The 69325-nt window shown below is 49.7% G+C and overlaps 3 protein-coding genes across 7 annotated transcripts in view; all 3 read left to right on the top strand.

The window, feature by feature from the left end:
• Positions 1-5171, top strand: part of LOC100925698 (very long-chain specific acyl-CoA dehydrogenase, mitochondrial) — a 31202-nt gene extending 26031 nt beyond the window's left edge. For all 3 annotated transcript variants that reach the window (XM_031963584.1, XM_031963585.1, XM_031963586.1), the window contains 3 exons: positions 217-289; positions 3987-4062; positions 4927-5171. In XM_031963584.1, coding sequence (XP_031819444.1) covers positions 217-289; positions 3987-4062; positions 4927-5064 — 287 coding nt within the window. In that variant the 3' untranslated portion in view covers positions 5065-5171. The remainder of the gene's footprint in view (positions 1-216; positions 290-3986; positions 4063-4926) is intronic.
• Positions 5172-12131: 6960 nt separating this feature from the next.
• Positions 12132-17098, top strand: APOD (apolipoprotein D). Of its 3 annotated transcripts, none has more exons than XM_031963590.1 (5): positions 12132-12294; positions 13759-13950; positions 15015-15136; positions 15637-15725; positions 16406-17098. In XM_031963590.1, exons 2-5 carry the CDS (start codon positions 13831-13833, stop codon positions 16639-16641), a joined length of 567 nt encoding a protein of 188 aa, XP_031819450.1. In that variant the 5' UTR covers positions 12132-12294; positions 13759-13830; the 3' UTR covers positions 16642-17098. The 3 variants fall into 3 exon arrangements, with proteins under 3 accessions (XP_031819450.1, XP_031819451.1, XP_031819449.1); XM_031963591.1 differs by having other exon boundaries at positions 13762-13950; XM_031963589.1 differs by having other exon boundaries at positions 12134-12294; positions 13799-13950.
• Positions 17099-26015: 8917 nt separating this feature from the next.
• PPP1R2 (protein phosphatase 1 regulatory inhibitor subunit 2) lies at positions 26016-40502 on the top strand. Its single transcript, XM_031963592.1, has 6 exons — positions 26016-26360; positions 30051-30158; positions 32503-32583; positions 33279-33370; positions 37290-37430; positions 38356-40502. The coding sequence occupies exons 1-6, from the start codon at positions 26212-26214 to the stop codon at positions 38400-38402; spliced, it is 618 nt and encodes a 205-aa protein (XP_031819452.1). The 5' UTR covers positions 26016-26211; the 3' UTR covers positions 38403-40502.
• The last annotated feature ends 28823 nt before the right edge of the window (positions 40503-69325 follow it).

Below are 69325 nucleotides of genomic sequence, written 5' to 3' on the forward strand. Positions count from 1 at the left end.
GGAAGAGGGAGAGAGAGGGAGAAGAGAATAAGGAGGGGAGGAGAGAGGGACAGATGGAGAGGGAGAAGAGAATGAGGGGAGAAGAGGGAAGAGGCAAGAAGAGGGAGGGAGCAGAGAAGGAAGAGGGATAAAGAGAGGGAAAAGAGGAGGGAGAGGTGGGGGCTGGGCCCACTTTCCCCTCAGCGACCCACCGAAGCCCACCTTGTTCCTTTCCAGACCAGCAGTTTCACCTGCAGAGAATAGCGGACACCGCCATCGACATCTACTCCATGGGGGTCGTGCTTTCCAGGTACTGGGAGGGGGAAGCAGAGACCAGCTCCTGAGCATCTACTGGGGCGGGGGTGGGGGTGGGGTGGGGAGGCTCATGTGCACATATATGTTCACGAGCAGACACGTGTACCTGTGAGCACGCACGTGTACCTTCCACAGGCAACATGTGCGTGCTGCTGCTTCTCCCTGCCTCTGCACACACACGTGCCATTGCACGCATGTACACACACACAGACCGCACACACGTGTGAGAGCGTGGAAGGGACGCGCAGGAGGAGTCCTGGGGCTCCCCTCATTATCCCCCTTTGCTGAGTGTTTTTCACAGATTCCTTCTTTGGGGGGGCGGCCATAGCAGGCTGAGGGCAGGGGGCCCCCGGAGTCAGGGGCCCCGCCCTGCCAGCTGGGCCGTGATCACGGCCGTGCCCGTTGCCAGACCCTTCGCCGTCATGACCTCTCCCCCCGGGCCATGGCTTCAGGCCCGGGACCTGCAGCTCGGGAGCCTGGGTTTCAGGGGAGCACCAGCGGCCAGACTAAATGGGAAGTCCCGTCGGGCTGGAGAGCACCGGGGGGCTTTGTGGCAAGGGCGGCCGGGCAGAAGCTTGTGAGGAGTGGGGATGGGGAGGGAGGGCGTCACAAGCGCGCGGCCCCGCTGAGGCAAGCGCGTGGAGGTGGGAGATGGGACGCTGCACCCAGAAAGGGCTGGGAGGGAGTGCGAGGCCACCAGCCAGAAGGAGGCCGCAGCACAGGGCCAGTGTTCATCCTGCAGGAAATGGGGGGCCACCACCCCAGGGGGATGACCCGTCACAGCCGGGCTGTAGGAGGCTGGGAGTGGGGAGAGGCCGGAGGCAGAGGACCCGCTGAGAGGCTGGTGCTGTTGTCCAGGAGAGAGGCGGAGGGCCTGGATTGGGGGTCAGAACAACCTCGTTTCTGTTGAAGACAAGTTTTTAAACTGGATATTTGTGACCAGACCAGCAACTGGAGAGGATCCAGATGTGGAGCTTTCCTAGTTCTTAGCAAAATGTGACATGGTGTATCTCATGCAATTCTTGTGGGAAAGCGGGAGGGTCTGTCTGCTGGGGGCCTCACGAGGGGTGGGCCGACCGAACCGAAGGACTAGCGACCGCTGACACTTTCAGACCAACGGCGGGCGGTGTCCGGGGACAAGCCCCAGGGATCCGTGTGTGGCCCTGTTCTGTAGCGGTTCCTTGGTGATCCGGCTTAGGGCTCAGGGGCCGCGTTCATCCCCTTAACAGATGTTCATCCCCTCAGCTGGCCCAGGTGGGCCAGCTGACAGTGGGGTCTGTGGGCCTGCTTCCCAGATAACCACATTTCCCAGCTTTCCCTTGTGGTCACAGGTACTTTTTGCACTTTGTTATCAGAAAGGGTCCATAGGACAAGAGCTCCGGGACACCCCGATGCTCAGAGCCCCCCAGTGCTCAGAGCCCCCCAGTGCTCACAGCCCCCCAGTGTTCACAGCCCCCCAGTGCTCAGAACCCCTTCACTTTACAGAAGTCAGGACTCCGAGATGTTGCCAGGCCAGGGCCTGAATCAAACCAGATACTAAGGAGGGACACGTGGAAATGCTGTGCTGGGCCCACAAGTCGGAGGTGGAGAATGTGGCCCGACACATTCTCCACCTGTGGCCCGACAGCACCATTCATCAGCAAAAGGAGGATTCTGGTGATCCGGAACCCGTCAGGATGAAGAATGCCACGGCCGCCACCAACCTGGGAGGGCCACGTTCCGGCCCCAAAGGGAGGGAGCCAGCAGAAAGCCGGAGGGGATCCTGAGGAGAGCGGCTGGCTGGGGACCCTCGATCTCTGAGCATTGGCTGAAGGAAGGGGCAGCAGCCAGCCTGGAGGGGACCCCAGCAGGGACTTTCTTCCAGAATGGGAAGGACGGTCACATGGAAAAGGAGCACTAGAAGCAATGGGTGGAAATCACCCGGAGCAGTGAGCTTCCCGGCGCTAGAGGCCCCTGAGCAGAAGCCACAGTGCCCTGTACAGGCAATTCCCCCCAGCATTGGCTGGACTAGACATATTTTATGTCTATGATTCTCCCAAACCATGGACAGAAAGGTCAAGCGGAGACCAGAGGCTAAAGCGGAGACCAGAGGCTGAAGCCGAGGCTGGCGTTCTCTGCCTTGTACCTCACCTGAAAATGGGGTCACGGCCTCCCTCCGAGTTCCCAGCAGAGCCAGGTCCAAGAGGACTAGGGAGCCAGAGATGACTGGGGTCCGACCCCCTGGCAAGCGGAGGAGGTTGGGAGAGTCCCCCAAGGCATCAAGCAATGGGCCTCCTTGGGGATCCTTCCCATAACAAACTACCCCCATTGAGAGCAGCAGAGCCTGCGGGGCCCTCAGGCACCATCTTTCAGCTTGAACAGGCTCTGGGCGACTGATGGCATATGGGGCAGAAGCAGCTGCACCAGTTTTATCTGAAAACCCAATTCCTGCTGTTGGAAATCTGACCCCCCCCCCAAACAATAATTTCCCTGGTGGGATTTAGAATTTTCTGAGGTATTCTGACCAACATAAAACCCAAATGAATGATGTAGAGAAGTTTCTCTCTCAGCACTAAATGAACTGGGAGAACCTCAAGGGAAGTTCTCTAAGAAGCTTTGGGGGGGATGTAGACAAGAACCCTCCAGGCCCGAAGGATGTGTGGAAGGGTGCCCAAGAGAGAGGCAGGAAGAGGGGGAGCCAAACTGCCCCCAGAAACTCTCGCTCTGAGAACGATCGTCACATTAGCTGTTTTTGGAGAGGGGCTGAGTTCAGTGTCTCAGGGCCAAACTCCTTCTCCAGCCTCCATCACCTTCATCAAGGAGAATGTGAACTCCTTGAGGCCTCCCTTTGTACCCAGGAAGCACCGGGGTGCTTTTTTATCCATCATATTCATCTGAGAACTTCCAGTCTCACCCTGGCCAGGGCTGAGCTGTCTTTGGTTCCTTTATCGGTGTGCACATCTCTGCCGTAGTCACAGAAGGCACGTTAGTGATCGGAGGCCTGAATTTCGCCACCACTGAGGACAATGGGTTCACTGAGTGGATGGGAGCTTCCTCCTCCATGTCTCTCCTGAGTTGTTGACTGGTATCCCACCTTCTGGTATGGAACCCTGTCATACTGAGTCAGCTTGAGCTTTAGGAGCCAGAGATGCGGTTATGGAAGGCTTGAATTTGTGCTTCCAAACAGCTTGCGTATGGCTGGTGCTGACGCACGAGAATTAGTGAGCAGAGTCGGAGCCTCAGTGAAAACATTCAAGGCTATCTGGGCTCCGAGGAGGGCTCCCGCATCATAGGATCGTCCATGACGACCAGCACTGCCTCCATGTAATTGTTCCACTCTCCGGCCTACCCCGCTCCATCTTCTCCATGAGAAGAACAGGAGCAGCACAGACTCTGTGGAAAAACTTGACTCGCAAACTGGTTAAGTTGCTCCTTTAACCCACCTTTCCTCCACCCACACTCAAGTCAGAAAAGCAGCTCTCCGTTAGGCTGGGCTGACACTCATTTTGATGGGCCACGATGGTTGGCAAGGGATACTGGGCTGTCCCAGCTCCGGGAGGGAAGCCTGAGGCAGCTCAGCAGTCTGGCCAAGGGGAAGGAGCTCTCCACTCCGTGGTCTGTGTGAAGAAGCCCAGGGGAGGCCCAGAAGGGTGGAGCCTCTTGGTGCAGAACCAGCCCTCCTAACTGGATCTCGGTCTCTCTGTTCCTTCCAGGGCAACCCATTCACTGAACCACAACCTCCCTTCTGCCATGCATGAGAAGCTGCTGTGTGAGACCTGGTGCTATACGGTAGGAGGGTTTCTCTTGCCCCAGTCCCACCCACTGTCCTTTTGTTTCTCCCTTCCTGGGATGGGCTTCAGGCTCCTCTGCAAAATAACCCAGGCTCCCGTGGTTCCAAAGGGCAGGCTTCAGCTGGGATGCAGCTCCTCTGGGAGCACCTCTGAGGTCCCTCCTGGGCGCTATGGTACTAAGGGATACAGTGACAAAAAGGAGAAGGTCCCTGTCTCAAAAGGCTTCCATCCAATCACAGGAAACAATGGTACACATAAAAGTATAGATGAATGTAAATGGACTCCAACCAAATACAAAGTAACTTAGGAGGAAATACAAAGTAACTTATAAGTCGGAAATATAAAGTAACTTGGAAGGAGGAAATACAAAGTAACTTAGGAGGAAATGAGGGCCAGAGGGAGAATCAAAATGGCAGCGTCTGAGCTGCATGGAAGACAGCACTCTGAGAGCAGTTGGGGGAGTGCTTAACAAAATACGGGAAAGTACCATGCACTAGAGGATGCACACTTGTGGCTTTCCAAGCAGACACATGGCTTACAGGGATTTGGCCGCACGGGGTGGGGGGGTGCCCTGGGATCTGTGGGGAGCAGACAGTTTAGCTGAGTCCTGGGATGGGGGGCATGTCCAGAGAGGCTGGAAATGTTGGTCCGGGATAAATTGGGTAGTTTTTTATAAACTGCTCTGAACCAGGTCAGAGTGTTCTACCAGGAGGGATTTAAATTTTGAGCGGGATACCTTCCCAAGGAGAAGTGGGTACGTGTGTGCAGACCCTTGTTTAGAGTGGCTTAATTAGCCGGTCGTGTAAGCATTCAGATGCTGTGCGCTGAGAGGATGGGGGGTGGGTCTCTTTCTGTCCTTTAGGCCTTCGAACGTGTTCGATGGAATCTGAAGGCAGTGAAAGCCTCAAGTTGGAACAACTACTACAAGAACATGAGGTCTATCTCTAATGAAGTGGTGAAAAATGGAGGAGTCGTATATTCTCGCCCTATGGGCTTCTGAAAAAAGGGTTCATCTCCTGGAAAGCATCAGGAGAGCCTGGCCCGACCCAAAGAGTGGTTTATTTATAGAGAAACTAGAAAAATAATAAAATTATAGTTTCTTACTTAGCTCATCGGCTGTTAGAAATTGAAGCTCAAAATGTGGACTGCTGTGCTCAAGTCTGGGGCTTTCTGGGTGTTCTGGCTCAACAAACCCCTGGCATTGGAAAGCCCTGTGGTGGGTGCTGACAAATGCCTTGGAGGAGCTGAAAACGATTCCCGCCTAAGCAGGGTTTCCTTTGTGAACATCAGAATCTGACTCGGAGCTGAATTTTCAAAAACAAAAGCTAGTCCTGAGCTCCCAGGCAAGCACGGGGCTGGCAAAGCACTCAATATAGGGCAGCTTCTATTTAACCCAACCCAAAATACAAAGGATTCAACGCCCAGAGTCCAGAACGCTCCTACCCATCTGATTGTCCCGCTAACACCAATAGTTTTCGTTGGTTAACAGAACTTGTCTTACTCTGAGGTTGAGGTCCCCCTAAAAAGGGAAAGAACTTGTGGTTGCTAGAGATTGTCAACCATCATTGAGCCTCATCTCTCAGGGATCTATGGAATTGCCCAGATTTCAAGTACTACCTTGATTGGAGTGCCCCCCCCCCCAATCATAAAGGAGAAAAACCCTTAGGCCCACTTGAAAGTCAGTCCCTCCCCATGACCTGCACAGTCGGTTCCAGTGAAGGACATGAGAGTTTGTCCCTCCTTGTCCCAGTGCTGCATTATGTTTCATCTTGGTTCCAATTTTCACTTAGTGTCTCTAGTCCAGAGCCTCCCCTTTCCTTCCTCCCAGACAGATAAGCTCCCAGTCGCTGCAGCCTCTCATCTATCTCTCCAGTCTTGGGCTCCTAAGAGTATGCTCGGGTGGCAGAGGTGTCATGGGGGCCATGAGAGGTGAGTCATTTGGGGCTGGCTCAGTCCCTGCTTCTGCCGCTGGGACTTCAGGCAGCGGGAGATGAGGCTCTGAATTTACCTCTGTCATTCACTACCTGGGAGGCCATAAGCACACGACATCATGAAGCTCCCTGAACCTGTTTCCTTATCTGAAAATAGATGAATTATCCTCTCAGGTCCTTCCAGCTCCATATCTGTACATGGCTACTCTGCCTCAGTTTCTTCATCTGTAAAGCAGAGGTGGGGCTCTTAGCACACATTTATATAATGCCTTCAAGTTTACAGAGATGATCTCTGCGGCTCCTCCTAGCTCCAGACCTATTGATCTCGGCCACACCTCTCTTGTCCTCAGTTTTCTTATCCGTAAAGTGGGGATGAGGTAGAGAAGACTAAATGGCCTCTCCGTCCCTTTCGGCTCTATCAATGTCCTCCCTATCAATGTATGATGGGACCAAGCCTCAAGTATCCCTCCTTTGCTGCTCTGAGACTGTGATCCGGAAGAGTTCGGCTCCTGCAGGCCCCTCTTACAGGATTCCAGAGACCACTGAGCCGTCTCTGGCTTCTTTTGTTCCAGGGCCAACAAAGAGCCCCACGTGGCTCTACCCTGAAAATAAAAGTGCCTTCTCCAGAGGCCGAGGGATGGAGGGGCCCCCACGGAAGCCGCTGAAGCCTTGTTTGTCCCTCCTGATCAGCAGGTTCTCTTTTGTCCAGGAGAACTGAGAGCTCTTTGAGGGCCCCCGAGGAGGCAGACACTGGAGCCCTGTGAGGGATGCGCCATGCCCGAGATGCCCCTGCACACTGAGCTATTCTCTGAGAAACCCAAGCCGTGGATGGTGGCAGGGGGACAGATTATGGGCTCAGTTTGAACAGAAAAATGAATTTCCAAAGGACAGATCATTCACTCAGTCCCTTCTGCATGGCAGGGAGGCCACTTCTGGACCTTCATGGGACTGGACCTCTACCTATGGCAGGCCTTTCTCCATTTGTTTCTTCATTCATTCAGCATTAACTCGGTGCAAGGCCCTGTGCAAGGCTACCACAAAATAATGAAAACTGCACAGATTGGGGGGGGGTGGTGATTCAAGGTCTTAAAAGTGCTTCCTTGTGTCTACCCTCTGTATTCTCCCTATTCTCTGGAGAAAAATAGTAAGACTCAACGAGACCGAGCGACTTTGCCCGTGGTCACACAACTACAAAGCAGAGGTAACACTAGAACCCAGTTCTCTTGACTCTCCTATCTCATGATTCCACGCACTTTAAGAGTGTTGAAAACTCTAAAGTCAGTAAACATTTATTAAGCCCCTACTACATGTCAGGTAATATTCTGAGAGGGATATAAAGAGAGCAAAAAGACAGTTCCTGCCCTCAAGAAGCTCCCAACCTAATGGAAAAGATAACATACACATAAATATATACAAAGCAAATTATGGTCAGGAAAAACAATTAAGAAATTGCTTATATAGAACAATATATAGAAAATATAGTTTTTCTATATATTGAAATATAGAAAATTTCTATATAGAAATTAGAAAATAGAGTTTTATTTATAGAATAAATAAATTCTATAAATTTATAGAATTTAAATTCTATAGAAAATAGAGTTTTAGTTGGAATTTAAAGGACGCAAAGGAGATCAGTATTTGGAGAGAAGAGGGGGGTATTCCAGGCATGGGGGCTGGCCAGAGAGAATATCCAGAGTCCAGAGATGGGAGGGTCTTGTGTGAGGAACAGCTTGGGGGTCCCTAGGTCAAAGAGGATATGGAAGAAGTGATCCTGGAGATCAGAGGGAACCCCTGAGTTTGTTAAGGGTAAGACTTAATTAGACCCGTGCTATAGGAAAAGCACCTTAGGAGCTGAATGAAGGCTGGATTGGAAGAGGGAGAGAGTTGGGTCAGGCAGCCCCATCCTCCCCAGTGCAACAATTCAGGCATGAGTCAATGAAAGTCTGCACCAGGTGGCTGCAGTCAGAGGGAGAGGAAGGGGCGGCTGGAGAGATGCTGCAAGAGCGAAACTTACATGAAATCAAGGGGAGCTGCTGCAGAGGGGAAACTGACAAGAAATGCTGCAGAGGAGAAACTGATAAGAAATGCTTCAGGGGGGAAACTGACAAGAAATGCTTCAGGGGGGAAACTGACAAGAAATGCTGCAGGGGGGAAACTGACAAGAAATGCTGCATGGGGGGAAACTGACAAGATATTGTTGCACAGGTGAAATTGATAGGCTTGGATCCAAAGGTTGAGCCATGTGAACCATTTTCATATTAGTCATTTCATACAAGAAGACTCCAAGAAAAAAATTAGAAAGAAAATGAAAAATAGCATGCTTCAATCTGGGTACAAACAACATCAGTTCTCTCTCTGGAGATGGTCAGCATTTTTCATCACAAGTCCTTTAGGATCATTTTAGATCATCCTATTGCTGAGAATAATTAAATCATTCACAGTTCACCATACAATGTTGCTGTGACTGTGTACAATATGCTCCTGGTTCTGCTCACTTCGCTTTGCATTAGTTCACGTTATGCCTTTCCAGGTTTTTCTGAAACTATTCTGTTTGTCATTTCTTGTTGCACAATAATATTCCATTGCAATAATTTACCACAACTTATTCAGCCATTCCTCAAATGATGGACATGCTCTCATTTTCCAATTCTTAGTTACCACAAAAAGAGTGGCTAGAAATATTTTTGTTTAAGTAGGTCCTTTCCTCTTTGGGGGGAGAAGGGTGTATTTAGGATATAGATCTACCAGGACGATCGGATCAGTTCACAATTCCACCAACAGTGCTTTAGTGTCCCAGTTTTCCACGTCTCCTCCAACATTTATCATTTTCCCTTTTTGTCACATTAGGAAACCTAATAGATATGAGGTGGTACCTCAGAGTTGTTTTAATTTCCATTTTTTTCTAATTAATAGCGATTTAGACCATTTTTTCATATCACACAGTTTTGATTTCTTTGTCTGAAAATTGCCTTTTATATTCTTTGACCATTTGTCAATTGGGTAATGTCATGTATTCTTAGAAATCTGACTCAGCAACTATATCTCTGAGCAGTTAAGGCCTGTATCAGAGATACTTGCGGTAAAAAAACTTTTCCTCCAGCTTTCTTTGTAGTTTTGTTTGCATGGGTTTTGTTTGTGTAAAAACCAATAATTAAAATTTTCATTTTACATTTTATAATGCTCTTTATATCTTATTTGGTTTTAATTCTTCCCTTATTAATAGATCTGACAGAGAAACTATTCCGTGCTCTTCTAATTTGCTTAAGATATCTATCATCCTTCATGACTAAATCATGTACCAATTTGGACTTTATCTTGGAGTATATTAGTTGTTGGTCTACACCTAGTTTCTGCCATACTGTTTTCTAGTTTTCCCAGGACTTTTTGTCAGATATGTTTTTGTTTCCACAGCTAGGATCTTTATGTTTATTAAACAGCAAATTATTAGGCTCCTTTCTTCAACGTATTGTGTAACTAATCTATCCCACTTAGTCACCACTCTGTTTCTTAGCCAGTACCAGATTTGTTTGATAATTATCACTTTATCATACAGAAATCCACTTCAGTTAGGCCACCTTCCTTCACATTTTTTCCCCTTTGGCTCCCTTATATTCTTGATCTTTTGTTCTTCCAGTTAAATTTTGTTATTATCTTTTCTCAACTCTATAAAATAACTTTGGGTAGTTTGATTGATATGGCACTGAATAAGCAGATTAATTTGGATTGGATTGTCACTTTTCTCATGTTGACTCGGCCCACCCATGCCTGCTCATCAAATTTGCTGGTGACCGTGACATGGGAAGGATAATTAATATAGTGAATGACAGAATCAGGAAACAAAAAGATCTTGACTGGATAGGAAATCCAGTGACAGAAATTGGCAAGAGTAAATACCCCTGGGTTAAAACAACAACAATAACAACCTCATAAATTGGCTTGCAGGTCATCTGAAAAAGATTTGCCAGTTTTAATGAACCACAAGTTCTGTGGGAGTCAGCCATGTGGGGTGGTTAATTTGATTTGGGGCTGCATTAAGAAAGGCATCACATCTAGAAATAATTTAGTTTACGTCATCACAAGTGAGCTTTACTGTAGGAAGTCATCTTCCTCCTCCTGCCCAGATGATTCTCTCACACTCCACAGAGCTGCTATTCTCAATCTTCTCTTCTGGCCTCCCACACCTGCCCTGCCTCTTCTTCCACCTTCACCCATCTCCTATAATCAGCTAAAAAGAAATCCTCCCTCAGCCTTGCCTACCCCCTCCATCAGCTCCTCATCCCTCTGACCTGACATTGAAATGGCTTTCTCGGGGGCAGAGGCACTGCTTTCAGCCTCCGATCTCCCTCTCTTGAGGCCATCTCCACCACTGCCCTTCGAGGGCTGCCACAGTCAGCACACCCCTCTAGGCTGGGAGCCGGTACCGAATGAATACTTGTTGCCAGGCGTGGTACAAAATCAGCCTCCAGAGTCCCGGATGTAAATTAGGATTCCTAGGTATAAATAGGAGCCTCTTTTCTTAATTTGTTTATTTGTGCCTTGCAACATGTTTCTTTTGTTTGTTACCCAATAAAAGCAGAGGAGGAGCTGAGCTGCGGAGCTGAAGCCACTGCAGGAGCCCTGCTCCCCGCCTGGTGTGGGTATTTCTGGCCAAGCACTTATTCTCTCAGTGTTTGTCCTTTCTCGCCCTCTCTCCTCCTCTCCCTCCCTTCCCTCCCCCTGCCCCCCAGGATAAAAAGCTTTGACTGAAGAAATTGGAGCTTTGGGTCTCACCCTCGAGGTCTGATCACTGACTTGCCTCTAGTGGGAGCCAGAGGAACGCTGGTAAGTGTTGAACAACTTTCCCAAAGAATTGCCGGACATACTTTTAAGCTTAATCTGTATTACTAATGTTTTCTCCAATACTTTGTCCAGATAATCAACAATTCAAGGAATCAGGTATCTGATTTATACTGCCAATTTCTGAGATGTAAATGCTCACAAGGAATAAGTACCAAATGTTAAGAAGCTGACCCCCTCAGGAGTCTCTCCAGGGGTACTGAAGTCTACTGAGGTAGTTCTTTCCACTTCTGGAGCATCCTTACTATTAAGCATTTAGGAAGGTTCTAGCAAGAAGGAGGAAAGGAGAGGAAAATAGGATGTGTTGAGGGCCTTCCGCACCAAAGGGTTCTCAGAGCAGAGGCTTCACTAGTTGGCCATATCTATTGATCAGAATTGTGCTGGCAGACCCCCAAACCAGGTAGGGATAGCTTGTAAGGAAATTGCTATAAAGGTTTTAAGTCTGTCAGCAACCCCACCCCGACACAGCCCTCCCCCTCCCCCAAAGGTGACACAGGTTCCAAAGCAGCCAGCTCTGCCTGTCATGCATCAGCCTTCCTATTGCCAGGAGCTGGGGCTCCTTGGGGCTCCAGCAAAATCCACACCCCTCCTTCCTGACTTTCCCATTCCAGTCAGTCGGCATTTATTAAGATCAGATCAAGTCAATTTGGACCAATTATATTCTACCAGCATTGATTTGGCACCTTCCGTGTGTCAGGCCCTGTTCTAGGTGCTGGGGATACAAGGACACAGGTGAGGAACTTGCTCTACAGCACACAGCTGGTTGGTTGTCAGAGCCAAGGTGGCGATGATGATGATGATGATGGTGCTGCTGCTGGTGCTGATGACAAAGGCTAGTGTGTATGGATATTTACATAGGGAGAGAGAGAAGGAAGGAGGGAGGGGACCGGAAGAGGAAGTAGCTGGATTTTTCCCCCTGAGGGTCACAAGGGAAGATCCCTTTGTTTCTTGCTTCTCTAACTCCTGTTTTTCTCTACATGACACATATGAGCATCATCTCATCCCTGTCTCATGGGGCTGGTTCCTTGTTCATCCAAATAAACTCACATCCCTGTCATTAGGAATAGAGCAAAAGTGAAAAACAAATGCCAGATGTCTGAAAACAATGAACTTATCTTGCCGCCCAGCCTGGAAATTTGGTGTCAGGCCCAAGGCCTCATATTGTGAGAATGAAATGGGAACGCCCGTGGCCAGATGGGAAGGCTGGGAGTTGGAGGCCCCAGAGTCCAAGAGACCCACAGAGCAGCCCTTTGTCTTCCCGCTGGGGAACAGCTGTGAGGAAGAATGAAAAGGGGGGTAGAAGAGAGCCCTGTTCTCCATCACACACACGAGCGGGAGGAGACAGAGCCGGTGGTGGGTCTGTCAGAGCTTATAAAGGTGGGGGCTGAGCCTGCCCTGCGACCAGCTTCTCGCACTGAGCACTTGGGCAGCGCCCTCCAGAAGCAGCCTGTGGACCAGCCTGGGTGAGCAGGATGGGGGAGAGCCCGAGGCCTCGGTGTTTGTCTCCCTTTTCTTTCCCAAGAGACCGTCCCCAGTGTTAGTCTTAGCTAGCTATGGGGCCCCTGGGTCCTGGTGCACTGTTCTGGCCATCTGGACGGGGATTATGGATGAAAAGCACAGCTTGGGGGCAAAAGCTGTGGATCTGGCTGTGGGGTGAGGGTTTGCACCAGGACAAGGGCAGGGGCCGAGGGGAGAAGGACGTGTATTAGAGAGACGTGGCAGAGGTGCCGTCATAGGGCTTTGGCAGTAGCTCGGATTTGGGGGTGAGGGAGTGGCTGAGAGCTCCAGCTGTCCAAGAAAATTCCAGAGCTGGGAGCCTGGGAGGCTCCCTGTACCAGGGGCCTTTGGAAAAGGGAGACTGAGAGTGCCCTTCGGGGCCCAAGGCTGTCTGGAGATGAAGGAAGAGGACTGGGAAGGCCACCGGGTTTGGCCACTAAAAGCTCACTGGCCATACTTGGGGTGGGGAGAGGAAGCAAAGGGAGGAGAGAGGAAGAACGCTGGCCAGCAGGGAGAGAAGGATCAAAGGAGGGGAGACGCAGGCAAGTTCATGGGCAGTAGGGAAGGACCTGGTAGAGAAGCCCCTCCTCTTCCCTGAGCCTCAGTTTTCCCATCTGTTAAATGAGAGACTAGGTGGCCTTGGAGGTCCCTTCCAGCCTGAGGCTGTGAAATCCCTAATCCTAAATTCCCAGCAGCCCCTGCTCCTGCCCAGTGACAGCATGGGGCAGGGAGAGTCTGGACTAGGAATTAATTACCTTGAGGAAGCATGACAGGAAAAAGGAAATGGTGAGGCTGGAGAAGGGCAGCCTGCCCCCCTCCCCATCAGGGCACTCCCAGCTCACCAGTGCCAAAGAGCTTTGCTTCTTGATCCCCCCCACCCAGGGCCAGGGCTGTCTTTGGCTTCTTTCTGTATCTCCTATGCTTAGCTTGGTGCCTGGCATGCAGTAGGCACTTAATAAATGCTGACTATTTAAAAAGGTGCAGAGCTGCAGGGACGCCTCCGCCTAGCCCCTGAGCTGTACTGTTCCCCAAACAAATGACCTGGGCCCCGGGAAGGCAGAGGACAGTACTCAGGTCCTCGGGAGCACGGTGCTGGCTGGAGGAAGGCGCCCTGGGCCTGTCCAGCTCCGGAGGTTCCTAGACTTGGGAGACTTTGGTCTTTGGAGGTCACCTGGGTCAAGCTCCCGCCGTCCATAGGTGATGGCTCCTGCATCAGCACTGCCCCCTCTCCCCCCCAGCCTCAGAGAGTCCCCAGGCCACTGGTCAGTGCCACCTCTGGGCTTTGCTGGGAGATGCAGTGCGGGAGACAGGCAGGCCGCAGGCGGAGGGGCTGGGCTTTCTCCCTGTCCTTCTCCATCCCTTGTCCTCTGTCCTCCATCCCTCCTACGTCCTCCATCCTCCAAGGGCCTCCACTGTTCCCCTCGCCTCAGCAGGTGCAGTTTGGCTCATTGCCTGTGGGTCTCCCCTCAGGCCTGGCCCTTTCTGAACCGCCCTGAGCCGAGATGGTGACCCTGCTGCTGCTCTCTGTCCTGGTGGGCCTCTCCAGCGTGGCTGATGGTCAGGGCGTGCACCTGGGCTGGTGTCCTGAGCCTCCTGTCCAGGAGAACTTTGACACCCTGAAGGTAGGACCGGCAGCCCTCCCTCGCCCTTGTGGAAGAGGCTGCCAGGAGAAAAGGTGTCCTGGATGCCCCGGGTGCGAGGACTGGCTGCAGAGGCGAGATGAGGTCCCCAGAACCTAGCCTCTGCCCCCTCCCCTGGGGAGGCTTCCAGGGCTGGCGGCCCTCTCCTCCTCCCTGGGCCCTCCAGCCCCTGCGGGAACCTGGCCTGGCAGCTTCCTCCTTGCCCAGGGGCAGCCTGCCCTTTCCTCCCCTCCCATGTACCTCGCCCCTTGTTCCCGAGGATGTCAGCTCCTCATAGAAAAGGTCCCAGAAACCTCTGGGAAAATGCTGTTGCCTCCACATTGCGCTTCTGCAGCCAGAGGAACAGTCTGGGTCAAAGGCAGCGGGCTCTGGAGCTAGGGCCGAGCCCCCGCCAGTGGGTTGGGCCATTGTGAGTCTCCTGGTCCCTCAGGCTCAGCTGGGCCCCTCCGGGCACGGGACACCCCCTAAGGCTCGGGCCCCAGCCCGGCTCTGAGGCCACGATCTGAAGCCTTACCGTCTGTCTGGTGACCCCATATTTAAATGACCAGCCAGCGAGAGCTCAGGAGCAAGCTGGACCAAATTCTGTCACTTAATGGAGCCGACCCGACCCAATGAGAGGCCCAGCCTGGGGAGCCAGGAACCCCCGGGATCTCGAGCCAAGTCTGTGCCTTCCACACTGCGGCCCTGGCCAGGCTGGCTCCCTTAGACCCTGGGCCCTCCTTAGGCCACTATGCCGGCCACCTCAGTCTGCCCCAGAAAGCTGACTCATTGACCCCCGGGGCAGCACCCATCCGGGCACAAAGCCCAGGTTCTTGCAGGAAGGATTCGCCTCTGGGCTGCAACCACAGCACGATAGCCCGCTACCCCGACGCCCACCTCTCCTCGCCCGACCACCGTCCCCAGTCTCCCCGGCCTTGAGCCTCCGGCCCCAAAGGGCCTCCACGTGCCCTCCCTTTTACAAAGCTCGAGCGTCCTGCTGGGGCTGCTCAGAGGCCCTCCTGGGCTTGGAAGGCGCCCCCGCCGACCCCGCCATCTTGCCCCTCCAGTATCTCGGGAGATGGTACGAGATTGAGAAGATCCCCGTGAGTTTTGAGAAGGGAAGCTGTATCCAGGCCAATTATTCCTTGAAAGAGAACGGGAAGATCAAAGTGCTCAACCAGGAGATTCGGTAAGTGACTGCGAGCTGTGGCCGCTTAGCCTGGCCTGGCCGGCTCTGACCTGCATCCCTTGGGGAGCACCTGTGGGGCCGCGCCAGGCGAGCCGTGTCCTGAAAAAGGCCCCGGGTCCGCGGCCGGTTGTGATAAACCGCAGGCTCCCCTGGGAACCCAGAGCCAGGGAAACCCCGCCATTGGGCCCTCGTTCTGAAGGACCCAGGACAACCTGAGGCTACCAAACATTTATTAAGCACCTGCTGTGTACAAGAGCCTCAGCCAAGGAAAAACCATTTTGGTGAGGGAAAGGTGCCCAGTGTCTCTCTGTGGGGAACGAGTGAGCCGTCTGGGAAGGGAGGAGAAAGCTGGTCATGAGCCCCACGGACACAGGCGACAGCTGAAGAGGCTGCAGGCCCGGGAGCTGCCCTCGGTACCCGCCAGGCTGGGAAGTGACAAGGGGAAGGGGGGAGGCTGAGAGAGCAGAGCAGGACCAGCCTCCCCTTTTGCCCCCTTGCAGACCCGATGGCAGTGTGAACCAGGTGGAGGGGGAGGCCGCCCCCACCAACCTCACAGAGCCCGCCAAACTGGGAGTCAAGTTCTTCTGGTGTAAGTAAAGTCTGTCCCAAAAGACCAGAGTCCACGGGAAGGAGGGACTGGAAGGGCATCGGCCCAAGGGGCTTGGGGGATGCTGGGGAGGCCTGCAGGGGCCACTGGGAGAGTGGAGGTGGAGGGAGAGCCCGTGGCTGGACCCTGTCCGTGCCATCTCCTCCCCAGCCAATGCTGGGCCCCCCAGCTGGTCTTCCCTGAGCCTGTGAGCAGGGCCCTGGCGGGGAGGCAGGAGGGCAGACTGGGCAAGGTCTGGCCCACAGCCTGCCCTGTCACCACAGGCCCTGCCCCCTTTCTGCCCCACTGAATGCCTCTTGCTCTTCAGGGACAAGCAGACCAAGGTGGCTTTTGGTGGCTCGAAGCCCACCCCTGGGGCTCAGCTCTTTGTTAGGGGGGCCTCGGAGCTTGGGTTCAGTCTGTCTTCAATGGGAAGACCTCCCCTGTCTCGGCCTCCTCTGGGCTGGGAGCGACCTGGGCCCTGGGCGCAGGGGATGAGGCCCGGGGGAGCAAAGTTGGGGCCCTTTGATGGCCTCTGTGTCCCACGAGACCCTCCGCTGGTGAGGGCAGGGACCCCGAGCCCCGAGATCAGCTCCATTAGCGGAGGCTGGAGGGGGTGCTGGGAGCCTGCCCCCCCCCCAGGCCTAGTGTCCACTCTGACGCCATCCCGCCGGGTCTTGTAGTGATGCCCACTTCTCCCTACTGGGTCCTGGCCACGGATTACGAGAACTATGCCCTTGTATACTCCTGTACCACCTTCATCTGGCTCTTCCACATGGACTACGCCTGGATCCTGGCCAGACGCCCGTACCTCCCGCCCGCCATAGTGAGCCAGCTGAAGGGCATCCTCAGCGCCAATGGCATCGACATTGAGAAGATGGTGCCCACTGATCAGATGAACTGCCCCGAGTTCCTCTAGAAAGCCCGCCCCGGCCTCCCTGGGCCACCAGCTTGTGCCCGCCCTGGCCACCTGCCCCTGCCTCTCGCTTTGCTCCTTGGAAAGAAAGCAGCAGCCTGGAAGCTGGGCCTAATCCCCACCGGCTGGCCAGGCAGGCCCTCTCAGGCTCCAGGGAGCTGGGGTCCATGGGGAGCGGGAGGAGAAGCCTTTGGGAAACATGGCCTAGAAACCTGGCTTTGCCCCCGCCCCGGTCAGTCAGGACCCCGTGGCAGCCCTGGCTGACACGCCCCACCCCCCCTTCCTACCAAGATCACTAACGCCCCCCTGCCTCACAGCAGCCCTGCCCCGGGGGAGAGCCGGGCCTCCCAGATGTGGCCCAGGAGGAGAGAAGGCCCGGCCTGCCCCGGCCCCCCAGCGAGGGCACCGAGAAATGCTTGCTTAGCGAGGCTGCCAATAAAACGTCCAGGTTCCGCCTTAACCTGCCTGTTTCCTGGGGCCCTGCTGAGGGAAGTGGGTTCTGGGGCCAGCCCTGCATCCCTCACCCCTCGGGCATTCCCTCTGGGCGTCGTGTTGGGGGGGTGGAGCTAGGAAAACCTGGCTCCCAAGTCCCTTCCGGACCCCCGCCCCCTGCAGAGCGGCTGCAGCCCCCCCCCCCCATCTGTCCAAGGGGCACATTCACCCCTGCCATCGCAGCAGGCCGGAGAACTCCGGCAGCGCAGGGTGAAGCCGTGGCACACAAAACTCAGAGCCCTCCTGGGAAGAGCCTTTTCCTGCCCTGGCTTCAAGCGGTCCCGGGTCTGTCCTGCACTTGGACCACCCCGGACTGCCCGCCCAATCCAGCTTCCACACTGCCCCGTCCCCCAATCAAAAGTCCTCAGTGCTCCCTCTTGCCTCCGGGACAAAAGCCAGCCCCCACTCTGACCCCTCCGGCGGCGCCACCTGTCCTGGACTGCTTCCCATCACCCTTTGGGCACGCTCCGTCCCACCAAACTGGCCCCGAATGACCAGCCGCCTTTGCCCCGGCCGGGCCCCTGCCCCTCGGTGCCCAGCCTTGGTCTCCTGGGGGCGACCTTTCCTGGCCCTGATGAGCGCTCTGCCTGGGGCTGCCTCCTGGCCCCGCTGCGCGAATGGGGGCATGGAGGTCTGTGGGGGCACAAGGACCCTCCTCTGCATAGGAGCCTGCCCGCCATGGGCATTACTGGGAGAGGAAGCTGGACGGCGCCCAGGTTCAGCTCGCAGTTTCTCCCCAGGCCACCAGGTGGGGCTCCCAGCCTGGGGCCCCAGAAGCTCCCATCCTCCCTCAGTTCTGTTGCATCTCATTTGGTCCAGGATGGAAACCTCGGGATAAGGATAACTTATGGAGCCAAACGGCTCTACCCCATCCCACTAAGCTTTCTTCCTGTGACCCAAAGAACCCCAGGCTCACTTTGTAGTGGGAGAACAGGGACTGCATCACAACTCCCTGCAGCAAAGCTCCTCACAAAAGGTCTGAGCTCCCTGCTCCCCAGAGGCAGCCCCTCCTTCTCCTCCAGATCTGAAACTCCAGGGGGGCGGGGGTTCCCAGAAACCATCTGCAGAGGAAGCCGAGAGACTGCATTCCACAGCCAAATTAATCCTGCTAAGGCACAGGTCTATGGCTCTCTGTCTCTGTCTCTCCCCCCCCCCCCCCCCCCCAATCTCTCTCCTCTGTCTCTGTCTCTGTCTCTCTGTCGCTCTCTCTTCCAAAGACTCTGGACCTCTAGGATCAAATTTCCAATCCTCTATTTGGCTTTAACCCCCTCCAAACCCTGCCTCCTTCCCGTCTACATTTTCCAGTCTTGTTGTACCTTTCTCACACCTTCTTCACACCTTTCAGCTCACCCCAGACTCTTCAATCGGTGACCCCCGGCCTCCCTATATCTTGTACAGACCCTCCACCCTGCTCAGACCCGGGCATTTCCCCGACTCTCCCCCATAGTTGGAATGTGCCCCTTCCTCTTCTCCGCCTCCTGGTTTCCCTGGCTCCCAAGTCCCGTGTAAAAGCCGGCCTTCTACAGGAGGCCTTCCCAATCCCCATTAGTACTAGCGTCTTCCCCTTGTTGGTCATTTCCAGATTAGCCCGTCTCTATTTGCCTGAGCTTTTGCTTATGGTCCCCCTCATCTGAGGAGTTCCTGGAGAACAGGGACTGTCTCTTGCCTTCTTTAATACGGTGCCTGACATATGGTGGGTCCTTAATAAACATTTAACTGAAAACTAAGGCAGGCCAAGGATTAAAAACATAAGCACTACAAACAAGAAAATGGAAAAGGGTTTTTTGCAAAAATCGCTACAACAAACTTTTCTTCACCACAGACCCACCTATGGGACCTGATAACACTAAAGAGAACAATGGTAGGGAAGACCACCTACCTGGATCAAAATTCTTCAGAGAAGACCTCTGGGGTGGGGGAGAGGCCCTCGGGAGGCTAACTGACAGGTATCTCAAGGAGGAAGGATACTAAAGATGGGGGAGAATCCAACTTGGATCTTAATTTTTTTTTTAAAGTGTTCAGGAGACCATGCTCAGGTACCTATCTCCCTGCTTTCCTGTCTTTTTTTATGAGTCATCCACATACATGAATCCAGGACATCCTCAATAAGGGTGAGTAGGAAACCCTTGAATTTCCTCCTCCTTGAATAGCTGAGTAGGTGCTCCAGCATGCTGGCAGCAGGCAGAACACCCCATCCATGCTCTGAGCTGGGAGCACCACTGGCTGCTGTTATACATACAATATGGTGCTACAGAGTCACCAGGGGGCAAAGAGAGGCTTGGGGCTATTTTCCTAATGGTGGCCGGGAGCCATAAAGAACCAGCAATCAGAGACAGAAAAGTATCAGGGGTGGGGATCTGATCAGAAGTGCCTAAGGGAGTTGATGAGAGTGATCCTCTCCTATATAAAGCTCCATATCTATAGTCCCTGCCCTTCCATTAACTGACAGGACTGACACGCCCTGTCCTGAAAAGAACCCAAGAAAAGGATCTGCTGCTGGCTTAGAACTGGCCCCTGGGATGGGCTGCCCTGCTTTCTGATGAGGATGCCTGACAGAGAGCCCAGGAGCTGCCACAAAATTGGAAACCCTGGGATTGGGGCATGTGTGGCCACATCTGGGCCACCCTCCTTACATCCATTTCCCGGAGTCAGAATAAATTCCATTCTCTACCTATGGCTTAAAAGAAAAAAAGAAACTTTTGCAGCAACAACCCCCTCCCCACCCGCCAGATATAGCAAAACTAGTGAAACCAAGGCAACGGACACAACCATAAGCAGTACTTGGCATTTTGGCTCCCGCTGGCCTGAGCGGAAATGTGTCAGGACCTAGGAGAGCAGCCTTTTATTTTGGATGGTTCACAAGGGCACTAAAGGGCATTTAGGAAGGAGGGAACTGCTAATGGCCCCCATCCCCACTTGGAGAGGACTCTTGGGTGCTGAATGACCCTAATAAGCCTTGTGATAACAGGACCTGAAATGGGAAAATGGGACCTGATGTCAAACTTCTTATCTGAGCTCTCAGAACTGGTGGTTGTTTACCATTTTGATAATTATATTTTGCCATACTTGGTTTTCTTTTTAATTTCATAGATTTTATTTTATGTTGAACAACATGATTTTGAAAAATGGGCTCAGAGATTTCAGCAGCTTGATAGCCCAAGGGGTCTAAGATACAGCAATGGTTCAGAACTCCTGATAAAGTTTTAAAAAGAGGAACGGGACCAATGTCAGACAGGTAAGGAGAAATCAGTTCCAACAGCCCCAAAAGGGAAAGACAGAGCCTGCCACATGTTTGAGCTTCCAGGAGAGCTTAGGTATTAGCTGTTCTCCAGACTGCATTCCCAATCTTGGTCCCCTCTCTCCCTCCCCCACACCAGATAGACATAGAACAGAATCCTTTTCCTCTTTGAAGGCTCAGCTCAGGGGCTTCTCCGGAAGCCTGTTCTGACTCCCCTCCATGGAAATCTCACCTTCACTTCATCATAATCTCTCTGCCATGATGTTTTTGCAAACATCTCAGAATGCATCGAAAACATTTCAGCAGAAATGAAGCAAGGATACTCTCAAAGTCTCTCTGAAGAACTTGGGAATTGTGAGGTATGGGAGACTGTGAAGTTCTTGTTCTTTAAAATAATAAAAGAACAGGATTCCAACAGGAGACAGTGGTCCAGGACCACCCATCAAGGTACACCATCGTCAAAGAAGGGAAAGCAAAACTACAAAAGCTCAAAAAACAAACTTTAAGTACTATTTCTTGAAATGAATTCACCAAACCCTAGCTTTGGGAGCCTGCAGGGACCTCTGCTGATTTTCCAGGGAACAGCATTTCTCGGTTTTCAAGGAGCTTTGGGTAGATCATCTTACCTGATGCTCACAATGACCTAGTGAGAGTGTGCCCTCAATGCAAGTTCTGAGGCTTAGATACAACAAAGTAGGGAGGATACTCTATCCCTTGTGCTAATTTTGGCCTAACAATTAACACCAAAAAGACACCAACTAGCACAACCCCTTCTATATATGGAAGCATTTTGGTTTTTGAGGCAATTGTGGTTAAGTGACTGGTTAGTTTGTGTTGTATCTGAGCTGGGATTTGAACTCGGGTCCTCCTGACTCCAGTGCTCTATTCACCGTACCATCTAGTTGCCCTGGAAGCATCATTACAACAAATGGAGAAATTGTGAAAGCTGTGGGTAAGTTCACACACTTGGCAATATACTTTTTAGGGAGGTCCACATAGATGATGAGGTGGGTGCATACACTGCCAGAGCTAGCTCAGAGTTTTGGAGGCTCCAAAGGGGAGTGTGGGAGAGGAGGGCATTAGACTGACTGCCAAAATGGGGGCCCCCAGAGCTGCTGTGCTAACCCCATGTTGTGTGTCTGTGAAAACGGGACAGTCTACCAGTACCATGCCTGGAAACGGAATCGCTTCCATTTGGATTGTCTTAGGACGATTCTGAAGATCGGCTAGCAGGATCAGGGGCCGGACACCGAGGTTCTCTCTTGAGCTAAAGTGCTGTAGACATCCCATCTCTTCTGCAGAGAGAGTGACCCTGGCCATGTTGTTTGAATGTCAGATGTACGTTTGCTTTAAAGCCTATTTGACGTGGAACTCGCACAGTGGAGGTGCTCGCTCGGAGATCGGCAGAAATGATGCAAGGATACTCTCAGTGTCTCTCTGAAGAACTTAGGAATTGTGAGGTATGGGAGATAGTGGTCCAGGACCACCCAGCAAGGCGCACCTGCGTCAAAGAAGGGGCTGTGCTCTATGAGGAAAGCAAAACTACAGCGGCTCAAAAAAATGAGATGCCCAAATTTAGAGCCATCTTACTTCCAATGTTAATACAAAGCATTTATGTCTAATTTGTGGTGGAACCTTCTAAGCTTGTACTGGTCTGATCAGCCAAATACACACTAAATTGTGACTCCATACAAAATGCCCTCTGGGGTCAAATAGAACCAACCAGAATCCTCCTCCACAGGCCAAGTCACCAGCCTGTTCCCCAACTAACCCAAGCTCCTTCAGCTCATCCTCAGGTATTACAGACTGAAGCCCCTTCCCCAGGCTGATTGTGCTCCTCAGATCATGAGCTAGTCAACTTATTGAAGTCCTCCTCAACCTGGAATGCCTAGACTGACCACTGTTCTCCAGGAGAAATCTGGCAAGTGGAGGACAATAGTACTATCCTGTAACAAATAAGGGAAAAAAAGAGTCCACTGAAGGTCTGAACACGTATGTCCCCTTCAGTATGTCGTATCTGTACATGACTTTGTTCTGTCAGGAGGTTGTGTCCTAGGTCCTTCGGAGACACAACGAGTCATCATATTCCCATCACCACAACTTGTCTTTTCAAGTTTTCTTTTCAATAACAACAATGTTGCACTCCTTATATTCTCCATGTTCTAGGAATTTCATTCAGCATGAGTCCACACCTTCCAGCACAGTCTAAAATCTCGTGGGTCATTTCTTATGGAACAATATCCCATTACTTTCATATATTTGCCATTCCCCAGCTAAGAAGCAATGCAACAGATGCCCTTGCTTTCTAATACTGCAAACTTCTTTTTTTCCTTCTTTTAATTTGCTCCTTTGAGATCAGTAAACGAGATGAGGTGAGATCTTTCAAGACAGTTGTGAAAATCGAGTAAGGCTTCATCTGTTTTAAAGTTTGAGTAGGCCTGAAGGACTTTAAGCATCAAATCAAGGGCATACTTAAATCCCCTTGTTATCCTCCCTATTTCGGTCAATTATGGGCAACTATGTACTTATTGGTCAAGTTCAATTTCTTGAGTAGTTCCCCCGTTTAGAATGTAAGATCCTCAGCCAATAAGGATGAGGGTCAGTGGTGGGAGGGGGTATTTGTGTTAGGGATTAAAAGTGTTGACCCTGCCCCACTATGGTGCCTCCTCCCTTAGATCATCTGCTAGATGGGTGGGACGCCAGATTCTCGCTATAATAAACTTTAATAAATTCGAGCTTTGCTTCTAGAGATCTCTCCAGCTTTTTTATTAAGTGCCTTTTGAACCACACACCAGGAAGATTATTTTCCTTGTGGCTACTCTCTCCTTGATCTAATTCTTCACTCCATTCCATTCTTTTATTCCCTGTTTGACCCCCAATCGAGTTTGTTGCAGTTCTACACCAAACTCTGTGTGTACGTATGTCTGTTCTTTGTTCATTTCTGACGCCATTGCCCCCAACTCTTTCTCCACATTTGCATGTTCTTCTCAAATACGCTTATGAGAAACTTTAAGTTCCACTCTCTTCTTTCTCTTTTTTACACTGGTATATTTCCCCTTGTACTCTCCCTTCTCTTCCCTTTCCTTACATCCTCAGAACAGAAAGACTTTAGCCTGGGATCTCTATTTTTCTTATTGAATCCCTTCAATACACTTTGAAGTTATTAAGGTTCTTCAGGAACACATTTCTTCTTTCTTGTTAAAATGTTCCAAAAGTTCAAGGTTTTTCTAGTCTTTTGTATTTGCAATTCAAGCACTAATCTTTTCATCTATAAAAATACTGTTAAGTATCCATTTTCTCCCCTACAAAATTATACTCAGCTTTGAAAGTTATTCTTGCTTGTAAGCCCATGTCTTTTGCCCTATCGAATATTGTAGTCAGAACCCTCCTTTTGTTTAGAAGTTGCCAAATATTGTTTTATCTTGATTGTGGTGTCTTGTATTTAATTCCTTCTTCCAGGAGTTAGGTATTTTTCTTTGATGGAACTTTTGGATCTTGTTCACATTTCTGAGCTTTTCATTCTGGGCTTCTTCTCAGGAGCGATAATAGATTCTGCCCCAAACCCCAGGCATAATCATTCCTCTTAAATGGCTATAGATAAAGGTTTTATATCTTTGGTTATACTTTTCCTTCTTAATGTTTGCAGGACCAAGGTTTATCCATTGGTATCAGTAACCTCTCCAGTACCCCCCATTGTGCCATCCTAGGGCCCCCCATTGCGCATCCCCCAGGCACCTCCCCCATTCGTTTGTTCTTTGTTACCTACACTGAATTTGTGTCTAATGCTCAGCCCGACTCTGGATACAAATTTCTCCCTTTAAATAAAGCTGGTCTCCAATTTTTCTCAGTTTCTCCGGCCCTGGAGCATTTTTCATTCCAAATGCCATTCTCCCCCGCCCCTTCCTCCCCAGCTTTTATTTTTAAATCAGCAATCTTTTCTGGGATTATAGAGTTCTTATGGAAGACCCCCCTTCCCCCGAGCCCCCCCCCCCCTTTCTAGAAACTGCTTGGGGATCCTGGATCTGCAACAATGATTTATTCCTTCTCCCCGGGCTTAGTCTTGGGTCAGGCCGGGATGCGGGGTTGGCCTGGGCAGGCCGGGGCCGGGCCTTGTCAGGGGGGTCCCGGCTGCCCCCTCCGGGCCGGGCCCTGGGCCCGCATTTGTAACCCGTGGGGAAGGGAAGCCCCGCCCCCCGGGAGACGTGGGAGAGCCCCGGGACGCCGCGGAGCCTTCTTCCTTCTCCCTGGGCCGTTTTCCCCCGGGAGTCCCCGGGGCCGAGGTCCGGGCGGCTTCCTCGTCTGCCCGGGAGGTCCGGGGCTGAGCCGGGCGCCCCCCACCCCCCGGGATGCGCGGGGGCTGGAACGGGGACGCCGGCCTGAGGCAGGAGCGTGGGGGCCAGGGGTGGGGCCGGGGCGGCCCCTCTCCGAGGCGGGGAGCGTGGGGCGGGGTGGGGGGAGGCCTGAGGGGGGAGCGTGGGGGAGGGGTGGGGCCAGGAGGCCCCGAGGCGGGAGCGGGGGACGGGGGGGGCCAGGACGGCCTTGCTCTGGAGGGGGAGCGTGGGAGGGGGTGGGGCCGGACCCTCCGAGGGGGAGGGGCCAGGGGGGGCCAGGAGGCCTTCTATCTCCGAGGCGGGAGCGGCGGGCGGGGTTAGGGCGGCCCTCTGCTCCGAGGCGGGAGGTGGGGCCGGGGTGGGGCCAGGGCGGCCTTCGAGGCGGGGAGGGTGGGGGGACGGCCCCTCTGCCTGAGGCGGGAGGGGGGGAGGGTGGGGGCCGGACGGCCTCGAGGCGGGAGCGGGGGGCCAGGGGGCCTTGCCTGAGGGGGAGCGTGCGGGAGGGGTGGGGCCAGGACGGCCCCGAGGGGGAGCGTGGGGAGGGGTGGGGCCGGACCCCCGAGGCGGGAGCGGGCGGGGTGGGGCCAGGACCCTTCGAGGCGGGAGCGGGGGGGCCAGGGGGGCCCCCCGGAGGCGGGAGGTGCCCAGGGGTGGGGGCCAGACGGCCTCTTCATCTCCGAGGCGGAGGGTGGGGAGGGGTCCAGGACGGCCTCCCCGCCTGAGGCGGGAGGTGGGGAGGGGTTAGGACGGCCTGAGGCGGAGCGTGGGACGGGGTCCAGGGCGGCCCCTCTGTCGCAGGGACCCGGGGCCGGCTGTCTGTCCCGGGATTCCCTTGGGGCCCTTCCTTGGGGGCCCTTCCCTTCTTCAGGAGCCTCATTTACAGATGAGGAAACCGGGGTTCGCCCTGGTCCCACAGGGAGGGCGCTCGCAGCCGCGCCGGAACTCGCATCCCGTGGGCCACCACGTGGCTCTTGTGGCCTCAGGATGGACTAAAGTCACATCCAATCAGAGCAGCCTCACGCACGCATGCTCAAAGTCGCACTCCTCCGCGAGCCGGCCAAAGCCGCGTTAGAGCATCTCGGGCCCCGCCCCCGAGCAGGCCCCGCCTCGCTCTTCAGCCAGTCCCGGCTGGGGGGGAACCAAGGAGCGAGCGACGAGATGTCGCGAGAGGATGCGCGGTTGGGGGGGCCGGAAGGAAGCCGGGGCGCGGCTCGGCCCTACTTCCGGCGAGGCGCCAAGAGGCGTGTCGGAGCTCGCGTCGGGACGCCGCGTCGGGACGCCGTGACGGAGGGACGCTCCGCCGCGACGCTCCGCCGCCCCTCCCCGCCCGGCCCGCCTCCGTCGCCTCAGTCGCCGCTTGCTCGGCGGCCTCCTGCCTTGCTGCGACCTCAGCCTCTTGGGGCCGTCAGGACGTTCGGACTTTCGGCAGACTGAGGCCCGAGGACGGCGGGCGGACGGGTGGGCGCCCTGTCGGATCGGGCGAGGCGGAGCGGGCGGCCGGGCTCGGAGGCCATGGCGGCCTCTGCAGCCTCCCACCGGCCCATTAAGGGGATCCTGAAGAACAAGGGCGTCACCGACCGCTCCTCCGGCCTGCCTCCACCCACCGCCGGCTCCTCCGGGACGCTCAGGCCCGGCTCCAAGGCCGTCGAGGAAGACTTCGGGTGCGTGGGGGTGGGGCGCGCGGGGCGGGGGGAGGGGCGGAGGCCCCCGATGTGGGGGGAGGGGAGGGGAGACCCCCACTGTGGGAGGGGCCGAGGGCCAGCTTTGCGGTCAGCTAGAAGGGAGGGCGGGGTGACCCTGACTTCCTCGTTACAGAGCGGGAAACTGAGGCAGCGTTAGCCTTGGGAGTTGGACGTCCTCCCGTCCCGCACATGCCAGGGGCCGCCGAGGGGGCTTTCCGAGAGACGGCTTTCTGGGAGGCCTCGAGCTTTTTTAAAGCTCCCCCCCCCCCGCCCCCAAATCTGGGCTTAGGCCGGCAACTGAGGGTCCAGAAAGGGCCCGTGGTGGCCCCTTCCTTTGCGTTCCGTGGGCGGCTAGTCCCGGCCCTGGAACCGGCAGCTGCTTCTGTGTCACTTGCCCCGCATCCCCCGGCGTCAGCGGGCGGGGGGGGGGGGGGGGGGGGGGGGGGGGGGGCTGCGGCGGGGGGCGGGGGGGGGGCCGGGGGGGGGTGGGGGGGGGGGGGGGGGGGCTGCTCCGAGCCCGGCGTCCTGTTTCCCCCGACGCCCCCCCAGGTAAAAAGCCTGGCCCGGGCACTAGCCGCCCTCTGCCTCCCGGGGAGACGGAGCGTGATCTGCGGGCGGGGAGGCGGGGGCGCCGAGCCTTGGGTCCCGTCCTTGAGCCCCAGGCGGGTGACGTTTCCTTCCCCGGGGTCTCATCGAGGCCCTGCGGGCCGTGAGACCTGCCTGGGGTCCCTGCTAGGGCCCCCTCTCCCCGCCTGCTGCCCTTGTTCTTTTTCCAGGGCCCTAGAGGAGCGATTTCCTTACGGTCCAGGCGCGCCCACGTTTCTTTTGCGAGAAGCCTGGAAAGCTTGCCCTGAGCCCAGGAGGCCGAGGGTGACCCCGAGACTGCTGGGTTTGCTCAGAGCGCATCCTCCGCCCTAAATTGGCTTCTTCAGGAAACGCTCCTGCTTCTGTGGGAAAGGCCGCTCGGGGGTTGCCTGGCCACCCTTTCCCCCACCCTCGGCCCCCAGGCGCCTGCTCCGACTCCCGCCTGTAGCATGGTCGCCGCCCCCCCAGGTTCCCTCTTCCTTCCCGGGGCATCCCACCAAAAACTGCCCCCTCGCCCCCGGTGGGGGCCAGCAGAAATGCCCTGGGTGCTGACCGAGGCATGACGGAGCCAGGACCCCTGCTCCGGGAGGCAGGCAGAGGGCAGAACCTGCCATTGGGAACAACCCCGGGAGCCCCGGGCCAGGAAGGGTGGTGCTCTTACCTGGAGAAGCAGGGGGCAGAGGTCTTGGGACATGCAGGTGGGAGGTGGTGATGAAGACTCTGGATTGGGAAGGGATGTGGTCGGGAAAAGTGATTCATCCCAGAAGAGTCCCCGGGACCACCCAGGCCTGGGGGCCAGACATGCAGATCCCATGGGAGAGCAGGGTCACCAAAGGTCAGAGGTGGGCTGGATCAGGGAGCCCACATCTTTTATAGATGAGGAAACGGCCTCTCTAGCCCCTGGGAGACACATAGCCAGTGCTCACTGATTGATTGCTCAAGTTGCAGAGTCAGGAATGGTAGCCACATCCCCTGATGGCTACTCCAAGGTGTCATGTCTTCTGGGAGCACTAAGAGTTGGGAAGAGTTTGGGAGGAGGGCATCTGCCCCAGGAAGTCTGAACAGTGACCCCGTCTTAGCCCCCTTATCTGCCTGAGGGAGCCCGCTGAGGCGCTTTCCTCTGCGAAGCCTTCCCAGATTGCACTCTTCTGTCTGGCCTCTGGCTAATGCTTGGCTAACCTCCTCCAACGGCCTGGTGCCCACCAGGACCTTTAGGAGGTGAGTGCTGGGGGGTCTGGTAAACAGCGTCTGCCCTTGAGTAGCTGCTTGAAGAAGCCTCCAGTCATTGGGAGAAAGGAAAACTAGAAAGCCGAGGGTCTCCAAGGTCAGAAATAGGCCTTATGTTACTCCCAGAGAGGGTGACGTGAATGCCTTTGGAGGCAGAATTAATGCCTGTCAGTGAACAAGATAGGAGCCAAAATAGATCCCAGATCCCGGATGAGCATTAGAACAATAAAACTGAAGCAAAATCTCATTATACTGAGACTGGTGGAGAGTTTAGGATCCTCCCTGCAAGCAGCTGCCGGGGTGTGTGCATCAGGTGTGATTGTGTTCCTGACAGTTTAATCTTGGATATACTTGGCTCAAGAAGCATTTGACTATGTGGTGGGCACTTGGATCATTATACCTGTTTTTTCGAGATGAATAAACAAGCTTTAGAGAGATGAAGTCGCCGTCCTGGTCATAGCAAGTCCATTGCCAAAGCCAGTGTTGGAATTCCAGCCTGGGTCTTCGTGCTCCGTTATAATTAACTGCAATAAAATTTACTTAGTTCAGACTGTGCAATATTTTAAATTTTTAATTAGTATCTTACTTGTCTAAATACTTTTAAATGCTATTTCTGAGCATTTATACAACCCCAAACTCATGACTAACAAAGTATGCTCATAAACTAAAGCTTTTGAGAACTTTTTTAATGCTAAGAGAGAAGCCATTTAAACTTAGACTGTTTATTGTGTAAAACTGCTTAAGGGTTTTTGTAACAGGTTGAACATCTGCAATCTGATTCTTGTTTTATAGGGTTAGGCTGGGCTGCATTTTTAGCTTGGGTTTTTCCCATTGATGAAATCCAAATTTAATGAGACTTGAACTATAGTTCAATTATGCTGCATCAGTCCAACTGTTCCTTCTTTGCACTACCAAGAATCTCTTCCTTGGGCCAGCGATGTAAGGATTTTTGTGATGTTTACAGAGAGTAGAGACAGGCCAGATAATGGTGCGCCAAGGATGTCATAACTTTAATATTGTTTTCTCTGGATCACCTCATATGACTATTGTGTTTGGAATAGTCCTTTTCACAGCTGTCAAAGGGATTTTCCTAAAGCATAGGCCTGGCTATGTTATTCTCTTGTCCAATAAATTCTAGTCACTCCCTATTAGTTTTCATAGCCAAGTACAGACTCCTTTTACCTCACACCATACTCTGGATTTCAACCAAATGCATATATCTTTCCATTACTCTGCATCTTAAAAAAAAATTTTTTTTTAAATTTTAGGATTAAATTAAATTAAAAGTTTAAAAAACTTTTTTTTTTAAAGTTCCTTTTTCCAAATTCTTTCCCTTTCTCCCCACTTCCTGCACTAAGAGAAGAAATAGAATCACCCCTATATGGTAGTCACATCAAGTGTTTCTGACTAACCTGTATTTATTTTTTCATAGGCTGTCCCACATTTTCTTTAAATCAAAATAGTTTGCTAGTTTCTCTGTGAAATTGTTTTTGTTTTTGTTTTGTTTTGCTAATATTTAGCATATGCTCGTATGTACCTGTTGTTACCTGATATAGCATGTAAATGAAGACAGGGACTTTGTAACCATTTACAATATCTGTCAACAACACTTAGCACAGATACTGCAGCAGCATAAATATTGAATATATGATTGTTGATTGATCAGTGACTGTCATAATTCTTCATTTACTTTAAATCTAGCTTGGATTCTGCCCCAGAAAACGATTTAAATTAAGATAGAGTTCAACACCTGGAATTTGTATATTTATCGATTTTTGATTGGGAGGGGTAGATTTAGGGTGGAGGGGAAATTAATCTTTTATTGTTTTGAAAAATATTTTTTCCTTTTCATTTTAGCAAAAAATCCCAGAAGTGGGATGAAATGAATATCCTAGCAACCTATCACCCTGCAGACAAAGACTATGGTTTAATGAAAATAGATGAACCCAGCACTCCCTACCACAGGTAAAAAAAGAAAAAAAAGTTTGATATTGAATGTAAAGGTCTGGTACCTAATAAATTTGTATTCTCTTGTGCAATGTGGGTGAACAGTCCACTATGTGATGTCATGCCAAGGTTTCCATATTTGAATCAAGTGTTGGAAATAGGAAAGACTTATCATCAAGTTAAGTGGGAAGAGTCAGGTTTGCCAGAAATGACTGAATGAGAACTTGAAAGGTTATTGAACTTGACCTTATTTTTTAATAGCATGTGTAGCCAAATCATTTCTGCCAAGTTAAAAAAAAAATGAAGCTGTCTGAGATTCTTGCACTGCTAGCTAGCAGTGAAAAGAACTTTGGACTGCTAACTTATTCCACAGTGGTGAAGAGGTTAGAAGGAAGTTGGTGGATTATTTGAAATTCCTGCTGGTTGATGATACTTGTAAAGAGGTTATTCCACTCCTGAGAACTCACTTACTGGGTTTGGACAGCTTGGCAAATCTTGCTGAATCTCATAAGTGCTTTATGTTCTCTCTCGTTCTCTTTCTCTGTTTTAAGTGTGTGAGGCAGTTAGGGTTAAGTGACTTGCCCAGGGTCACACAGCTAGGAAGTGTTAAGTGCCTGAGGCTGCATTTGGATTTAGGTGGTGCTGCCTCCAGAGCCAGTGCTCTGTCCAGTGTGCCATCAGACTAGCCGCCTCCACGTGAGTGCATAATGATGAAATGAGTATGGCTGGGCAGGCTCCAAGGTGGGTGTATTTGCTGGAGTTCATGGGCTGCAGTAGGCTGTGCCAATCGGCATCCCCAAGTCTGATGCCTTCAGACACCAAGAAAGGGTGGGGAGGATTGGAGATTGGAAAGGGAGGGAGCAGGTGGAGGCAGCCATGTGTGGCCCCCACCTTCCCACTTGGCTGAGATAGTGAGACCGCACCTCAAAGGGCATGGAGGCTCAAGAAGGAGTCGACAACTCCTTGTGCTTGACATTCTGGCCCTCCTGGGAGGAGAGCCCAGAGGCGTCGCGGTCTGCCAGATCTGACCATTGCTCAGACGTCGTAACTGGAGAGAGGTTGTAACCTGAGTGGTAGACTGCGTGGTTCCATGCTTGGAAGCAGAGATGGTGTCTTGTCATATAAAGCTGAGAACAGGAAGGGCAGTAACAGCCTGAGGAACAAGAGAAGTCATAGGTCATAGGACCTATGGTAAAGAGAGTCATAGGAGAGGAACAGGAAGACCACAAGGCCTTGTTCTGAGAAAGGGGGAGCTCCTGTAGGCAGCTGTCGGAGAAATGTTCCTGAGCTTAGTGGATTATTGACCTGGGATCTCATCTGGGAAGCCCCTGAGCACGTCATGCAGAGCAGCTGGGAGATGGAGAGGAAGCACATGGCCCAACCCAGCCTACCACAAGTTCAGCGGGTCCCTGGCAAGATGAACTTTCCCAGTGGAAGGCACAGGGTTTCTCATTGCAGGTCTAGTCTCCTGGGGCCTCGAGGTCCTTGCCTGGAAAGTGGAGAAGTTGGACAAAGATACTAAATTATTTCTTTGGAACTAAAGTGCAATGAATACTTTTTTAGGGCTTCGTGATGTGACATTCATTGAATTATTGGTGCCTGTCTGATGGAGAGTTCCTTACAACATTGAAATTTTAATTCAATAAACATCTGTTACAAAGTTATTGTGTGCAAGGCACTTTAATGTAATGTGACTATTTGTAGTAGTGTCCTAACTAACTTTAATCAGTCCACTCTTTTAAGTAATTATTGAGTTTTAAATGGCATGGCACTCATCCTAAGAAGTTTTAGAGCACATTTAATTCTTGGTTATATGTGGGAAAATTCTTTCTAGGAATTAGTTCTTTAGGTGGGTGCTTTTTTTCCTTGGTTTGAAAAATGTCTCTTTCCAGTATTCAGTTTGGAAACTGGGAATCGAAGAAGGCGAGCCGAAATGGGTGCACTAAAGAGCTTGAACTTCCCGAGTTCTTGCCTTTTGACTGTTTGGCTGGAAGTCGTAGAAATTTCCACAGCTTTGGACACATCCACGTTCAGGCCTTAGTGTGAAAGTGTACATCCAAGTGTAAAGTGACAGAGTGGGTCTGGGTAAATAACTTGAGTGGAATGTATCCATACCTTCCAGATGTTCAGGTTTCTAGCCTATTTTTTCTTCCCATTGGTGATTAACATTATTTTAAAAAGTGTTTTCAGACGCAGTGTTCTTCAGCCTGAGCAACTTAGTGCGCTCGGTTTACAAACCGGATTGGCTGTCAGTCAGTTGTTCTATGCTAATTAGGCCTGGACAGAAATGTTGTTGTCTCTCCTTGTGTTTTGTGGTTGCAGTCTTGCGCTTCAAGCATTTCTGGTCTGTTTGCCATTCCAGTATGATTGGCGAGAACGATGACGACGTCCTGAGTGACTCAGAAACGAACGAAACCCTGTCCCCAGAAGTCCTAGCCCGGAAGTGAGTAGTGCTCTTGGGGTGCTCCTCCCCTGGATGTGCTCAGAGGAGCTTGTCTTTGGCTTCTAGGACAGCTGGCACTTACGTAGGCCTCTTGAGCCCCTTACCCTCTTCTTTGACCCTCAAGTAGCCCTAAGAGTTGTAGGTTCTAGGGGTGTTTTATGCCATCTTAGAGATGTCAAAACTTGAGAAGATGTGACGTGTTCCTGTTAGGAAGGGAAGAGCCAAGATTTGGCCCCAGCTCCTCCCACTCCTTATGGAGCCCATTCTACCCCAGCATCCTTCTTGCATTGCGTTTAGTAACGCAAATATATAAAAAAAGGTGTCCGTTGATTAGCTAGGCTTCTCAATTAGCAGGAATGGTCATCACTTGTAACAGGGACCTGAAGGGGCATAAGATCTAAGACATCCACTGAAGATAGCAGAGGAATTAACGTGGAGAGCTTCAGGATCTATTCTGTGGTTCCCATCACCCACCTACCCACATTCTGAGGGCTCAGCCCAAGAAATCAGAAAGGAAAAAAGATCGCAATCCACCCGGGTGTCTCTTTGTCTTTACTGGCTTCCTCCATCTGCCCCCTTCTTGCCTCTGTGTAATAATGCCCGGGGGAGGGCGGGGGGAGGTGTGCACATGTGCATGTATATATATGTGTGGTTGTATGTAGTCGTCATCTAAACGATTGACTCTCTTGGATAAGGTTGTCGGCTGCAGAAGGCACTGAACCAAAGTTTCTCGTTCGGGACGACGAGAGTAGTGAGGAGGAAGATGACCTGACACCTGAAGAGCAAGGTAGAGGATTTTCTTTACTGCTTGTAGTTACTCGTTGGAGCAGGAGGACCAGCCAGTGATTTGCAAATCAGTTCCTTTCTTCTCCATTGCCAGGGGACAGGCAGGGAGCGATTTGGGGTTTTTTAAAGTGGCAAAAAGCTTTTGGAAAAGGTAATTCGGTTGTTCCCCGCTTTCAGACTGCGTGTGATTGGAAGGGCAGGTTACCTCCCGTAAGGCGGATTCTTGACTGTGTTTTGGTTTGGACAGCAGCAATAAGTGGGTGCAGTTGGCCTCGGGCCAAAATGTAGACCACAGAGGTAGCAATTGGCAGGGGGTGGTGGTGGCTAGAATTCAGTTTGGGCAGGTCAGGGCTAAGACAACCATTTTTGAAAGGGGTTCTGCTTCTCCTTACAGTTCAGTTGTGGGGTTAGGTGGACCATGCCTCCCTTTCCCTTTCCCTTGGAGTTGTGACTTGGGGGTGGGGGGGGAAGCAATCCTGCTTGGGAGCCTCTCCCTTACCTCCCTCCCCCCAGGGAAAATCTGACCTTTTCCCTGGATGTGTATAGGAGGGAGCTATAAGAAGTAGAGGTTCCCACATTGTCCAAGCTGATCAGAGGAATGGAGCTGGCTTGCCAAGCTTTTTCAGTACCACATCTCAATATGTCCTCCTGGGCAGGTGTCACAGAGCTGGAGTCATTTGGGAATTTTTATTAACATCTTACCAACATTTGGGGCAAGGAGGAAGTTTTTAGGCTTTGTTATTTTTGCCACCATGTATTATAGAATATTATAATTAAATACATTTAGATTTTAATGATAGAATAATGTAAATTAACATAATAAAAACAAATTACATAATATATAAGTATAATTAAAATAATGAATAAAATTATAAACAAGTTTGAATAGTAAGTTATTGTTAAATCATAATTTATTAATGAATAAAATAATTAGAATTAGAATAATAGAATTATAATTAGAATATAATTATAGAATGTCAGAACTGGAAGGAACCCCAAAAGTCATTTAGCCCCTTAATCTTGGAGGTATCCAGATAAGTCTATTGATAACCCAAAAAGTTAATGACCAGAAGTATCACTAGAACCCAGCACTCCCAGAGGAACATACTTTCTCCATCAAGTTCCAGAAGCAGGATCCTAAGACACTTACTTAAACCATATCACCATGTCTTCATGGAGAGCGTGGATGCTTTCATAGCTGTGGCCTGGCTTCTGGTCGTCTCCTTGCCCTTCCGCTGTAATTTTTCAGGATTGAGGTGGGCAGCAGAGATCCTTGCCGAATTAAATCACCTTCCCAGAAAGATCGTGGCTCAGCCAGAGCAAAACTTGCATTTCTGCACTCAGAGTCTGCCTTAGGAAGCTCTGATGAAGGCAGATCCATGGTTCCACTGGATTTTGGCTCAGGTGTGGAGCACATTAGGCGGCAGTACTGGCATTGGGTGGACCATTTAGAAGCAAACGTGCATCTTTTCTGTCAGCCTTTTGGCAAGTCTGTGATTTCCTCTTCACGTTTGCATGTTCTCTTCGGTGCATCTCATGCTTTTCCCCCAGACCCTGACCCAGTTGTCTCTCCAGTATGCTCAAAGCCTCCCTCTTTTGGGTGGGGCACTGTGTTTCATCACTCATCTGTCCATTAGTCTTTTCAGATAGACCCCTGCTCACCTCCAAATGAGAAGGGGTCTTCAGGGCCCTCAGGCTCCTTGTGCCTCAGGGGGATCGCTGGAAGGCCGAGCCCCTGCTCTCCCAATCAGTCATCTGGCATCAGAGCAACATTTGTCTGAAGGTTTGATTCTGTTTTCCCCAGTCCGGCCTCTTCCACCCGACAGCCCTTCCCATGTGCATCTCTCCAGCCTTGCAGTCATTCTGGCTGCTGTCCTCAGAATGAACTCCACAGTAGCAAGTCAGTCTTACTGAAATCTGCCACCCAAAGGTGGTGTGGCCAAGGACTAGCAATGTCTCCTTTAGTCTTGGAGGTCTTGCCTCTCCAGCCCCAGATCACCTTAAACTGTCACCTTCCTCATTCCTGTCTGCTGACTGACCGAGACCTGGCTCTCTCCTGGTGGTGCAGACTCCTGGGCCACCCTTTCCAGCACTGGTGGCCCCAACGCCCCGGTCCCGGAGGGGGAATCGGATATTCCTCACCAGACATTGTGCAGAAGCGGGCACGTTGTGCAAAGAGCAACTGTGAATAACTTCGGTCTTCTCAGCGCTAGTGATCTCATAAAGGGAAAATGCCATTCAGACTCAGAGTCTGAATGCAGATTGAACCGGGCTGGTTCCACTTGCTTGATTACTCGGCGATATCGCTGAGTAATGGTTGTGGAGGGAGAGGCCAAGTAGTTCTTGATCGCCTCCCTCCACTTCCATCACTGTGGACGTCCTCATTGTTCAGAACAGGGTCTAGATCCAAGTGACAGTGGGGATAGGGTAGGAGCTGTCTTATTGAGAGAATCTTTTTTTTTTTAATCACCCTCTCCATACCTTAATTAGATCTTAGCATTTCTAAGTTGCTCCCTCATTTAAACAATCTTTTTTCTTGGTTATGAAAGGGTCAATAAGAAGCAACTATTTTAAGTTTCTGATAAATTTTAAAATGCAATTTGCGTACCTGTATTTAGTTTTTTGTTTTGTTTTGTTTTTAGAATCTGGTATTACTTTCAAACTAGTGCTCGCTTGCTCTCTCCCTCCCCCCACTTGTTCTGTGACCAGGGATGGCCTCTTCCTGTCACCTCTTGGCTTCAGTCTCATTCCCTAAAACCTTTCAGCTTGTTCTCCTCCAGGTGTTTATTGTTATTAGTATTTTCTGATGTTAGTATTTTCTTCATCTTCTCCTCCCCTCACCCATGAGCTGAAAGTCCAGGACATAGGTGTGTCCAAGGGGGAATTGATGACCATATGGGCTGAGGATTAGATTCTATCCGGTTCTTTGGCTTTTCCTCCAGTTCTTCACTGATGAAGGCATATGGAGGGGAGCAGGTGAAGCTTTGTTCATCTGCTCGGTTGTCAGGATTTTTAAAAAGGTTCAAGGAGAGGTGAAAAGTCCTGTTGCACCAAAATGTGTTTTTGAGTCCCTTAGAGATTTTCCCTTCCTACTCTCAGTCCTTAGGAAGAATGAGGTGTTGAACAGGATGTTTTCCCTAAAGAAATGTCTGGGACCACAGAGTGGTAAACCTTTGAGGAGCCAGACTTCCAATTTAGGATCCCATGAAAACTACCCAGTGGAGGAGAAGGCAGACTCTTGAGGGAACAGGGAGGGCCTGCCTTTGGGCTGGGACAAGCCCCTGGGATGTTCCCAGGCATCTGCCCACCTGGAGGACTCTGGATGGTGTCCTGAGCAGGCGGGCGAGGCAGGGTTTGAGACCAGCAAGAGAGAAAGCTAAAGAGGAGACTCTTTGGGAAATTTGGACTGGTTTCTGCTGAGTCCGGGGTTTTGGGAGTGACTAGTGATTGAGATTAAAGTGGCAGCAGAAGCCCAAGCTTGTTAGGTTTGGGTATTTGAACAAAGGCTGATGGGTTATTTTTGTGAACAAAAGGAGGTGGCGTCTTGGATGGGGAAGCAGTGCCGTTGGTTACAAAGTGAGAAGGATCGTGGGCTTGAGGGACGATAGGACTGGCCGGACGTCGGGGGGGTGACGGGCTCCCACAAACCCTTTCCACCTGGTCAGTAGGAGAGCTACTTACAAGAACATTTGTTGTTCTGAGATACATTTCTTCTCATTGATCGAGGGCAGTGGGTGGTTAACTCGGAGACAAGCGAGTGCACAACAGCAATGATGCAGAGTAGAATCGGCCCCAAACCGAGGGTCCCGGCCCATTGCGCCATGTTTCCCCTTGGAAGATCCAGATGTTATCAGAGTCCTGGGAGAGGGGGCGGTGGGTCTTTGAGTGCTCTTACTCAGGCCATTCCTTCTGTCACCTAGAGAAAAGGCGTCAGTTTGAAATGAAGAGGAAACTTCACTACAATGAAGGCCTCAACATCAAGCTGGCCCGGCAGCTCATTTCCAAAGAACTTCGGGGGGACAAGGAAGATGAGGATGATGATGACGATGATGAGGAAATGAGTGAGTCTCTCTGGGGGACCGGTCCAGCGGCTGGTTTTTTGGGGGGGGGGGGGTCCTGAGCAGAGCACCACGTGTGTGCGAACGGCCATTGCTTTAGTCACTGACAATCAAGGGCCTTTTGTTAACAGCAGGCGGAATGAACAATGGGAGTGGGGAGTTGTGGGGGTTTAATTAGAAATGAGTAGACCCAGCCCCCCTTGTTGATAGGAATCCCTGTGGGAACAGAGAGCAGAGATGAGGTAAGGAGGGCGGTCTGGCCGAGGAACAGAGATCTGGGGTCCGACCGGCCCCCTCGGGCTTCTCTCCAGGCCCTTGGCTTTTATTAGATCAGATGCCTGAGGCTGGTGGGGTCAGCAGGCTCTTTGTGCCTTGGCTCCTTGAGGCTTGTGGGGTCTGCTCCTGTGGTTTCATTCTGGCCTCCCTCCAGGAAGGGACGCCCCATCCTGTTGGAGTCCTGCCTCTCCCCCCAGGGTGGTTGGGAAGATCCACTGAGGTGGTCACCAGGAAGCCCGGGCACTGCGCCCGGCTGGTGGGCCCTGGATGCCCCTCTTTTTTCTCTTGATAGTCACGTGTGCTGCCTGGGGTCCTCAGCTCACCCAGGGTCTCACGTGCTTGGCATAGGGCTTGGACTTGGTTCTTCCCAACTCTACGTCTAGTCTTTGCCCACTATCTCCCATTGGGAAGTGTATTTTGTGTCTCAGAATTAATGAGTCGTGAGCCCTCGTGGAGGTTTCCCTTCTTGTCACCTCCTCAGAGAGCCTTGGACTGGTCGCACCTCAGCTCTCAGCACTTTGTAACTTGGGCAGGGTCTCCTCTGCCACCTGGCCTTCCCCCTGTTTAACTTGGCGGGGGGGGTGTGCAAAGCCTAGGAGATCGCTCCAGCCATGTCCAGCAGTAAAGGTTGGTCTTGTCGCCGTTTTCACAGAACCAGGGAGGAGCAGCGAGCGCCAAAGCCAGTCCGATGTTCCCTAGAAGAGGTTGCAATCGCGGCCCCGGACCTCCACTCCTTCACAGCTTCACGTTCTCTGCACTTCACAACTTAGGTGTTGAAATGAATATCAAGTGTATTGCCAAGAATTTTAATGGTAACATGGGCAAGAGACTGCTGGATGAGGCAGAAATGGCGGCGGCGAACACCTGGCGCCTACGATAAGAAGACTCATGTTCACACTGGCGTTTCCAAGTGGCATTCCTTTCCTAAGAACACGGGTTAATTTGTATAGGGTTTTATCACTTTGTATGCTTTAAAAGTTAAACAGTAGCTTCCCGTTAATTTATTGCTACAGTTTGAGAGGTGGGATATCACGCATAAAATTTTTTTTTTAACCCCAATGGTATAGCAAGTAACAGGTTGATAAAATCTCATCCTGAGTAAGGGTATTAACCTTTTTTTTTTTTTTTTTTTTAATTGAAAAAGGGATTGTTTTAGCAAAAGCTCTTCTCTAGCTCTGCCTGATCTAGCAGCTAAAATTATATTTTTCCTTTAGACATTAAAAGGAAAGCCTGGCATTTTGTAGCTGTTCCCAAGTAGCTGTTTTCACAGAAGCGTTTCGAGGTTCAGTTTGCACTAACCCCAGCCTCCTACCCTTTCAGACACTAGATGGGCAGTTTTTTTTTTTTTTTTTTTTTTGAGCAGATACGAAGTCTGCACTCTCTCCACCCCTTCCCTGCCGGCTCCCGTAACGATCCACCGAACACGGCATCGGCAGGTCCTCGAGATTAGATTTTTCAGTATGGTCTGAATCTAGCTCATGTGGACTCCTCAGACACTCCCCATTGTAATCCATGGACCATCCAGTGGCCACTTAGGTTTCTGGTCTACCCGGGCAGCAGGTGGCGCTGTCCTCAGGAAGAACAGTCTCTACCTGAAGAAATCAGTTGTGTTCTCCCCTCCCTTTGAGGAATTTTCAGCCCCCTCATTGAACCACTGTTGGAGTGCTTTTTTCTTCTTTTCCTTTTCTGAGCTCCTAGCAGATCCAGACTGCATCCATTTGCATGACCAGGAGAGGATCGTGTCATGTGATTTGGTAGGCTTCCCAGGACGAGTCTGTAGGCCCTGCTCCAGAGGCCGGCCGAATGTGCTCTGATCTTCCGAGCTTGAAGTCCTGGAGCTTTCTCTAAGGTGGGGGATGAACCTAGTGTGTTTTTTGGCCTGGTGACAGCTTCATTTGTAGTCGGCTATCTGTAGGTTAAATTTGATCCTTTTGAAAACAGATTTTCCATGATATGGATGTACTTTTAAAGATGTGTGTGTATCTTGTATCTATGAAACAACTCTTTATTGAGCAGCTTGACTTTGCCACATGTGACTATCGAAACATCAGTGTATGAGTAAATAAAACATGCAGACTGGATGCTATTGGAAGAATGTGGTACTTCTTTTAAACATTTTATGAAACAGAAGTATTTTTTTACAGTGAGAATCCAGACAAGACCTTGGAGCTGCAGTGGCTGTATCCCAACTGATGGAAGTCTTGCTGGGATACCTTCCACTGCTCGTACCCTTCTTCCTTTAATACAGTGTTACCCTTTTTTTTTTTTTTTTTTTTAAAGCATTCTAGCCCCATGGGAAGGGGATTGTCTCTTCTTTGTGTTTGAAAAAAGGTTTTGGGGAATTTGTTTTTTAAAATATCCAAGTTTGTATGTATGTGAAAACAGTTGCTTTTTCAAGACCTGATATAGAAAAGGTTCTTGGGGCTAACGTCTTAGCTGATACTTGACTGCTCTTTAACAAGTCTAGGATTCTTTACCAGAAGCAATGGGTTTAAAAAGTTAATTGGAAAACCACTTTTTTATTCTTATCCCTATCCTCTAAATTTAGGCAGCCAGAGAAACTTTATTTTCTCTGTAAAACAATACAGAAGATATCTATTACTTGGAATGTGTGTGGTTAAAATCTGTTATTATATGTCGTGACAAAAGCTTGGCCACGTATTTTCATGAAGGGACATATTTTCATAAAGTCTTTGCTGGGTTACTCACAAATTGCTATTACAAAGTTAGCATCTGAAAAAGTACCCGATTGTAAATGTACAAAAACAAATGGATAAATAAAATTTGAAAGACTTCTAATTTTCTTGAATTTTTTTTAACTTGCACGTAATACTTTTTTTTCCTCGATAGTATTTTATTTTTCCAAATACGTGTAAAGATAATTTTCAGCATTCGTTTCTGTAAGATTTTATGTTCCAATTTTTTTCTCCCTGTTCCCTGCCTTCTCCCCATTCCCAAGAGAGCAAGCAATTTGATACATATCATACATGTACAATTCTTCTAAACATTTCTATACGTGTTCTGTTGTGTGAGAAAATCAGACCAAGTGGGGGAAAAGCAAGCAAACAATCAAAAAGCTGAAAATATGCTTCAATTCACATTCAGTCTCCATAGTTCTCCATCTGGCTGTGGATGACATTTTCCATCCCAGTTCTATTGGAACCATCTTGGGTCACTGCATTGCTGAAAAGAGCCACGTCCGTCACAGTTGGCCATCACATAATCTTGCTGTTACTGTGTATGATGTTCTGGTTCTGCTCACTTCACTCGGCATCAGTACATGTAGATCTTTCCCAGCTTTTCTGAAATCAGCCTTCTCATCACTTCTTATGGAACAATTATAATCCAATGTAATACTCTTCCAATAAATTTATTTTTAATAAGCATTTACATATCATGTCGGGAGATAAAAATCAGAGCAAAAGGGAAAAACCAATGGAGAGAAATAATAGAAAAAAAAAGTGAACAAAGCATATGTTGATTTATATTCAGTCTCCATAGTTCTTTTTCTGGATGCAGATGTTTTCTGTCCAAAGTTTATTGGGATTGCTTTGGATCAACGACCCACTGAGAAGAACCGAGTCGTATCGCACACTCTTGCTGTTATTGTGTACAACGGATTCCTGGTTCTGCTTGTTTTGCTCGGCATCAGTTCATGTAAATCGTTCCAGGCTTTTCTAAAATCGGCTTGTTCATTTTTTATAGAACAATAATATTCCATTACCTTCATGTACCACAACTTGTTCAGCCATTCCCTGATTGATGAGCAAAGATTTTCCAATTCTTTGCTACCATAAAAAAGCTGTTAACTATTTAGTTCACTTGGAAGTAAAAGGAAATTTATTAAATTATTTTAGGATATGAATATAAGGTTTTTTATTTCAGTTGGAAAGCTAAATAGCATTGTAATGATACACAGTCTGTAGACGTGTGAATTTAGGGTTAGGGCCATGTAGGTGCCCGTTTGGGTGCTAGCTTCAGCTCCTGTTGGCAGTTCTCTGTTATGAGGACTTGGAATTGTGGTCCCTATGCAGCTAGACTAAACTTCAAAAAAAAAATTGACACGCAATATTCCATCCCATGGTTCTCTCCTCTTTTCCCCCCACCATATGAATTGTATATTGAATAAATACATATACTGTCATGTAAATTACTTAAGCAAAAAAAAAGTCCCTCTTTCCCTATTTCCAATTTTACTGGTTGCTGCAACTCTGAAATAGAAGGAATTGTAACAAATCAAAAGAACAACTTTAGCCCAAATTACAGATGCTACCCATGGGCATCCCATTTGGAGTACACTTGCACTGATATCATTTTATTTTTTAAACCCTTATTAAAGCAAGAAAATTGAAATTTTCATGGCATAAAAATATAAATGGTGATATTATGTACAGGGAAAAATCTTTTAATTTTTTGAAACACTGAAAACAATACTTTTGCACTTTAAAATTTAAGGCACAGGTTATAATCCACATGTACAAATTACCCAGAATTGCTGTTTGAAACTCATTTAAGCAGATTTTTTTTTTCCTTTTTGGCTCAAAATGAAAAGTGTTAAGTCCTCTTTATTCACTTAGGACATGTATTAAAAATTTAAAACCAAAAATCAATACAAACTCATTTTTTCCACTATTGAAAATGTGGTTCTAACATTCTAGTCTTCACAATCACCCCATAATTGTATCTTTTGGGTATTTCCTACTCAATCACCCTCCTTTCGGTCCTATGTTTTTATGATACCACAACATCACCTTAAGCTGTCTTTTCATGTTCTACAGTTAAAAGGTCAATTCTCGAACCAATTAAGAAACAGACTGTTCCCCATCTCCTTGAAGGAGTTATCTTCTCATTTGGGGAGAGGGGGGATCTCTTGGTTGACAAGTCTTATGGCCTTTGCTCAATCTTATTTTCTCGACTTTGTTAGGCCTTGTGTAAACACTGGGGAGGGGGAATGGAGGTGGTAGAGAACCAAGATAGAGTAAAATCAAAGTTTTTTGCTGAGCTTTCCAAAGTGTGTAAAACCAACTTCTTAGCAGGAAAAGCCATTTGAAAAGTCATTTTAAAATTCATTTTTCAGCCCGAGGAAGCTACTTCTAAAGACAAAAAGAAAGGTCTGTAGATGATGGGGTAGGGGCTGGCACTGACCACGGGCAACAACAGCCTGGCACTGCCCTGAGACAGTGAAAGGACCGAGTCCTGGGCAGAGAGACCCTGGAGCCCCCGCGTTAGCACTAGGCGCGGGATTTGGTACCAGCTGGCAGCTCTGGCTCCCGTTACCCAGCTCCGCACTGAGGTTCCGGGGCAGAGAAAGACCGAGGGGTGTGGGAGGCCGGGGACCACAACCGCCTTGGAAGGACCGAGCACGCGATCTGGCTGTGAGCGCGGCAGGAAGGAAGCGGACACAAGCTTAGACCAGAAGTTCCTCTGATGCCTAGAAATACGCGGTGGCGCAACTAAGGCGAAAATGAAGCAAGCTGGGAGAAATGGGCAAGCGACCCCGAACCCTGAGCGTCTAAAGCTGCCGGGTGACGAGGAAGCCCAAGCCCAGGAGAAGACACCAGGGTGAAACGGCTGCAAGCAAAGCCTCAAGGGGAAATGCGGCTCAGACTCGGACCTGGCGACGGTCTCAAAGAGCTCAAGGAGGACTTAAAAAAGAAAACCAGCGTTACTAAGAGTGGCAGGGGACAAAGGAGAATGAGATGGAAGCGAGGCACGGAAATGCTCAGGAAAATAAGCCCTGAAAAATGGGACTGGGTGAATGTAAAAGGCGTAAAACCCACGACCGAGGAAAATCACTCCTTAAAAACCAGAACCGGGCAAGCAGAAGCTAATGCCGGAGATGCCGAGGAACAAAGCAAAGGCAAAAGGATAATGGGAAACACAGAAGAGAACGTGAGCTACCAGGGAAACAAAGGGCCTGGAAGATGGAGGCGCGATGGCCTAAGACTTGCGGGACTCGCTCTCACCTCGGCTCGGCGGAGGAGACCGGCGGCCCGCGCCCCGTCTCTGAGGCGGCGCGGAAAACTCCACTTCCAGGTGGGGGTGGGGGAAGGGGGGCTCTTCCCATTCCCACCATGGGTCACGGGGTCTCGTTTTCCGGGTTTTGCTGCCCCCCCCCGCACGGGCTCATTTAGCTCTTCCCAGGCTTCTCTCACCGCCATTACCCAGGACGCTGAGGGACCTTGCTTAAGTAGGGCTAGAAATACTGGGATATGGTCATGCTTTCTTCTTCTGGGGGGGTGGGGGAGGGGAGGGGAGGGGAGGGGGCAGCGGTCCGGCTCTGCCCCGCCCTGGGAGCCGCCGCTGGACCGTGCTGTGGGAGCCTGGACCCGGGGCTGGGCTTCCACAAGGGGCAATACGGCCTGGCTCTCGAACCTTGGTTCTCAGTCTCTTCATGGTGTTAAAGAAAACCATTGAGGATCTGTTGGAAGAGCTCTTGTTCACACGGGTCACGGTCACAGCTGCTCACTATGTTGGAAATAAAAGTAATCGAGAATGCGTAGGCCCCGTGAGAGGGTTTCAGAGACCCCCACAGCTCTTCGGACACTCCCCCCAGGACCTCGGCAGGTAGCGCGGGAGCGGGAGCAGGGACGGCGGCCCCCCTTTTGTGGCGCACGTGCAGGGGCCGGGGCCGGGTGAGCTCGGGCCTCCCTCCCAGAAGCCCTCAGGCTTGCTCCGGCCGGCCCGTGGGGGCGGGGGCGGGGGGGGGCGGCCGGGCTGGGGGGCGGCGGGGCCAGCCTTTGTCCTGCTCTGTCCTCGGGCGGCTGCCGCATCCCGGAGGGCCTTTCTTCCAACCGCTTCCTATGGCCTTGGTGCAGACGTGCTCGGACAAGCATTGACTGAGCACCAAGTGCGCGCTAGGCCTTCCGGGGCGCTATAACGCCAGGCCGTTACCCCCAAGGACCTCTGCGGGGGCCGAGGAGGGGGAGGACGATGGGCCCGAGCACCTCTGCCTGGGTCTGTGAGGGGACGAGCCATGGGGGGGCCCCACAGCGCGCACAGGGCAGGGGCCCTCAGTGCTGACCCAGCTCCCGCTCCCAGAGGTGCCCCCATGCTCAGCTCCCGCTTACCTTCGCTAGCACCTCCCGTGCCCATGGAAGAAGGCGGGCAGATACTCTGCTGCCCGTTTACAGAGAAAGCCCCAGGCCCAGAGAAGGATTTCCCCAGGTCAGCACGGGGCTAGTCAGTACCAGAGCCAGGTTTAGAACCCAAGACCCAGGTTTAGAACCCAAGACCCTGGTTGTGTCCGCCCAGCCCCCACCCAGCAGCTGGGACAGCGGTCTTCCAGCCTCCTCTGTGTGACCCCAAGTGTGAACTCTGACCTCCGATGCCCCTGCAGACTTCCCCCTGGCTCACCCCACTCCCCCCCAGCTGCCACTCTCCTCCTGGCACCTGCTGGGCCACCCTGCCTGGGTGGGGGCTGGTGCTCTCTGCTCCTGGGCTGCGCTCCGGGTTCTCTGGGGCCTTTGCTCGGGGCTGGGGCAGCCGAGGGACCCCGGGGAAGAGGCCGGGGGGTGAGGAGAGTGCCCACCGGCCGCCTCCAGAAATCCCTTTCCAAGAGCCAGCTGCATTGTGGTCCCCGGTGCCGCCTCCACACAAGCTGCCACCCAGCAGGGGTGGACGTCCCACAGCACCAGAAATGGCAGATGAGCCGTCCCCCAAGGGAGGCTTTCTCCAGGGAGGACTGGGGGGGGGGGCGTTGTTGCCTGGCAACAGCATCCCAGATTCCCTAACTGCCTCCTGGCTCAGCCTGCTCCACCCCGGTTGGGGCTGCTTCCAGGACAGACTTTTGCTGGGAAGCTTGACCTTCGGTCAGGATTTCTGGAAAAAGGCAGCGAGGTGACACAGTGAATAGGATGCCGGGTTAGAGTGAGGAGAACCGGGTTAAAATCCTGCCTCAGACACCGACTAGCAGCCTGACTCTGGAAGGTCACTCCAGTGTGTATCTCAGCCTCCTCTTCTGTCACCGGGGGTGGAGAAGGAAGGGGCAAAACGCTCCAGTATCTCTGCCAAGAAAATCCCCAATGGGTCTCAAAGCGTCAGACCCAAATGAACACGAAACCTGGAGAAGGAAAAAATGAAGATTCCTGGGCTCCCTCCTCGGGGGGTCCGGACTGTCCCATATTGGATTCGAGGGGCCCTTCCGGCTGCTATCCTCGCCCTGGGTCCTCAGCAGGTCCCGAGAGCCTTTTGTAGAAGCTAACGGGTGTCACTGGCTCAGTGACACTGGGAAACTGTCACCGGGGCAGTCAGCGATAGAAGGGAGATGACATTAACTGTTAATGGCCACCGACATGGGGAGAAGGGAGGGGAGGGGATAGAGCCCAATGGAGCCTCCTCTGGCTGAATGGAAAATGAAGGGGAGGGGAGAAACTGAGGCAGGCAGAGCTCTCCTACAGTGGTCCAGGAGTGAGGCGAGGAGGGTCTGCGCCAGCATGGGAACAGGGTCGGAGGAGAAGAGGGGACGGATTTGAGAGATGCTCCAAAGGGGGTTCAGGCAGGCCTTGGCTCCCTATTGGAAATGGGGTAAGTGAGAGCTAGTGAGGGATCCAGGAGGCCTGGGGACAGGCGGGTGCTCCCAACAGTAATGGGCCAGTTCAGAAGAGGCATTGGAGGACAAGAGAATGAACTTGGCTAGAGTCATGTCGAGTGGAACATTGGTTTGAGCTGGTGACGCAAGACTGCCGGTCAGCAGAGAGGCTGGGGCCGGACACGGCCGCGCGGAGGAGACGGGTGTCCTGGGGGAGCTGATGAGGTCACGGCTGTTGTACTTCCTTGGCTTTCACTTGTCCAGGGGAATGCCTCATTGCTTGAACGCAATGACCCAGATCCCTCAGGTGTCCAGCTCAGGCTCTCTCCTGACTTTCCTGCTTCCTCTGCTCCAGTGGGCGCGACCCCTTCTTTTCCACCCCCTGTGATTGTGACTTATCTCCTAGGTGTGGTCTTCCCGTTAAAATGTAAGCTCCTCAAAGGGTGTGTGTGTGTGTGTGTGTGTGTGTGTGTGCTGTACTTGTTACCCTGTGCACTTTCTCCTTCTCCCCCTCCCTGTTTCATTTCTGTCTCCATTTCCTTCCCAACTCTCTCTCTCCTTTTCTTCTGCCCCATTTCTCCTTCTTTCCCCCTTTTTTCTCTCCCCCCTCATTGTCTCTTGCTCCTCGCTCTCTTTCCCTCTTTCTCCATTTGGGGGACTGGCCTAGAGGGAGCAGCAATTTGTCATTATCATTATTCAGACACATTTTGGATGAAGGCGGCAGCTGAGCCCCTGACACTGCTCCCTAAAGCAGCCCGGCCCCCCGGGGTGGGTAAGTGCGGGGAGGGAACAGCTCGCCAGGGACCACAACTGAAAGTGACGTGGCGAGAAGTAGGCCCAGTGAATCCTCCTCTGCTGCGAAGCTCTCCGGAGATCCGGGGGAGGGGAGGGGAAGCAGCACCGAGACAATGTCCCATTGGGGGCACCCCCTTGGGTGTGGGAGCTGACCTGGCTGCTCGTGACAGCCACGTAACAAGCGTTTATTAAGGGTTTGCTGTGTACCACCAGCCATGTTCCTGTCTAACCAGAGAGAGAGCCTGGGTGCAGACAAGAGCTGTGCTGGCTCACTTTAGAGCAGGAGTTGGGAGAGGGGGGAGAGGACGGCACCTTCTGAAGAAGCTGAGTCTGGAAGGATGGCAGACAGGGGAGCAGGGGGCATCCCAGTGATGGGCAACGGCCGGTGTGGTCCCACGGAGACAGGAGGGTTTAAGGAAGAGCCGGTGGGGCTGGAGCAGGGAGCCTGGAAGGGGGGGCCGATTGTGCAGAGCCTCCCCAGCCACCAAAGCATTTTGGTTTCACGCTGGCCTTCCCCAGTAGAGGGGGAGGATCTTGTAGTCAGTCCCGGGCCCTACAACGAGCCGTGGCCGGCTACATGTGCCCAACACGTGTGGCCCCACTCGGCGTTCCCTGGCCTCTGTGCTCCTGTGTCCTCTCTCCCACCGCTGGTTGGGGCTCACGGACCGGTGGAAGATGCCGCCCCACAATGTGCCTCAAAGCTGGGGGGCTTGGAGGGCGCCCACGTGTGAAGCACTGGGGAAGAACTGGGGGCTCTGTCTGCAGTGATTTCTCCCTCTCACAGTGATAGCCATTGCACAGACCTGAGTGCAGTCGTTGACTCTGCTGAGGGTACTCTGGGTAGTCCTGGTGCTCACCAGCCCCAGCCAGTGGCCTCCTTATGGGTGATCAGCTTTTAGCAAAGAGCATCCACTAAGCGGCCGGGACAATGTGCTCTTACCCACAGAAAGCAGAGTGGGCGCCAACTGACAGAAAATGGTGGGCGGGAACACTGCCGGCCAAGGGCAGGGGGAACTCCGGTGAGGCAGCTGTCCTTGGTCCTGAGAGGCCGCTTCTAGAGCAAGGGTGCCGGCCACTGCCTGGGGTCCTAAGAGCAGCGATGGTGAGCTGGAAGCTGGCCACAACAGCCTCCCACCGCTGGGGTTTTTTTAGTTTATAATTTTGTACGGACCGCACATGGTGTTATAAAGGTCCATGGGGCCTTGGCAGAGAAAAGGCTCCCCAGCCCTGCTCTGGAAGGTCCGAGGCCAGAAGGGGCCACAAGTCCTAAAGCTCCTAAGGACTGGGGGGCTTCTAGTGAATAGTATTGGGGCACAGGCTGCAGCTGCCATCCCTAACCCTTTTTGGCAGCCACTGTTTCTGGATCTGATGGGACCCTGGCTCTCCCAAATACAGAGAGTCCCTTGGAGTGGAGAAGGAGAGGCAAGAGAAGTTCCCAAGCTGTTCCAAAGACCTGTCCCATCCAGTGTCCTTGGGTCTGTGAGCTTTATGACAAAGCACATTATTGGTTTCAGTGCATTTAAAACTTTGGGCCTAGTTTCAGTGATCTCGTGATGAAAAGAGCCCTCTACACCCAGAGAGGACTGCGGGAACCGAGTGTGGACCACAACAGAGCATTCTCACTCTCTGTGGTTCGCTTGCATCTTGTTTTCTTACTCATTTTCTTTCCTTTTTGATCTGATCTTTCTTGTGCAGCAAAAGAATTGCACAACTATGTTTATATGCATGTGCATGTGATATTGAATTTAACACCTATTTTAACATGCATAACATTTATTGGATTACTTGCCATCTAGGGGAGGGGGTGGGGGGGAAGGAGGGCAAAATTTGGGATACAAGGCTATGCAAGCATCAATGTTCAAAAATCATTCATGCGTATGTTTTGAAAATAAAAAGCTTTAATTAAAAAATAAAACTTTGGGCCTTATTAGGGTTTTGAGAGATTGCTTCAATCTACCTCTGGTCTTTCTGGGATTACATTATTAGGGATGGGGGTAGGAAGGGAAGGCAAGAAATGTTTACAGAGCACTTAGATATTATCTCATTTGATCTTCATAACAATCCTATGAAATAGATGCTCTTATTAGCCCCATTTTACAGATGAGAAAAGTGAGTTTTGTGAGAGGTAGAGGTCACATAGCTAATAAATATCTGAGGCAGGATTCAAACTCAGCACCCATAGGCGCTAATGAGATCTTCAAATAAAGTAGTATACAGGGAGAAGATAGGAGGGCGCCGGACAGAGGCCTCTGGACTCACAACTCAAAGGCATGATCTGGATGAAGGTGAAGGCGGGGCAGTGGACACAGCACCAGGGAGATCTGTGTCCATATCTTCCCTCAGACACCTATTTGCTATGTGGTCCTGGACAAGTCAATAGGATGGGAATAAGAACAGTACCTGCCTCCCAGAGGAATCAGATGAAATACTTATTGTAAAGTGCATAACACAGAGTTAGTGTTATGTAAATGTTATTTATTTATGTTGTAGCCCAGCAAAGGAGTCCAAGAGGTAAAAGAAGAACCTGGAAAGAGACTATTAGGAAGAAGGTGATCAGAGGTTGCAGAGATACTGAGAAGGGTGGGGTTAGTCCTATCACGGTCTCCTCCTATCACTCTTTTCTCTAGGTTTTTGGGGTCCCACTCTCTCCTGATTCTCTTCCTACCTCTTTAACTTCTCCTTTTCAGTCTCCTTTGCCTGATCTTAATCCAGGTCACACCCACTAATCAAAGCTGTCCTGGTGTCAAAGGTGGAGCTTTTATGGCTAAGTCAAACTTTCTACCCATTTCACAAACATGACCCTGCCCCTCTGGGCTCCAGGCAATCTCTGCCTCCTCCCTCCTTTGCTCTGACCCCTGCCCTCCCCCTCCACAGCTCCTCCTCATTCTAGCTCTCAATTTCCTCTGTTCCCCATTTCCAATTCACCCAGGCTGTGGCCTGTTTTGTCTGTATTTGTTTGCTTGGTGTCTCCCCCTTTGGACTGTTAGCTCTTTGAGTTCTAGGCTCTCTTCCCTGGAACGGAGGGGCTCCCACTGACAGCATTCTCCCTGCCACAGCACAGCCAATGAATGAGCGAGCCCACCTCCGGCTTGGGCTTGGTGGGGTGAAGAGGGTCCCCCTTCAGGACCGTGGATACCGCCTCCTTGGCTCAGTCTGTCACATGGGATGGGTGTGAGCCCTGCCCTCAGAGCAGGGCTCAGGTTAACCCCTGCCCTCACTCTGTGCATTCTCCATTTAGTTGTCAAAATGATCTTCCTAAAGCCCAGGCCTACCACCTCATGCCGCCCCACTGGCTCCCTATTATATCCAGGCTCAAATGTGCAAAGCCCCTGATCCCCTTGTCCCTCCCTCCCCTTTCCAGGCTTCTTATACCTTATGCCCCCTCCTCCATGTGTTCTTTGAGGCCATGGTTCTGGCCCCATTGATTCCCCTCAGACAAAACACTCCATGTACCAGACCTGCGATCTTCTCCCTCCTCTCCTCCATGGCTTTTCTCGAGTCTCACCTGAACCAGCAGCAGGAAGTTGGGATGGGTTAGGGCGCAGGCAGCTGAGGCCCCGGAGCCTCATTCATCCCCCATCACCCGCTCCTGCAGACTTTTTCTAAGGACCAGGGGCAGCAACGATGGTGAGAACCAAGATGAAGGGGCCTGGCCCGTTTTGCGGGATGTGGTGCTAGTGGGGGGGGGGGGCTCTCAGATTTTATCTTTGGTCTGGCCCAGTCTTTCAGTCCTGAGCTCCCTTTGAATTTTGCCACTGATCCAGGGAATTGGTTATTTGCCCTCTGAGCTACATGGCATCTGCACCTTCAATAAGTGTGCTAAGGGAGCTTTTATCTGTTGGGGTTTTTACTCTAAGGCCCCCTGGGATCAGTGACCAGGGATGGAAAAATGTGATGTCATTGCTTTCACTGAGCTCTGCCTGGAATTGAGCATTTCCTTCAATTCCTTAACAGCGTGCTTCGAAGAAGGGTATACTGATTTCACCAAGCACCTCTGGAGGGCCCGGGATGGCTTCTGATTCTCTCAGTGGCCCTGGGCCCCGGGCCCCGGGCCAGCTGTCTGAGACACTGTGCTAGAGACATCCTGCCAGGCTGACACTGAACTGTCAATGCTTACTTTTAGAGTCCAGCCTGTCACCTGCTTCTACTAGCAGCTCATCCACAGCCCTTCATTTTTTTGACGAAAATTGTGGGCCTCAGTGCTCATCCCCTGGGTCTGCTTTGAGCTGGGACCGTGCCTTGACCACTTCCAGAAAGATGTGGGCTTTGCTCTCTTGCATAACCTCAAGCCTCTCCTGAACCCCAGGGGGGAACTCCATGCTAATGGGGCTGTGTCAGAGAGGATGGGTCGATGAGCATCAGAGATTGCCCACTCGGGAGACTTTCGAGGGAGAGATATCTGCCCTCCCTGCCTCTGACTGTGTGGCTTGGGGCTCCGACAGGTCTCCTCTGGACTTCTCATGTGATAGGGAAAGGGATTTCTTCTTCCGCTCCCCCTCTGCCACCGTGGCAGCAGCTCAGACGGGGCAGTGAGAGCATGGCTTTGTGCAGGGGAGCCCGAGGCTGCCTCTCCAGCTCCCAAGAGCCTCTCTTGCTTTGTTTTCTCCTTCCTCAGCACAGGTGATCAAACAATGCTCAGGAGAAGGTGGCTGGTTGTTTTCTAAGCTGCTACTGTCGGTCCCTCGTCCAGCCCAGGTTGGCACTGGAATACAGAGAGAGCCGTCTGTGGAGGACGGGGTCTAGCTAGGAGAACACGGCATGCTTTGCTCCATCCCCGGGGAGAGGCTGGGTGCTGTCTGGGCAAGAGAAGGCTGCACCTTCATCCCGGAGCCCTTCAGTGGAAACTAAGGCCGCCTGGCAGCTCTGTGAATTGTTCCCCATTTCTGAATCATAAAACCAGGGCCTTCGGAGGAAATGCCCTGTGCCCGGGGTGTGGTCCAGGGGAGGAGCCAAAGGGAAGCCTCCAGCTCCGTCCCTCTGACTGGCTGATGGGGGTGGGGGGGCAGCAGCATCTGCAGGGACTCAGGAGGCCCCAGGAGGGCTGGATCAGCAGCGTCAGGTACCACATAGAGCGTGAGGAAGGCTGATAGAAGACTGTGATTGAGGAAAAAACCGTTTCACTGGGGAAGAGGCCAATTTAGGGTTGAATGATGAATTCAGACAGGATAAAGGTTCAGCAGGCAGAGGAGACAGAGGGCTTAAAATAAGAGCCAACCTCCTGAAAAGTCTCATCACCGCCGGAGGAGGCTTTTGATAGGAAGTTGGACGGCCCAAATCGCTTTCCAATATTCAGTCACTTCCCAGTTTCCGCCAAGAGTGCATTAATGCATTTTTCCCCCAGTTTTGTTCCCTTCCTGGCCTTCTGAGGGCGAGTCTGGCCAGGAGCCAGTGTGGGGCAGAAAGAACACTGCTTCTAGAATCAGCTCGGCTTCAAATCCCACCTCGGCCCGCAGAATCCAATCCCTGATGTTGCCTGGGTGTCCCCAGGAGGTCCATAAATGCCGCCCTCCCCCGCTTTCTCCCCGTCAATTTTGGAATTATTGGTGGTCTGGAAATTTTCCCGGCAATTGTTGATGTGTTCCTTCAAGCCGCCCGGTTTACCCTTCGCCCTTTATCTGTAGGGACGGTCCTGGTCTCAGGAACCGAACTCCCGTGTTTGTACAAAGCCTCGCCGAGCGGCAGCAATTGAGCGCTTAGCGGCGTTGGGAGAGCCCTGTCGGGCCGAGGATAAAGTAACGTGACGGAACAGTGTAACCGTAACCCGTGGGGCCTCGGAGCTGCCTCCCAGGAGCCGGTCTCGCTTGATCTGGGGTTGGGACTCAGTCCTCAGAGGGGCGGGCCCCTTGAAGGCCCCCGGTACTGGTGTCGCTAAGGTCCGGCGTCCAGGAGTGCTCACTGCCTGCCTGGGACGGACTGGCGCCTCCTTCAGGGCTGCCCTTGGAACATTGGACCGGGAGTTCTGGGGCGTCGGGTGGCCCGAGGGGCCCCCAGACACAGAGGAAGCCCTGAGGAGGCGCCGGAGGGGAGACCTGAGGATTTGACGACGGAAGGGCTCAGCCCTGGGCCACGTGGGCTGCCCTACAAAGTCACCTTCTGCGCCGGCGCTTTGTGAGGGAAAACTGCTCCTGCTGGGTGTTTCCACTGGTAGCTGCCGGGGCGCAGCCGCACTGGGGCCGGGAGGCGCGAGCGAAGGGAGGAGCACGTGAGTTCTTACCCAGGCAACTACTGCCGCCCGCTTAATCCGACCGGCCGCAGGCCCGCCTCTTACGGCGTGGCGTTGCGATTGGTCCGCCTTTTCTCGGCTGCGTTGCGATTGGTCTGTTGTCGCAGGGAGGGGGCGGGATTTTTAGTGCTTCCTTCCGCCTGTGGGTTCTGGCGCGTCGCTCTGCGCGTTGCCATAGCTCCCGCGAGCGCCGGGCCAAGGTTTCCTCATTGGCCGGCCAGCAGGCTCGGCCTGTTCGTCAGGGCTGCCACCGCCCGCGCGCGCGGTAGGCCCAGGCCCGCCCCTGGCCTGCCCTGCTGGCGCGTCCTTCCTGCGGCCCGCCCGCTCTCCGCCTCCGCCCCGGCCCGGTTCCCTGAGTCTCAGCCTTCCGCCCCGGCCCTGTGCCGTGTCCGTCCCTCCGCACGTCAGGCCTGTGCCGCGCCCGGCCGAGGCAGGCACATGAAGGTGACGGTGGACTTCGAAGAGTGTCTGCTGACCTCGCCTGCTTGTGAGACTTCTCGCCTGGGGAAGGGGAGGGGCCGCTGCCAAGGAGGGGCGGGGCTCGTGTTGGTTCCCTCCCTCCCTGCGCCTGCGCCGTAACGAAGCGGGGGCGGGGGGCAAGCTTGGGAGAGTAAGGGGCCTCTGGGGGGAAGGGGTCGCTTCAGCATCCCGGATCCGAGCTGGAGCCCTGGTCCGTGCCTTTGCAGCGGAGCAACTGAGGAGCCCTGGGGACTCGAGGCAGGGCGAGGGGCCCCGGGTACCCTCGAAGTTGCTCTCACCGCTGGCTCGGCTCCAACGCCCTCCTGCAAAGCACGGGGGGGGCAGGAATGAAACTCCTGGGTCTGGGGCCTCACTTGGCCTCTGGCATCCGGCAGCCCTTGTCGCGTGGGTGAGCCTGGAGGGAGAGCGGGAGTGGCGAGCTCTCTGAGACGCTGCCTAGGGAGGGCGGCTGAGGCTTCCTGTGAAGGAGTGTACTTAAAATCTCCTGCATCTTCTCTGTAAATGTGCTGCTTAAGCACAGCGGGGCTTCTCTCGGTAGGATTGGGGACCCTTAGACGCTGCTGGGCTTTCTACAGAATTGGGACCCTTAGACGCTGCTGGGCTTCTCTCGGTAGGATTGGGGACCCCTTAGACGCTGCTGGGCTTTCTATACAAGTGGGTCACCTTAGACACTGCTGTGTCATTCTGTAGGATTGGGGCCACCTTTGGTATTTAGGTATCTTTTCTGTAAGATTGGGGTCACTTCTTTCAGTTCTTCCTAGGTTCTTCCTGAGAGTTGGGGTCACTTTAGACCTTGCTTAGGGTTTCTCTTTGGGGTTGGGGTCACCTGATTCTCTGAGGCAGCCTCATGTCAGTGGCTTGGCAGGCTTCAAAGCCCTGGCCCTGAACACAGAGATCGAGCTCTGGTACTTACCTAACCCTTGATGGGCTTGGGACTTGCCCAAGAAATTTCCTTATGGGGAGGGGGTCTGACAGCCTTCTTCCCAGCTGGGGATCTGTGGGTGGGTGGGGCTGAGTAATCTGTCCTAGCGCAAGTTGCCTGGCCTCCTGTGGCCGCTTTTCCTTCGAGAGAAGAAAAGCTTTCCCTACTCGCAACTTCAGACTTGGAAATCATATTTACAACTGCTGCACTGAACCTTGACTTTGGGACCAATTGTATGTGGAAGTAGGAAAAGGCTGTGGGTGAGGAGGGTTTTTTTGCCGTTTTTCTCTTGGTCCCTCTCCATGTGACTTGGGAAGTTAGCTGGCATCGGGCTTCCGTGGTGCCTAGATGGGAGTGCTGGCCGGGCTTGTTTAAAATGTACCCTCTCATTGTGGAGCCAAGCCGGGCTCTGAAGTTGAATTGCTGTGACTCAGCAACTTACTTAGGGGAAAAGGAAGCCAGCTTCCCTTCAGAAGATGTGCTTGTGCTGGAGTTGTTCCACCCTTTCATTTTGGAGAGCGTCTTGAATATTAGGAAAAAATTCCAGCCACTAGTGTCAGTCACAGGTCATGTGAGAGCTCGGGACTTGGTGGAAATAGAGGAAACCACTGGAAGATCTTTGGAGTCTAAGAGCAGGAGAGAAGAAGCTTAGAGATTGGATTGTGTGAGTCACGGAGCAGTCGGGAGCGCATCTTTTGTGGCTGGGATTGCTTGTGGTTTGGTTGCTGCTTCGGGCAGGCTGCTATCGATAGGAAATGGTCACGGGCATAGGGTGGACTTCCTGAACCCAGCTATTATCAGCGGGAAACTAAGGAGGCAACACTTTAAATTCTTGAAAAGATGGATTGTTTTTTTCCCACTCGGTCCTAAAATGCCCCTTCTTGGCCAGGCTCAGGGAGCACCGAGGAGAAGCCGTGGCCTCGGGGTGTCCCAACGTAGCCGAAGTCTGTCTGACGGTATTGTGTACATTAGCTGCGTCCCAGCTTCCCAGCCATAGCAGCGTTTGATTCCGTGATGCTGTCAGGTGCCTAAGCATCTCTTTACACTTGAGGAAACTGAGGCTGAGAGTTAGTTAGTGGGAGCCGGAAGTGACCTCAGAGATGCTGGGGACCCCGGCAGCCAGTGGTCAGGGTGGAGGAGTGTGAGAGCCCTTTTGTAACCTTCCAGGCATGGAGAGTGCCCTGCTGTCTCACTATTAAGGCAGAGCAAGCCTGAGAGAGTTGTATTGGCCACTGTTGAAACAGGATGGCAGATTTAGAGCCTTCTAGTCTGGGCTCCTTCCGATTTTACTGTCGTGGAAACTGAGGCCCAGGAAAGTTAAGACACCTTCTTGAGGATATCCCAGAAGCAAGTGGCCAGGCCAGGATTTCCACCCATGTCTTCCCCCTTCCATATCCCAGCCTGCTTCTTGTTGTGATGATTTTACACAAGAAGGGGAGGAAGAAATCTTTCATGGGGAAGACTAAGAGGCTGATTAAAAAGGCAGAGTTGCAACAGTCTCATCCCGTTAACTTGAATCAAGTTAATGGTAAGTTTAATTTACTGCCAAACATCACTTAAATTTTAATGGCCACATTTTAATTGTATGAATGTGCGCTTTCAGTTCATTTTGAAGTATGTTTTACGTTTATAACATTAGTGTAAATGTCAGCTTCCAGCTTAAAACATACCTACAAAATTAGATTTTCATGTTTTTCCCACCATGGGCCTGTATATTTTGACCAGGATTTGTTGGAGAATATTTCCCCGATTTACAACTGGATTTTTGTGTTTGCATTGGAGCTTTCAAAGTTTACAAATACTTTATGGAAATGATATGTCTCTTTATTTGTTAAACACGTCTTCCTTTGGAAACCAAAAGCTGAACTCGCTGCTTGGAAAAATGTTCTGTACCTAATACTTAGTATTAACTTGAAATACTTTTGCTTATGCTCCTGCCCTGGGTGCTCCCTTTTTTGGGCAGAGGGGAGTGACTTGGTTGCTCCTGGTGAAGAAATGCAGGTTAGTCATGCAGGTCAGCACCTGCTCTGAAGCTGAGTCTTGCCGAGAGAGATGGGGAGTGCGTGCAGGGAGGACGGGCCCTGAAGTGATGTAAGAGGGGATCCTGATTCCTGATTCCCCACCCTGCTGCCTCTCAAGTCCTCCCAGTCATGTGCTTCCTGAGAGCCGGACTGGTTTCCTTTCTTATCTTTTGAGTCCTCCCGGCACATAGTAGGTACTTGTTGATTGAGTCCTAAAGAGCCTCCACTTTAGTCATGAAGGAAGAATGGAAGAACACCCATAGGAATATATGACTCCTACATGTACACTCTAGAGATGGGTCGACCTTGCTTTCCCGGGAATGCTCATTTTGTGTTGTATCAGTTCACATTACTCTACTCTATCTAATAATAATATTAATACCTGTCTCCCAGAGTTAACATTTAAGATAACATTTCTAAGGCACTTAAAGCTCCTTCTTTTAGGAGCTAGCCTAGCTGTCTGCACCCAGCATGTGGTTAATAAACATTTTCTAATTTGCAATCAGTTCTGAAGGAGAACAAAGACAGGATTTCTACCCATATTCTACCCTATCAGAGTCAGGTAGGGAAGATAAGACATAGAAAACAATATAAAATCTTTCTATGATTTTCTAGTCCACTCTTGATGAATTTGGTTCTTCTTAAAGAGTTTGTCTTAGAGGAAATCTAAGTTCTGTTTTGACCACGTGGAAGTCAGGTATTGGAAATATCTTGTAGGCAACAAGAGAGATGAGATTCCCTCAGGAGATGTGAAGGTCATGTGAGGGAGAGCATGGGAAAGATGGGGTTCCAGTGATTAGGCTACAAATAAAACATAAATTACATTTAGGGGCAAAACTAAGGGCGTCATTGTAAGTGAGGGAGGAAGAGCCCCAGAAGAACAAGAATGGATCTGGGAGAGGGTGGGGCTCTTGAGGCTGGCGGAGAAGAGCTGACCTAAAGTTGAGTGGTAACTGCTGAAAAGAGCCCACACCAAAGGGCCTGCCTTCGGTGTCCTGCCGTTCTTCCTGGTATCTACAGACGTGGCCCAGGAGGAGTAGGGCTTTCGAAGGAGGGGAAGCATTCTGGTCAAAGGGGGACCGTGGGATGTCACAGGGACTCATAGGAGCCTTGACCCTGAAAAGCTGAGAACTCACCCTAAGTGGTTTGGAGACATTGAAGTGTAGAGAGCTTGACTGCTTGCTCATTCCCTAGTAGTAATTTAAAAATATGTGGGACTACTTTTAAAGTTCCAGCTAGAGCCATTTCCCATTCTACTGAAAACCATGTGGTTGGGCTCTTTTTTCCCTGTGACATTTTTTAGCCTCAGAACTGGAAGGGCGGAGGCCACTTACCCACCTGTGGTCCAGCTCCTCTGCAGAGGTTTGCTCCTTGGGTTTTTATTAGCTCTCCAGAGGTGACCCCAGTGCCTCCTTTCCTTTGGGAGTTTTCGTGGTCTGGTCTACATCTGCCTGCCTGTAACATTTCCCCCAAGGCCAAGCAAAGCGTGGCTTCCCGGATTTAAAGATGGCCCCTGTGTCTCATCTTCCCTAGACTTTCTAGGTCTGGAGCCCCGAGCTCTTGCCTTATCTTGGTTTCCTTCCCTGGTATTTTCTGCTGCATGGCAGCTTCTGAAGGGTCGCTCTCCCTGGGCCAGGGCACAGGCCTTCGCTGGGCGGGAAAGCTGCCTGAAGCCTGCTGGCTTTCATGCCCGTTAGGCTCTTAGCTCATCGAGCTTGCCCTTTCATCCAGGGCCATCTGCAGCCATCCTGGTCTCTATCTGGCCCCCACACCCAAATGGCTCCAGAGGGGAAAGTGAGCAGCCTCCCTCACCTCAGTCCAATTCACTCATCAGTCATGGCATCATGTCCTGGAGGTCGTGGTCCTCCTTGAGAACCAAGGACAAACCCCCAGCAGCATATTGAGCTTTCCATTCATTCCACCTTTTGTGAACCGTCTGATCCCCCCTCAGCCCATATATGTCCGGCAGATTCACCTGCACGGTTTTATAGATGGCCCCATGGAGTTTCCTTGTAATAGTGTTGGGACCCTTTTCAGACCCTGACTCTGCCTTCTGGGAGTTTCCTTTCTCTCCCAGCTTTAGGGTGCCGCAGACTTGGCGAGAATGTCCTCCCTGGCTTTTTCTAAGCAACTGAGCAAAATGTTAAACGATTCAAGGCTAAAGCTAGACTCCTGGAGCGGCCTGCTGGGGCTTCCTAGCTCTCTGACTCTTGGGGTGCAGCTTTTCACTGGCTTCGGGATTCCCTGGGCTGCGTCAGAACGAGAGCGTTGCAGTTGCAGTGGAGAGTGTTGGTGACTTAGGTGAACCTGAAGCAGCAACGGCTCCAGCATTCCCTTCCTCTCACATCCCAGTCACCCCACCTCTCCACACCTCTCTCGCCCCACCATGGCCCCTTAGCACAGGCCTTCTAGGGGCCACCAACCCTGGTCGTTGGGACGACTGCTTGCTTCTATTCTTTTCCTGCCCAGGCTTGTCTTTTTTTATAAAACTTTTTTTTTTTAAGTTTTGAATTCCAAATTTTCTCTCTCCCTCCTTTATCCTTTCCCCTTCCCCCTTCCCTGAGATGATTAGCAATTAGGTGTGATTGTGTAAAGCATTTCCATGTTAGTCATTTTCTACAAGAAGACTTGAATAAAAGAAAAAATGAAAAAGTGAAAAAGAACATGTTTCAATTTATTCAATCATCATCAGTTCTTCCTCTGGAGACAGATAATCTTTTGGGCTTGTCTTGGGTCATTGTATTGCTGAGAATAGCTAAGTCATTCATAGTTCTTCATCATAGTATTGCTGCTACTATGTATAACATTGTCCTAGTTCTGCTCACTTTATTGTGCATCAGTTCATATAAGTCTTTCCAGATTTTTTGGAAATAGTTTTTTCTTATAGCATAATAATATTCCATTATAATCATATACTCCAGCTTATTTAATCATTCCCTGATTGATGGGCATCCCTTTGATTTCCAATTCTTAGATATCACAAAAAAATTGTTATAAATATTTTTGTACAAATAGGTCTTTCCCCCCCCTTTAAAAAAAAAAAAACCATCTCTTTGGGTTACAGACCTAGTAGTATATTATGGGTCAAAGGGTATGCACAGTTTTATGGCCCTTTGGGCATGGTTCCAAATTTTCCTATGGAATGGTTGGATCCCTTCATAACTCCATAACTCAGTGCATTAGTGTCTCAGTTTTCCCCACATCTTCTCTAGGATTTGTCATTTTCCTTTTCTGTCATTATCTACTCAGAGAGGTGGGAGGTCCTACCTCAGATTTGTTTAATTTGTTTTAATTTCCATTTCTTTGATTAATAGTGATTTAGAGCATTTCTTTCTGTGACTATAGACCATAGATAACTTTAGTTTCCTTGAAAACTGCTAAGCTTGCATAGAGTTTGTTTTTGTCACGCCTCTGTTCCTGGATCATTGGCTTTCTCCTCAGTGTCCAGCCTGTAGTTCAGGCCCTTCACAGTTGGTTGTCATCCTGTTTTTTGGTCCCTCATATTATTCTCCTCAAACTTTATGTTTTCACCAGCCCATTCTCCTCTGCTTCTTAAATATGCTTTTCTTCTTTTTTAGCAACAGGATGATTCTTTCTTCCTCTTTACTTGTTCAGTTCTTCCCCAACTTCTAAAGCCCAATTTGAATTGTTATCTCCTTTGGGAAGCCTGGCTTTGCCTGGTTGGTGTCATGGAGCCTTTTGTGAAAGTCTCAAATTTCAGAATCTTTCAGGTCTGATTTCCAATTGATTTAGAATAATGTGATCTTGAAACCATTTGATCTGAGCAAACTATGGGAGCTGGAGGCTTGGGGAGCTCTAAGTGGTGAGCCTTCTTCCCAAGGGAGGGAAGCGAGGCTTGGTGGTAAAACCTGGAATGCCAGTTCTTGGGTGGCGGCAAGGAGATGCCAGAGACCCAGAGGAAGGAGAACAGGACCAGGCAGGAACCCGAGTTGGATGGGCTGGGGAGGCTTCCCAGCACATCAGGCAGGCTGCAGTGGAGGTTGGTGATAGTGTAATGCTGTAGGGAGTCCTGGCTTAGGTGTCAGAGGGCTTGTTTGGCTTCCTGACCGAAATGAGGCTTCCGGGGTCTCCTTTCAGATACGGATCATAGATCTTTTATTGTCCATGTTGGCTTCGAACTTAGTGGTGATGAACATAGTGGAATGTAATGGAATAAGGTATCTCATGTTTATATTACTTTAAATCTTGTCCCATATCTCCCTCAAAAAACCAATTTGACAAGGTAGGTAAGTGAATTATTCCCATTTCACAGAGTGGAAAGTGAGACTCGGGGGCTTATGTAATGAATACACAGCCAGGATTCTAAGCACAGTATCATGTTCCCATATTAGATTAAAGTTCCATGAGTGCAGAGACAGTATCTTCTATAAATTTGTGTGGAATGAGTGAAATAGAACTAGAATCTATCCTTAGGAAGTATCAGAGAGTATATAAAAAAGCCACCTTTTCCTTCTTAGATTAAATTTAATTGATTTGAGAAACAGAATTGGGGTGTAAACTATTCCTTTGCATCATGCGATCCATTTGCTTCTTTAAAAAAGTCCATCTTCAAACAATGTCAAACAGAGATAGCTGAGAATTAGAAGATGAGTCTATTTTATGATAGTGGTAAATAGCTTGAGACTACAGATTTTATTAAAACTCATCGGTCAGATGCTTATCAAGTGCCTACTGTGTGCCAGGCCCTACTAAACACTGGGAATAAAAAGAGACAGGCCCTGCCCTCAAGGAGCTCCCCATCTAATAAGCAAATAATAATATATCCAGCAAGCTCTCTAGTTAGCAGAGGGAAGGTCCTGGAATTAAAAGGAGTTGTTGGGAAAGGTGTGCTGCAGAAAATGAGATTTTAGTTAACATTTGGGAGATCAGCGGTTAGAGCAGAGAAGGGGATGGAGGACAACCAGAGAGAATTCTGGGAGCAGGGAGATGGAGGGGCTTGTTCTTGGAATAGATAGGATGGAAGGGGATGAAGGAAAGGAGAGGGACTAAGGGGTAAGGAGATTGGGAGTAGAGTAGACTTGGTTATAAAGGGCTGGGCTTTTAACACCAAACAGAACATTTTGTATTTGATCCTGGAGGCAGTGGGGAGCTTATTGAGTAGGAGTGTGTGTGACATAGTCAGACTATGTTCTAGGGAAATCAGTTTAGTGGCTGAATGGTGAATGGGCTGGAGGGAGATGGGGAGACAGACTCAAAGAAGGAGACACCTCAAGTAGGTTATTGTAGCAATCCAGGCTTGGGGTAGTAAGAGTCTGTACCAGGATGGGCAACATGAGAGGAGAGCAGGGCAGGTAGGATACAAAGGGGAAATCCATAGGCCTTGGCAGTCTGCCAGTGAGGGGAGGGAGTTATGGAGTCCAGGATGTCTCTTGGTTGTCAGAGGGATTGAGAGGCTGGTGCTGCCATGAACTGCGATAGGAAAGGCAAGAGGGGAGGGTTGGGGGAGATAACAAATTCTCTTTTGGACATAAGTGAGTTAAGATGTCTACTGAACACCCAGTTCCAGATGGCTAAATGATTTTCTATACTGACCTGACTTTTCCTAAACTAAGATGATTTTCCATATTGACTTGGCCGTTCCTATAAATAATAGAACACAGCAAACACTTTTGACTTTTAAAAAATGCCCGATTTTCCTTGCTTATTTTTTTTTATATCACCTTCACTTTTGAATGTCATCTTCCTTTCCCTTTCATCCAGTGCACCATTCTTTAAAACAAACAAGTGAAAAATGATGAAGAAAAAAGAAAGCATTTTAGCAAAATCAAGCAGCACATCCCCAGTCTGACAGTATTTCCAGGGGTTTACATGCATAGTTTTCCACCTTTGAAAAAGAAAGGAGTAATGTTACAGAACATGGTATCAGGAAGAGATTTTAAACATATTATAGCCTCATATTTAAAATCCTTAATCTGTTAAAGCCTGTTTTCTTCCAACATTTTATATGTATTTAGGGGTATTATAATTTTTATCTTTAATGATGTATTTTTTTCAATGATCAAATTTTAAAAATTTTCCACATATATCTTCACTCCCTGCTCCCATTAAAAAGAAAAAGAGAGCCCTTGTTAATGAGAATTAGAGTCAAAGATAACAAATTCCTGCACTGGCCATTTCCAAAAAATTATGTTTCAGTTTCTACTACGAGTCCACACTTTGTATGGACATGGGCAGCATTTTTCCTTAGTTCTCAGGACTAAGGGTTGATCTTTATATTTATCAGAGTTAGTAAATCTTTCAGAATTAAGCATTTTTAGAGTATCAGGATTATAGTATCAGTTGTGCTGTTTACTTTATCCTGCATTGATTCATACACATCTTCCCAGGTTCTCTGAAATTGTCTCTTCATTTATTATTATTTGATAATATTCCATTCTATTTATAAATATATTTTGTCCTATTCTTTCCCAATTGATGTCCACCCCCTTATTTTTCAGTGTTCTGCTGCCGCTGCTCTATTCTTGTCCTCTTTCCATAACCTATCTTGGGTATATGCACTCAGAAGCTATGCACAGTTAAGTAGCTTTATGGACATCATCCCAAATTGCTTTCCAAAACATCAAGACCAACTTTGAGAGTCCACTGATTGTGTATCAGTGTGTCTGTTTTCTCCCCTCCCCTCTAAATGGTAATTTTTCTTGCTGGTCACCTTTGCCAATCTGATAAGAATGAAGTGAATCCCAGAGTTTCCTTAATTTGCATTTCTCTATTAGTTATTTGTAGCATTTTTCATATAACTTAGATATCTTCTCTTGAGGATTACCTGTTTATACCCTTTGGCCATTTATCATTTGAGGCATGCATCTTATTTTTATAAATTTAAATCAATTCCTTGTGTATCTTGGAAATGACACCTTATTAGAGAAGCTTGCTGCAATGCTTTTTCCTCCCAGTTCATATTATCCAATATTTTCAGTCATGTCTGATGGTTCAGGAACCCATTTGGAACTTTCTTGGCGGACTTACTGGAGTGGTTTGCCTACTCAAGCTCATTTTACAGATGAAAAAACTGAGCAAACAGGGTGAAGGGACTTGCCCAGAGTCACCCAGCTTGTGTCGGAGGTTGAATTTGAACTTGGGAAGATGAGTCTTCCTGTCTCTAGGTCTGGTATTCTATCCCCTCCAGTGCCTCCTAAATGTCCAGATAGCTAATGATTCCCTTAAAATCTTAGCTACATTCAATTTGTTTGCAAAATCTTTTAAAAAAAAATGACCATTTTTTTCTTTGGTGATTTCCCCCATCTCTTGTTGGTTTTTTAATCCTTCCCTATTCATAGATTTGTGAGTAATTTCTTCCTGTTCTTCTAATGTGTTTGTAATGTGACCATTAATATGTAGATCTTGTAGATGTTTAGAGCTAATCTTGGTGTATAGTGTAAGATGCTGTTTTAAAACTGATTTCTGCTGGACGGTTTTTGTGAGAGTAAATCCTTACTCTACTAGCTGGGTCTTTGGGTTTACTACAAGAATATGCTAATAGCTAGAATTTATGGAATGTTTCTTCTTATGGAAAGTAAAGGGCTTTACTTTTGACCTCTCATTGGGTCTTCCTCTAAGTCCTACAGGGCAAGATTCTGGTCATCCCCATTTTATAGTTCAGAAACTGTAGGTAGACAGAAGGGAAATGATTGAAACAGGATCACTTGTGTCTGAGGCTGGATTTGAACTGAGTTCTTCCTGACTCCTAAGTCCGACACTGTCTCTACTGGTCAGCCATCCCATGTTTATGTCTCTGCTGTGTGTCTTCTGTGCTCCACTTTTGATCCCCTCTGGTTTTTACACAGTATTGCAAGGCAGCTAGATGTCACAGTGGATAGAGCTTCGAAGTCAGGAGGACCTGAATTCAAATCCAGTCTCAGACACTTAACACTTCCAAGCTGTGTGACTGGGCAGATCACTTAACCCCACTTGCCTCAGGAAAAATAAAAAATAAAGAAAAAAACAAAAGACCAATATTAAACAGTATCACATTGTTCTTTATGATTTCTGTTTTGCAGTAGCATTTGAGATCTGACGCTGCTTCCCTTTACCTTCCTTATTTTTCATTATTTCTCTTTTGTTTCTCCAGGTAATTTAATTTTTCGTAGTATTATAAAGTAACTTTGTTGGTGTGGCACTGAACAGCTAAATTAATTTAGCTAGTATTGGCTGTTTTTATTGCATTGGCTTGGCACATCTGTGAGTAATGGAGATTGCCAATTGTTTAGATCTATCTATATTTCTGCAAACAATGTTTTGTAGTTGTATTCATATAATTCCTGTGTGTATCTTGCATGTACATTGAGTATTTTATATATTTTTCAGTTATCTTAAATGGAATTTCTCTTTCTGCCTTTTCCTGCTGGCTTTTATTATAATATACCAAGATGTTGATGATTTATATGGCTTTAATATTCTGCAGCTTTGCTGAAGTTATTGTTTCAATTATTTTTTGGGTTGAATCTCTAGGGTTTCTTTAAACACATCATCATATTGTCTACAAAAAGAGGTTATTTGATTTCTTTTTTGCCCACGATTGGGCAATTTTCTTATTTCTGGAACTAGTATTTCTAGCACTGGGTCAAATTGGAATGGTGCCAGTGGACATCGTTGCTGTATCATGACACTGATGAGACTCAAGTTTACTCCCCTTGTGTAGAATGCTGGCTCTGTGTTTCAGAGATACAGAGATACAGAGAAACAGATATACTGTTTATCGCATGAAGGAAAAGTCCTTTAACGTCTGTGTTTTCTATTCCTATTGATGTGATCATGTGATTTTGGTTCTTGTTATTAATATGGCCAATTATATTTATAGTTTTCCTAATGTTAAACTAATTCTGAATTCCAAACTCAGAGTGTTTCATCTTTGTCATATGTTGCTGCAAGCTTTTTGCAGAGTTTTAAAATATGTCAGCCATGATATTTTTTAGGACTATAGATCTGTAGTTCTCCTCTTTTGCTTTGACGCTCTCTGTAGATTATCAAGACAAGAATTGTGTCATAAAAGGAATTTGGTAGGATCTGTTCTTTGGTTATTTTTGCAAAGAGTGCATGTAACATTGGAATTAAGTGTTCCCTGAGTTTGATAGAATTTCCTTATGAATCCATCTGGTCCTGGGTTTTTTTTTTTTTTTTTTTCTTTGAGAGTTCATTTAGGGCCTGTTTAATCCTCCCTCTTTTCCCTTGGAATTTGATTGCTTCATTTTCTATTTCCTGTTTTCTTAATCTGAATAGTTTGTATTTTTGTAACCGTTTATCCTTTTTTTTTTTTTTTTTTTTTTTGATGTGTGAGGCTGTTTGGGTTAAGTGACTTATTCAGGTCACACACACCAGCTAGTAAGTAACAAGTACTTAAGGTTGTGCCATTTAGATTCATCTATTACATTTAAGTTTTTTATTAATATATAGGAAGAAAAATATTTCCTAATATCCTTCATTTCTTCCATTTGTTGTGAACTATTCTTTTCCTATTTAGTTTTCTTTTTAATACAGTTAATGACATTTTATTTGTTTTACTTGCTCTTAGTTTTATCTATTTATCTATTAAAACTTGTTTTCTTTTTTCTTTCAATTTAGTTGATCACCTTTTTTCAGTATTTCTATTTTGGTGTCTGAGTGGAGTTTTAAACATTAGTTTTTTTTTTTTTTTTTTAAGGTGTCAAGCAGAGTTGAGAAATAGGTATCCTTTCTATTCCATTCAATAATTCCCCAAATATTATATCTAATTTTTCTAAAACTCTATTCAGATAGCTTTTCTTCCTTCTTGTTTATTTTTTTTCTAGCTCTAAAAGGTGGTAACTTAAGGGCTTCCCAGTAGCCTAACTTTAATGTCACCCTGTAACTAGGTTAGCTTTTCCTATTAAGCGTTTAGATACTTTGCCATTTGTTGCATATGTTAATATTAAAATTAATTCATTGTTTATGGTACTTTTTAGTTTTATGTAGTTTTTCGGTTTATCTTTTTTAAGTAAGTCCATTTTTGTGATTGTTTGAGCTCATGATTGCTATCCCTGAGTTTTTGAGTTCAGTTGGGACAATACAGTGTTTTGCATCAATCTCTTATCTTTACTCTATGTGAGTCTTTTTATTTACTTAAATATATATAATATATAAATAAATATAAACACTTAAAATAATTGCTTGCAAAGAACATATTAGATACTGCTTTTTAATCCACTTTGCTATCCTCTTTGTTTTATGGATGAATTCATGAGTAAGGATTGTTAATTGTATATTTCCTTCCATCCTATTGGGTTTTTTTCCCCTCTGGTATTGGACCAGAATTGTTCTGTATGCCCTTTGTTCCCAAGGCAGGAAACAGAGCGATATACAGCTATTCAGTATAAAAAATTAGAAAGATATGCCTCGATTCCATATTCTGGACACTTAATTGTGAGAGAGAATGGGAGGGAATAGGAGAGAGATGGAAAAGAGAAAGGGAGACTGTGAGGACAAGACAGAAGAAGACAAAAAGCCCTGGGAAAGAGGCCATGACTCCTCATGGTCTTCTGGCTAATTAATAGATAGGCTTTTAGCCTAGTGAGCCCTGAGCCTCTCATTGGTTTCTGAGTCTTCTGCTTATCCTGAGTCCAGATGTCCTGAGCTCCAGAGAGCTCCAGTAACCTATTTCCCATTCATTAGTAAACTGACTTGTCAAGAAATTCCAGCATCATTGCCTGTGCTGTTACAGGGTACCATTTCTGCCTGAGCCCTTGAAGAAAGGATCCCCATCATGCTTTGTAGCCTGGCTCCTCTTTGGAGCTGAGAGTCTATATTTTACTAGGAACTCTTATCAGAAATTGCTATTATATAAAACCGGGCTTCCCCAGAGTCCTAGTTTTAAGCTTTAATAGCTAGATGAAAGTTAAAGAAAGTCTTTGGGGCCATCCTGTGTATGTGTTATATAAGACATACATACAAAATGCAGATATTCCTATATTAGTAATATAAATATGTATTTCATCTATAGGTTAGCAGTGAGGATTCAGGGATGATCTGCAGATGTTTAGTTGTACCTAGCCAGGAAGGTTTTCAAATTAATCCACTGGTCAGATAGTGCTTACAGGCCAGTCCTCCATTTCTGATTTAGAAGCGTGTGGTGGATCTGATCTCGGATGCACTTGAGGCTCAGCTCTGCTACTTGTTACTCTTGTAATCTTGGAGATAAAAATCCCTTGTAATAAATAAGCTTCATTACAAACCAGATCCACATGGCTGACATCTCCAGAAATGTACACCTCTGCTCATTGTATCTATCACCTTACCTCTCTGTTCTGAGATGGGTCCCCTGGAGATAGCAGGATCCTTGAGTTTTTCCAAGTTGTTTTTGTTATAATGTTGCTGCTATTGAGAAAATTGTCATTTTGGTTCTGCTCACTTTACTCTTGCATCCTGTCCAGGATTCTCTTGTCATACTTCATGACACAGTGTTCCATGACATCCATGGACTGTGGCCTGCTTGTCCAAACAACGAAACGAAACCAGATAATAATTTGTAAAGAGCTTTGTAAAACTTGAAGTGCTGTATAAATGCTAGCTAGTTTTGTTAGTGCTTTTGTTTTCATTTCTTTTTCATTCCTCCTTTTAATTCTCCCTTCTGGATCTGGAAGGTTATTTTGCTTGTGACAGTTTGCTCCTGGGCATTATCTTCCTTCTTGACCTCTTGGTCCCTGCTTGTTTCCTTGTATAACTTACCTATTTCTACCTGTAAGGTCTCTATTAGTGTGAATAAGAACCCTGATTTGGCCCCATATGTTCAAGTCTGTACTATTTAAAGCTAATTATGTAAAATATCATCATTGGTTTCAGCCCAATAGAAATTTGCACTGTGCATTTGAATAGTGCTTCTACTTCAGATGGAGTGCACTAATTGGCACCTCGTTGTCCATCTGTTGTGTGTTTATATTTTGTCTGTTTTAGGTAAAAGTGAGGTTCATCTGTCCCCTATTTCCCCTACCTACTTCTTCATGTTTGTATTGTCTCACATACCTCAGTTATAGAAAACCAGCAAATTCTACCCCTTCCTTCCTCCTTTCTAGAACAGTGTATTATTACTCCTTTTACTCTCCCTTCTCTTTTCCTCCTTTTAACTCTGTTAACTTCTCTGTTCCTTCTGTAGAACAGAGCCAACCCATCTCCAGGTTCTCAGCTTTGAAATCTGAGACCCCATTTGAACTCAAGTCCTCCTGACTCCAGAGCTGGGACTTTGTCCCCCATGTCATCTCACAGCCCTAATTTGCAATAATTTTTGATATGGGATAGTTTTTTCTTCAATTTCTTTTTTTCCTCAGCTTTAGGTTCTGAATTAGGGCAAACTCTGTCTTCATGCATGTTTGGGTGAAGTATATTCCTGTTTGATTTTGCTCTGGGTTCTTTCACCCAATCTGTACTTACTGCTTTTTGCCACTCCCTCCTAGCCTTGTCTTTGAGATTCAGAGTGATGTCCTTTCCAGCCCCTGTGAGTATGCTGGAACTCTTGGGCCCTTGAGAGTCGGGTTTGAGTTGTCCACTTTGACATTCTTACCTGTCGCCTATTTTCTCCAGGACTTTAAATGCCCTCTTCTCTTTTCTTGCTGCTTCGTTGTTCAAGAGTACCTAACACAGCCTTGAAGGATGTAGTAAGTGTCCAGGATCTGTTTTACTGGGGGA

Source organism: Sarcophilus harrisii, chromosome 3 (assembly GCF_902635505.1).
Source record: "Sarcophilus harrisii chromosome 3, mSarHar1.11, whole genome shotgun sequence".
Classification (NCBI taxonomy): domain Eukaryota; kingdom Metazoa; phylum Chordata; class Mammalia; order Dasyuromorphia; family Dasyuridae; genus Sarcophilus; species Sarcophilus harrisii.

What these genes read in the sequence shown, in the direction of transcription:
- APOD (XM_031963590.1), top strand. Translation starts at nt 13,831, where the DNA reads ATGGTGACCCTGCTGCTGCTCTCTGTCCTGGTGGGCCTCTCCAGCGTG. An exon ending in GTGCTCAACCAGGAGATTCG is followed by an intron (nt 15,137 to 15,636) that starts GTAAGTGACTGC and finishes GCCCCCTTGCAG; the next exon opens with ACCCGATGGCAGTGTGAACC. An exon ending in GGGAGTCAAGTTCTTCTGGT is followed by an intron (nt 15,726 to 16,405) that starts GTAAGTAAAGTC and finishes CGGGTCTTGTAG; the next exon opens with TGATGCCCACTTCTCCCTAC.
- PPP1R2 (XM_031963592.1), top strand. Translation starts at nt 26,212, where the DNA reads ATGGCGGCCTCTGCAGCCTCCCACCGGCCCATTAAGGGGATCCTGAAG. An exon ending in CCAGAAGTCCTAGCCCGGAA is followed by an intron (nt 32,584 to 33,278) that starts GTGAGTAGTGCT and finishes CTCTTGGATAAG; the next exon opens with GTTGTCGGCTGCAGAAGGCA. An exon ending in TGACGATGATGAGGAAATGA is followed by an intron (nt 37,431 to 38,355) that starts GTGAGTCTCTCT and finishes CCGTTTTCACAG; the next exon opens with AACCAGGGAGGAGCAGCGAG.